This window comes from Phalacrocorax carbo, chromosome 1 (assembly GCF_963921805.1).
Source record: "Phalacrocorax carbo chromosome 1, bPhaCar2.1, whole genome shotgun sequence".
Taxonomy (NCBI): domain Eukaryota; kingdom Metazoa; phylum Chordata; class Aves; order Suliformes; family Phalacrocoracidae; genus Phalacrocorax; species Phalacrocorax carbo.
Genome location: NC_087513.1, coordinates 54,258,744 through 54,326,513, shown reverse-complemented (window position 1 = coordinate 54,326,513; position 67,770 = coordinate 54,258,744). Strand labels below are relative to the sequence as shown.

General features: G+C 45.6%; 3 protein-coding genes across 5 annotated transcripts; 2 read left to right on the top strand and 1 right to left on the bottom strand.

Annotated features, from left to right (window-relative positions):
• Window positions 1–7,136: 7,136 nt before the first annotated feature.
• GSG1 (germ cell associated 1) lies at window positions 7,137–15,541 on the top strand. 2 transcript variants are annotated; one of them, XM_064452834.1, is made up of 6 exons: window positions 7,137–7,570; window positions 7,739–7,752; window positions 10,045–10,089; window positions 12,892–13,044; window positions 13,167–13,278; window positions 14,373–15,541. In XM_064452834.1, exons 1-6 carry the CDS (start codon window positions 7,176–7,178, stop codon window positions 14,686–14,688), a joined length of 1,035 nt encoding a protein of 344 aa, XP_064308904.1. In that variant the 5' UTR covers window positions 7,137–7,175; the 3' UTR covers window positions 14,689–15,541. The 2 variants fall into 2 exon arrangements, with proteins under 2 accessions (XP_064308904.1, XP_009513456.2); XM_009515161.2 differs by lacking the exon at window positions 7,739–7,752 and having other exon boundaries at window positions 7,137–7,494; window positions 10,042–10,089.
• Window positions 15,533–37,739, bottom strand: FAM234B (family with sequence similarity 234 member B). Of its 2 annotated transcripts, none has more exons than XM_064452807.1 (13): window positions 37,654–37,739; window positions 31,241–31,633; window positions 30,186–30,284; window positions 27,790–27,978; window positions 26,172–26,302; window positions 25,338–25,485; window positions 24,843–24,984; window positions 24,079–24,222; window positions 20,517–20,598; window positions 20,138–20,293; window positions 19,403–19,520; window positions 18,020–18,246; window positions 15,533–17,620 (listed from the first exon to the last, which is right to left on the bottom strand). In XM_064452807.1, exons 1-13 carry the CDS (start codon window positions 37,688–37,690, stop codon window positions 17,615–17,617), a joined length of 1,872 nt encoding a protein of 623 aa, XP_064308877.1. In that variant the 5' UTR covers window positions 37,691–37,739; the 3' UTR covers window positions 15,533–17,614. The 2 variants fall into 2 exon arrangements, with proteins under 2 accessions (XP_064308877.1, XP_064308885.1); XM_064452815.1 differs by having other exon boundaries at window positions 31,433–31,633.
• An 18,591-nt stretch (window positions 37,740–56,330) lies between these two features.
• HEBP1 (heme binding protein 1) lies at window positions 56,331–61,431 on the top strand. Its single transcript, XM_064452796.1, has 4 exons — window positions 56,331–56,479; window positions 56,629–56,767; window positions 57,865–58,045; window positions 59,377–61,431. The coding sequence occupies exons 1-4, from the start codon at window positions 56,402–56,404 to the stop codon at window positions 59,546–59,548; spliced, it is 570 nt and encodes a 189-aa protein (XP_064308866.1). The 5' UTR covers window positions 56,331–56,401; the 3' UTR covers window positions 59,549–61,431.
• The last annotated feature ends 6,339 nt before the right edge of the window (window positions 61,432–67,770 follow it).

Below are 67,770 nucleotides of genomic sequence, written 5' to 3'. Positions count from 1 at the left end.
AGTATAAACGCACCACTAATGACTTGGCTGATGGGAGGGGAAAATTATGTGTCAGAGCCAAGTACAGAACCAGGAATTTGGGCCGTCAGCCAGCTTGTTAGATCACACTGTGTGCCTCTAATGAAATGCATTGATTTGTGACTCTTACAATAACATTTTTAGGAAATAATTTCATTGGCTATTTATTTGTGTGTTGGAGCAGCATGATGAGGTTGGAAAACTGAAGCAGACCCTGTGCTTACAAATCAAGAGCAATTTTGAGAATGAGGTTAATTAACCATTGGAATAACTTTTCTAAGCATGTGATAGGTTTTTCATCATATCCTGTTGCACAGTCAATACTAGTTAGTTGTTTAAAATATGTGCTATAGCTCCAACAGGAGCTCTGTGTATCATTAAAAATGATCGTCTGAAGAAGTTCTTTGGGTTCTGTTGCACCAGAGATGAGAATATTTTGTAATGGTCCCTTTTAATGCTAAAAAACCCCATGAGCCTGTGACAGCCATTGAGTCTGGGTGTTTGTGATTCTGTGGAGTAACAGACTGAGATCCCATAAGTGGTATATTTAAAACTGGCAACAATTTTCATAAAAGGGACTACCAAATTACAAAGACGCATTCTGCAGAAGTGGATGCCCTGCCAATCCTGCGGCTGATATAATGTATCGTGATGAATTAGCGAGCTCAGAAAGAATTAACCCATCAATAAAATGACAGACTTGGTAGATCTCAAAGCATCTGGTCAGAACTCATGGAATTTCTTGGCTGCTACATGTTCAGTCAGAAAGAAAGAAATAGTGGGGAGAGTCTATGATCACCTTGTAGTATTTCACTGGATGCCTCAGAAGAGCAGATGGGGATAGTGAGCAATGGATAAGGTAAGCATTTATCTACTTGGGGGTTTGTATGGACCTTTTCCTGGACTGACTCGTCTTTAATATCCTTATAGATCTAGATAAAAAGTTATCTTTTTCTTGTCTGCTTACAGTCCTTGGTTGGCTAAATTTCATAAATAATATTTTTTGATGTGTGCTCAGGATGAACACAACCTAGAGTTGCCAGAGTTTAAGTACTCTGTAGAAAGCAACCCCCTTTAAATAGTCTTAGGTTGCCTATCCAGAAATTGAGGCATCTAGACTCTCTAGTGAGTCCTCAAAGTCTGTGTTACTGCACTTGATGTTTTCTTTTCGTGTCTACTTTCTATGTGGTTTTTAATGGTTTATAGCTATAAAGATTAGAAAAAAATCCAGTCAAGTAAGACTTGTTTTGAGAAAAAAAAAAAAAAAGAAGAAAAAAGGTAGGGGGAAAAAAAAGTATTTAGGTCCAAACTGATGGCAAGCTTGTTTGTTCATCTTTAGGATGCATTTACTTATTCCAGTTCAATCTTTATTTCTGTTCTGCCACAGACTTAATGTCTAGCAATGTAAGCTGTTCATGTTTAAAAACAGAATTCACCTTTAAATGTGCTTAGGCTAGAAAAAGTATGCCTGGTGAGGTCATTTGCAGAGCAAGAGTTAATGCATCATGCAAACAGCTAAATAAAGGTTACAATCTGAGTGGAATTATTCAGAGCTCAGGGAGAAATCTGGCATTTGCAGTCTGTCACTGGGTTTGAGAAGTCTGGCTCTCTCAGCTTCACTGCCACCCAGAGACATCCTGCTTTCTGTGTGGCAGTAAGGGAGGGGACTGCAGCGCTGGACTGTCTTCCTGTAAAAACAGCAAAAACAGGAGCGGTGGGAAGTGTCATGTGTGAGGAATGTGTGGAATGAGGGGTGAGTATGAGCCCATCTTTGTCCAGGTTTCACAGAGCAACATTATGGGTGCAAATAGCACCTCTTTCTCCTCTCTTTTCCTCTTCAGGACAGCTGAAGAGTCAATGTCAGGATAGTGTATAATCCCTGATATCCCTGGGGAGGAGGGCTGCATGGAGGGCTATGAAAAGCCGTGTGCCTCTTAAGACCTGCCAGTTAAGTATTGCTTAGGCCCTCTCTGGTAAGAGCTTCTCACCCTTCTTTTCCGCCAACATCCTTGGGAGTCAAGGGTGCCACTTTGGGGCAGGCTACACTCTAAGTATGTATAGGATACAGCCGGGATAGAATTGCATCACTTGTAAACGCCTGGGCTTTTGTAGAGCTGGCAATCTCCGAAGAGGTGTTGTGCTAGGATTGTGTTTTGCATTTCATTTCCTTGTTTTGTTTCTGTGAGCCAAGTGCTTGGCTGATTGCGCAGGAAATCAACTGCTATGGGCATTTACTTCAATGGGTGAACTTTAAATGGGTCACCAGGGACTGGCTGCTGTTGAGTTCAAAGAGAAAGAGACATCCAAAACCTCTAGCCAAGCCAAATTATGGTGGGAAATATCAGATACAAAGAGGAGAAAACTGGAAGACACAGTAGGATGAAAGACAGATACAGCTTGGTTTTCCTGTCCATAATTGGTCAGATTAAGGCAAAGTTGGAATGGACGTTTAAAATAAAATTTAAAAAAACCATAAAATTTTGATAAGGGAAGTTTGTTGAAAATCAGAAAATCGTGCTCTGGTGTTTATGTTCTATGAGCTGTGTGCAATAATCTGGGGATGGAAACACATTAAGAAAGCTGATACGGTACTTGACAAAATATTGGAAAATGTATTAGAAAGAATAGTTCTGTGCAGGGCAGAAGGTGAAACAAATGCCCTGCTAAGCTCCTCCATTCATTCATCTTTTTTTCTTTCCCCAGTGATTTCAGAAGTCTCCCCAGGCTCAGTTAACTCAAAGATAACTCAAACCCAGGTGAGGTAAAGAGGTTATGTTCATAGACATGGAAAAAAGAGGAAGATAGAGGGGGAAAAAACATAAAGGGAAGGAACAGAAGTCTAAACTTGGGTGTTGCTTCCCCCCAGCATACACGTGAGCTGGAGACTCCCTAAAAGAAGACTGGAGAAAGATTGCCATCTTCTGGAAGGATAAATATCTGCCATTATTCAGAATACTAAAGCTGATATGTTTTTGAAATCCTAACACATTTCTGATAAATTTATTTTTAAGTCTGAATTCTTATCCATATAAATCTAATTCAGTCTTATTTCAACAACCTATATCCTGTGATCCCAGCTTTAGAAACTGACATAGCATCCTGGATTTTAGTGAGACTGTCATCAAGCTTCAAATTAGGAACATGTTAAAATTAAGGATTATCAGTAAAGAGATGGACTTTATCTATTCTTGAGCCTGAAAAACAGGCTTTTTTTTTTTTTACTGAGCATTTAGAAGCCAAACTTCAGGTGTCCAGATGCAGAGAGAATGAACAATGAAAAAAAAAAAGAAAATTACCACTCTCCTTTTAAAAAACATCAGCTGTTATTCTACCTATTTCAGTAAATTAACTACATCTGTGTCAAACAGAACCTTTTTTAATGAAAAAGCCTGCAGAGAGTCTATGGAGCATGAAAACATTTAGCATTGCTTTCAGTTAGCCCATCTTAGAAATGATTATCTATATTAAAGGAGCTTATGCAGTGACTAGGATTAAAATAGCTGCAGAGCTACCAACCGCTCTGCTCAGGGCAGGAAGGGTCAGGAGCCTGTGATAGCACAAGCCCACGTACAGGACCTCGGCTCCGTCTGCTGCCTGTGCTGTGCAGGAGTGTCACAGGCTGTGCTGCCACACAGAGCTAGTTGCACACCTGCATCCCAGCCTCTGGGAGCTGGTGTTGGAAGAGGGGGTTGAGAGCAGATGGACCACTAGTTTCCTCTGTCCCAGCAGAGCAGCAGGGCAGGCATGCAGGGAATCTGCCTTGCTCGCTGCCAGTGGTGATGGGAGCCTCACCCACTTGGCACTGGGCAAAGCCTTTGTGGGGAAGATGGAGTGTCTGCCTTTGGGATGCTCCTCTCCCTTGCAGTTTGGTTCAGTGCAGTGCTGCTCCATGCCCTCTAGTGACAGTTCATTCTTGTGAGAGGTGATGCCACTTTTAACTGTTCTGATACCAAATGAGGTGTATTAACATTCTCAAGTATTGTGGGAGCCTTTAATCTTTCAGGACAGGAGTTCAGAGGGGACTTTGGGTGAGTGTGAATCTTTCTGTCTCTCCTTACTAGCTTCCCAGATTCATCCAACGTGAAGCTGCGGGGAGCTGGGATTCCTGGTGAACTTGGTAAAAGCTGACACTACAAGGGACACTGACAGTCTTCCCCGTGCTCCCATCCTTTGAGTATTGGACTTCTTTGACTTGTCACTCTTTCACGTACCTCTGTCACAGTGGCGATGCTGTTAAGCGCTTCTGCTAAGGGTCTCCTCCTGTCATTAAAATCTCCAGTGCCCATGGGGAGAGCTGGACTGGCATCTCTTCAGGGTCTGAAATCCTCAGTCCTCAGAGCAGATGCAGTTGCATAGACTTTCCTCTCCCCGTTTTTGTCTTCTACCCTTTCTGCAACTGGCAGGTGTTGCCAGGAAGATATCCTAGGGCTGGGGGGGCTTGTGGCATTTGCCATTCTGCTGAGACAGCACACAGGGCAAGGGATGACCTGACACCAAGGATGCTGGTAGCTTCTGAGCTAAGGCCACTCATCCCCTGAAGCATTGGCCAGAGAGCCGCCAGCTCACTCCATACAAGGTCCCAAACAACTACTGCATGAAGATGGCTGGGATCTGTCTGTCTTTTACAGACACTTTCTACGCAGTCAATACAGGTCACCCTTCTGCACTTAATCTCAACCCACAGCACCAATTGGTTCCCATATAATCTCCCAGAACAGCTGTGCTGTGATTGCATTGTGGATTACAAAAATGACAAAACAGCTGCTGGCTGGAGGGATAGCATTTAATAATCACTGGGGGGATGGGGGGGGGCGAGGGAGGAGGGGAGGAGACAAAGGAGAAAGGGGTTTTGAAGCAATTGGGTTTCTTGGAGGATCTAGAGATTAGCAAAAGAGTAGACAAAGCGTGAGTCCCATTTCTGTATTGCTCCTCCAAATTAACAGGACTTCAAGGACTTGCTGCCAAGGTAAATTCAACTCTCTTTTCTTTTGGGGCTGTCTAGATACTATGGTCAGTTATTGTCAGTAGGTGCTTAGCTTTTATGGAGGGAAGATTTTCTGAAAATGTTCTCATGAAGGACTAGTTCAGATTTGCTTCTCATTCCCTGTGTCGTCTGCAACCTTGATCCAGTTCCTTCTTCTGACTCATTTGTTTCTTATATTTTTTTTTGCCATTTTCCTTACCACTTGTTCTGAAATTATAGGGCCTTTCAACTACTATCACAAATCAACTGGAGAGAATATTTTTCCCACTATTGAAAATTTACATTAGAAAAATGATTTTTGTCAATATTATGAATGGAAAGATTTTTTTTTTAAATAAAAGCATGAGCAAACCAAAACCTGATGACAGGAAATCTTATAATCAAGCATTGATGAAAAACTGAAAAACTGTGTGCTGAAGGTTTCTATTTTCAGATGAAAAATCATGGTTTTGAGGAGTGCAATTTTATCTATAATTTCCTTTTCAGTCATAAGCCAAATTTTCCACTGAAAAAACTTTCAGTGAGGAATTTGCCACTGACCTTAGCCAGAAACTTTTACATAATTAACTGTTCCTAATAGGTATCTGCTCTGTGAAAATGGTGATAACCAACATGCCTTTGGATCATGGAAGTCATTAGTTATGGCATCACCATATGGTGATGTTACCATCTCCAGAGTGCAGCATCTCCACTGCTGAAAGAAAGAAATGCTCTGGTGAAGAGGCAAAAGAAGCCAGAGCATAAATCAATAAAGCAGTTTTTCAGGAGCTGGGTGTTTTCTTGCCTTTGATGAGTGTGTTCTGGATCAGGCAGTGCTTTCTCAGTGTGATGAGATGCTAATGAAGTTCTGCTTTCCAGGAGGAGCTTCAGCACCATTTTTATTGACCACATTTCCAAGCTTGCTGGATAGCAGAACAAATGCTTCTGACTGCACCACTTTTAGCTGTGATGCAGTCACAAACAATGCAAAGCTCAGTCTCGTATTGTTTATTTATAGTAGTGTCCACAGTATGCTGGGCCTTTCTCACACATTCAACGTTGGATGAGTCAACAAAGTTAAGTGAAGAGGACCGGTAGCAGGCGACGTCTGTACAAACTGAATCTATTCATGGGCAAATAGATTTTGAGAGTCATAAATAGGAAAGGGTGGGAGTATCTGGATGAAGTTGTGCCAAACATAGGGAGTGCCATGTGGGAAGAGGCATGCGTTGATTACATGAAAGTTGATGTGTGGGTAGATGACATCTAATCAATCCATGGAGTGATAAGTTGGGGTTCTCAGAAGTCAGTGCAGGGTTTTGCAGGAACCATAAAATCTTAAGCTTCCCTCTGAGTGAGAAAGACCACAGGACCCTGATCCACCAACTGCTTTCTGAATTACTTTTTCTGACGAGATGAATCCAGGAATAGTGTTTGTGGCAATGTTCGCCCTTAAAAAACAACAAAAAAAACCCCTTTGGCACTTTATGGGAAAGCAGAGACACTGTCATCCCACCACCCTACCAAATTTCTGATGAGCAGAGCAGTGCTTGCTCAGGTGGGAGGTGCTGCTCTGGGGCTTGAATTTGAGCTGTCAGGTCTGGATAGCTGGGTGTCCATCCTGAGCAGGTCGCTGCTTTGATGTGTGACTTTCAGTAATCTGGGAACATTTTCCTGTCTTTCCCCACTGTGAAATCAATATACTCCCTACCTCCTTAGGTGTAGTAATGAACTATTTGAAAAAGTGTTTTGGGAGACTTGGCAGCAAGAATTCTCATTTAGTTGGTCAGAGTATTCACTGTGCCCCACCTAAAGGCAACACATGGTATTTGGGGAAGCTGGTTAACCATTTTCCCTACCATCTCTGCTATGGAGTGAATATGATGTCCGTTTCGTTTTGCTCGTGTGCCCACACCCCCTGATGCACTCAGCCCTGCTATGTCTACTGGGCCACCCTCTCTTCCCCAGTACAGATATTCAGTGTACTTTGAAATGGTTGAAGCTGACCTATTGCTCCACCATCCTGGCTTTCAGGAAACGGTTCTTCCATGCTGGGTGAGCTGTTGGGATGTTGTGAGGAGGGCAGAGTGCTCATATCCCCTCCCCACGGGTATGTGTTGGGAAAAGCTGGGATTTGAAAGGCTAGGTAGGAGAAGTGGCTAGTGTGACAGTCCCTCCCATTTGTGTGTTGTAGATGGAGCTGTTGAAGGGATTGCCATGGCGTCGTGCTTTCCTGGCTATCATCCTGAACCTGCTGGCTCTCAGCCTCTCCACTACTGCTTTGCTAGGCAGCTACTGGTGCACTGGGACCCAGAAAGTGCCCAAGCCTTTGTGTGGGAAGAGCAAAGCCACCAAGTGCATCAGTGTCCCCATGCCACCTGATGCAGGTGCTAGCAATGTTTCATCCCAGGACGTGGTGCACTACAGCTGGGAGACCGGGGATGACCGCTTTGCCTTCAGATACTTCCACACGGGGATGTGGCTCTCCTGTGAAGAAAGCATGGAAGGGCCAGGTAGCGTCTTGCCTAGGCACCCACAACTTCTTCCCTTGTATTTACTCCACAGGAGTTTGGAAATGAAAGGCGGGAAGCTGACAACACTTGGGAGATAAGACTTCTTCATTTTCCTAGATGGCATCAGCCCTGTACACTGTTGTGGTCATTATATTTCTGTCCTTCATTGGGATGTTTACAGACGGGGGCAAGGGAGAACAGTTATTTCAGGTGTGCCCTTTGGTCTGGAATAGGGGTTGTGAAGTGCAGCAAGTGGTGGTGCCAGTAGTGACTTTGTGATGGTGTCGTTCATCCTGATGTCAACTGGAGTGAGCCTCTTTCACCTTTCCCCATATCTCCACTCCTACACACAGCTTACTTCATGCTCTTCAGGGCACATTTGTACATGTCCCCTCAAAAATCTAAGTGGAGTGATTTTATGCAGTGTTGTCAATTTATAGTTATCACTGTGAAGACCGCAGTAGTTGGTGTTCTCCTTAAATCACCAAAGTGAGAGGTTTTGTGAATTGAACAGGGGCTGGGCTTTTCTTAAGAAAAAAGAAAAAAAGAGGAAAAGAGAGAAAGAGAGAGAAAGAGAAATACTGTCTTGTAGATACAGAGAAAACCTGGAGGATCTGAACCAAGAGGATCAAAAACTACAAGGCAAATTGACCTGAGGATTAGAGCTGCAGTATTGTAATTTTTCAGTAGTTTTTGTGATATTGTGGAAGGTTTAATTTGTGATTTTTGACCATATGGGACTGGCACTGTAAACCCTGGAGTGCCAGGGGACGGTTGTGCAACCCGTACAAGACCCCTTTGGTGCCTCCCTTCACCCTTGACTTGCTCCTGTCCAGCTCTGCTGAAGTCCTTCTGCTGAAACCTGTGCCACGCCAGCACAGGTGGATGCTCTGCAGTTCACAGATGCTCTTTATGACCTGGCACACACGTCAAGGATCAGAACTGACCCAGAAGGTGGCCAACAGGGAGATCTGTATCTAAAGATACAGTGAGGAAAATTGCTTACATCAGGCCCATTCACCCTGAGCCCACCGCCCTCCCTTCAGCTCTCCCACGCACAAACACCTCATCTTTGTTAACTAAGCCACCGTTCTAGTATAGCATTTCTCATTTTCTTATCTGTTGCTGTCAAAATTTGAAAATAAAGAGCTGGTGAATAAAAACAGACAGAAGAGGGGTGGGAGCAGGAGGGAGTGTGCTTGAAACTCTCGTGTCCTAACGAGAGGGCTGCTTCGTTATGAGCATTTCTAGACATGCTGCGGAAAGAGATGTGTTTATCTGGGACTGGTTTGGTTTGGGGTGTGTTTCCATGATGCTTGTGGGAATGGGACTACATCCCTTGACAGCTTTTTCTGAAAGACTTGTCTGGCCACCAGGCAGCCCTGGAATAACCCTGATGCCTGAAGGAACGCAGAGAGCGCGTTACATCTGGATCACAGCAGACCACAGGGTAGAGCACATAGTCTCAGTCCCCTGCTTCCTGTAAATTGAGTACAACCCACCCACTGCTGTGGGTCTTTGAAGCAAGTGCATAGACAACAACAACAACAAAGGGGCTACTATGAGCAAAAGGAGTTTGAGTTGAGCTGGAGAAAGGATTTAATTATTGAGGCTAATCTCAGGATCAGTTTAGATGAGCCATTATTGAATAACCTCATTAAAGTTCTAGGTGAAGTAGCAAACCGCAAGTTAATGAGGACTCCAGATGGCACTAAACTGGGTAATGTCCTGAGAGCTGTGGATGACAGAAGTAATACAGGAGATTGGGAGAGATTAGAACTGGGGATAGAAATTAAGAAAATGAGATTCTTACATGAAAAGCAGCAGGCTGATACTTTTGGGAGAAAATACTGTGCCAAGTAGAGGAGAGGACCCTCAAATGCAGTAATGCAGTATGCAGTAAGAGAGACTTACAGATAATAATGCTGGACCCTCAACTGAGACAATAGTTTGCATCTGGCCAACATAAAAAGCCAAAGGAAATATGAACACCATTTGTCCAAATAGCATGCCTAAAATGTGAGGATAGAAGACCATATTTCTGTGTGATTCTCTCTACAGAAAAGGGACTCGCATCTCTCATGCAGCATTTCACTTGGGAAGATGGTTTATTTCTTTCTTCTTTGGGAAGCAGTGCTAGAACTGCTCTGCTGAGACTGGGGTGAGTGGGAATTCACATCCTCAGCAGAAGTGGTGGGTCTGCAGTCTGTTGTAAACTACACCCTTAATAGGCCTGACCAACAGTAACATTGGGAGAGAGTAGCAACAAATTTTTATATTCGGCAGAGGCTCATAAGATTTACAAATTGTTGAAGTTTTTTTTTCTGGAAAGGCCACCTCTAGTTTTCTAGGCAGCCATTGCCTTTCCCTACCTTACCCCAGTGAAGGTCTGAAAAGATGGTCAGAAAGAGAGGAGAGGTGAGAAGATCTGATGGGTAGACTCGGGGATGACTGGAGTTATGCCATGAAGACAGTGTGAGAGGGAGAGATTTCTCTTATGTACCCTGCATTGTTTTGCAAACTAATACCTTTGTGTTTGTGTTTCAGAAGAGAAATGCCGTAGCTTTATTGAGCTTTCACCACCAGCAGAGAGAGGTAATAGCAAATCCCCATACCTCATGGTAGCTGCCCAGTGCACCTCCTTGGGATGGGGGACCTGCAACATTTCACCTGTGTGAGGCCAGCAGGGTGGGTCCCCAAAAAGCCAGGCATTAAATCCTGGCTTCATGGTTGCTAAAAGAGCGAAGATTTCCTCCCAGATGTTTGCCTAAAACACTGCCATCTGTGCGGTCAGTGCTGGAAACCTGAGCCTCCCTCCCAAATGAAATGGGATTTGTCTCATCTAATAAATTGCCTGGTCCGAGCTTGTCATCTTGCTGTAGTCAGCGGGAAGGGAATGGTTGCCACCTGAGGGCAGTCCCTCCCACACACGTTACACGTTGACTCAGTGCTTCAGCTCTGGGGACTAATATGATGACTCTGGAAGCTGAATCAAGTCTTACTTTGTGGTAAGTGATCAGGACATCTGAAAGTTACACTTTCAGGGTGAAGTTCTTGCCTCATCAAATACAAAACTTCATTTGGGTTGGAGAGCTCACCCCTCCTGTCATTGTCACATGTTTCAAATTATCCTGGGGATAACTTCAGTATACCTAGATGTATGTGTACCTACGCAACGGAGGTTTTACTTACTGAAAGCTTTTCAATTGGTGTGGGCTTGCTAACTATTTCCTGAGGTGGAGGCTGGAAGCAAGTAATTTCAGAGGATGTTCATGATGTGAACATCCTCTGTGATGTGAAGGGAAAGGCCTGGGGTGCAGAGCCTATGTCAGCATTGAAGCCATGAGAGCAAGGGCTGGAACAAATGCTGGGGAATCACAATAGCCAGCAGGGAGATGAATACTTTCAGGGAACTCATCTTCTTTTTCTGCCTTGTTTCCCCTATTTAAAACACACTGGCAAAGACTGCTGGCCTGTTTTTATAAAACAATGTGCATTCCCAGGTGAGGAGTCTGGTGTGAGCAGCATGCAGCAGCATCACTGTGCAAATTAACCCGGATCGCTCTTGGCACAACAGTAGGGTAGAAAAACTTCCCCTGCTTATTCTCTGGCAAACACTATTCACACAGTTCAAATTAGAAGATCATTTTGAAGTCATGCAGATTTCCACTTTGTTATAAAATGAATGACGTAACTGCATTTACTGAATGACTTCTGCATTTACTGCAAAATGCTCGCTTCACAGGGAGTAGCAATGCATTTTTCTGCTTTCTCACCTTCTTGCGCTTCATCCCCTGCCCAGGCCTCTGGCTCTGTTGCTTCCAACACCTTCCTTATAGACTGTTTTCCTAAGAAAGGAGGTTTATGCAACCAGATTAAATGTCTTTATAAATCTTTCTGTCTGTCTCCCCTCACACTCCTCCTACTGCTACTTGTCTAATTGCAGCCCAACATTGATGGAAAGGCCAAGTTCTGTAAGACATTGAGCTTCTACAAATTAATAGGAAGATCAATGTGAGCTTAAGCATGACACTCATAGTGACACTGGTCTTAACAGGTCTATCACCCGCTGTCACCCCTTCCTGCACATAGCATCTTCTTAAGATGACCTTGGCCTCCAGCACAGCTGCCATTATATAGTTGGGCCAGCACTGGAGAAGATGGTGTGACTGCTGGTTGCAGGCTGGGCTGGCTGAGCTGGGTGTGTGCAGGGCAGCTCCACATTACACAGGCGGCAATACAAGACCAGATTACATAGCACGCGTGGTGAGCCTGGACTCACAGGAAAGTCACACAGAGACTTCTGTGCATGAATGGTGCTTGCAGCCCCCAGCACACTTTTGGCAGTCTGACCTCTGATGAAATAGCAGTCCCGATGGTGCTGCAGCAAGACAGCCAGCTCCTTCAAGCAGAGAATGCAGTTCATCGGTTCCTGCTAAAAAGCTGGGTGAGTCTATGGCACTAATGACGTTGAGAAGTCAAGTCAGTACCACATTAATGAGGGTTTTCTTCACACACTTTTTCCCCAGTTGAATGTCTCTTCTACAGCCATTAATAATTGCTAACATTAGTGTTCACAGTGCTGCTTCATTTGTTAGATTAACATTTCTTCCTCACTGAATTCTGTGCTCTTCCACAGCTCAGAGTGCCTTTTCTCATTCTCCTTCAAGTCCTGCTGCACAATAAGCTCAGCTGAGGACTGTGGTATCAGTCCCACTGATAATCCCAGTATGAAAGTACTTATACTCTGTTCAAGCAGTAGGGTGAGTGGTGAATGTTATTGCCCTACCTGGATATCCACCTCAAGGAATGTAGTTTCATTTTAATTGAGATTTCAGTGAGGAATACAGGCCTGCAAAAGGGACCTTCTAAATGCCAGAGGCCAGGTCCTAGCCATCTCCGTGGATGCACCATACAGTTCTTTTCTTAAACAGTTGGGTCCTGAGCTAAAAGGCGTTTGCCTCCATTGTTGTGTTTAGAAACCTATTGTGAAGATCACTACACTAATGGAAAGAACATTCTAACATCCAGCTCAGATGTGTTCATGGCCAGCCTATCAATACTAGGTCGTGTGCTCAACAGCTTTCCCCTGCCTTTTCACCATGGCTTCTTCCTTGCTGTTTAAAACTAATGCTGGCTTGTTTACAAACAGCTGTTTTAGTTCCTCCCAGCTTTTGCAGTGCCAGACCAGCCAAGCCACCTTCTGTGACAGATCCTCTGTCCCCTTCAGCATTCTTTGAGCCCTTGCTCACAGGCTGGGGGGTTTGCTGTTGGGTGTTTCTTGTTCTCCTTCTTTCCCTGAAAGGACATCCTTTCAGGGTTGGGTTGGGAAGGAGGAGGACTCTCCCTTGAACAAGCCATCCTGTATTGATACGAGGAGTCTCTGGTTCCTGGCAGGAATCCTGTGGCTGTCTCTGGGATCAGAGATGCTGTACATCAGCTTGCTGCTCATCAGCTTCATCCTTCTGATGGTGGAAATGCTCCATACTGGCAATCCTGTCTGTGGGTTGAAGCTCAATGCCTTCGCTGCTGTCTCCTCGGTGCTGTCAGGTAAGTGTGTTACTGCAAACTTGGAATCACAGCAGCAGGAGAGCCTCCTCTTCCACACAAGGCTGAAGTATGCAGCTCTGGCTCCTGCTTCAAATTCTTGTTTTCTTGTCTTCTCATGTCAGGTCTCCTTGGGATGGTGGCGCACATGATGTACACTCAAGTCTTCCAGGCAACGGTTAGTCTGGGACCAGAGGACTGGAGACCACACTCATGGGACTACGGCTGGGCATTCTAGTATGTGAGCTCTGAAGCCACCTTCACCTCCCCAGCCTTTTGGGTTTCAGCCGTGCTGCACCCTGCCAAAACCCATCTCCTCCCTTCTTGACCTTCTGTGTTTCAAAAAACAGGTGTACCATGGTTCTCCTACTGCTAATCTCTCCTGTCTTTGCCTCATCCCCTGCTTTAACAAATAGTTGCTGAGTTACTTAAATGAGTAGCTACCAAGGACTGGCAAAACATCACGGTTTAGCACACATAAACAAGTGCCTTCAACCCAACTGACTAATCGGGTTTGCCCCTATGCTGGTTTGCCCTGTTTGTTCTCAGTTCTTCCCTGTGTGCAGAGGCCAGTGTCACACTTGTGATGATCTCAAACATGCCTTGTTTTTCTCCAGTGTAAGTAAGTTGCATGCTGGTTTGGCATCTTCACTAACCAATGTCCAAAGGGCCTATTCCTGCAGAACCAAGCCTAGACACATTCTTAAAGATGTGGACACTGTAGCCAGGAGGAGCAGCTGCAAAAAGCAGGTGGCTCAGGTTCCTTTTTCTAAAGGCTAAAGACAGCCACAGCTGGTATGCCATAACTGACTTGAAAAAACAGTTGGATGAGCCTTGCAAATGCCCATGGAAAGCGCAGGCTCAATTTGCAATGCTGTACTGACAATGACCACACTGATCCTTAGGACTTAAATACTCCAGTGCCACATGGTCGCTGTGAACGTCAAATGTCAGCACAGCCACCTGGTTATGCTCAAGTAGACAGGCCTCGTGTCCAGGAAGACACCAGGCAGCCCTGCAATACAGAACTTGCTTCCAAGCTGTGCTGTCCTGCTCTGACTGGTTATAGAATTCCCTGCTGCCCTTTTTATTTCCCCTGTAACCCTCCCTTCCCTGTGACAAGGATGACCAGTATTTACCCCACTGATCTAAGGGTCCTGGGGTGGGATAACCCCTAAGAACTTCAGTGTTACGAGCCTTAGTCCTTCTAGTTCAAGCCCATGACCAGCAGCTTCTGCCTGACATATCAGGGTGCATAATGGTGCACGCAGTTCAATTCCTTACCCTCTTGGCTTCTTACAGCATGTGCTATTCTTGTGTCTCTCCTGTAGCATGGCCTGGGCCTCCTTCACCTGCTGCATGGCCTCTGCTGTCACGACTCTCAACACCTACACCAAGACAGTGCTGGAGTTCAAAAGGAACCACATCAAGGGCTACAATGGGAGCTTCAAGGATCAGCCTCAGCACCACCAGTGCTTCATACAGCAGCAAATAAGCAGCTACTACGAGCCACAAGACAAGCCCCTCCGTTCAGTCTCTGAGGGAGTCGACTTCTACTCTGAGCTGCAGCAGAAAGTGCTACAGCGGGAACCAGAGCTGGGACTGGATGAGGTCTTGGGACACACGATCGGGGAGGATCACTGTTAGGGATGAGTGTGCAGGGACAGAACAGTGGGCGTTGGGGGGCACAAGAGCTCTGAAACAAACACTAGCACCACTATTAGCACGTTCTTGGGAGCTCCTCCTTCCTCCACCATTCAGGAAGTGAGAAGACAAGATGGGCACTGAGCCAGGGCAACAGCAGTGCCAACAGTAGCAGAGTGGGTCCTCCCTGATCACAGTTTGATGGGTGTCCTCAGCTGGGAAGGGTGATAACTGGAAGGACATGTTGTTGGTGCCAGCTGTCTCCAAACACTTTCAGACAGAGTTGAGGCAGATGTCCTAATCCCAACAGTATTGCTGTTGGGATTAGTACCCAGGAATAGATAGACAGCGCCATCCAGCTGGCAAATTGCAGTGCTGTGCCTCTTCAGGTGGTGTCACACTGACCCTCCAGCAACCCCACTAGTTTAGTGTCACAGTGAAAGGGCATCGATGCTCATATTGATTGGCTGTAGTCCTCTCTGAACACCCTACTTATTCCTCATTTCCAGGCCCAACTTCCTCTTCTCCCTGCCCCCAGATTAAAAGTGCTGCTGCAGTAGGAATGGGGGGTTCCTTTCAGACATCTCTCTCTGCCTCTTTCCTATCTGTAATGACTCCTTTCTTGCTTTTCCCCCAAAAAACTCCCATTCTGAGGTACTTTCCTGTCTGTCTCTTTCTACTGTGCTTCTCCACAACCTTTAAGACTCCTTGTGTGGGCTTTTGCTTTTTTCTTTGTTTCCCTTCATCCGTCCCCTTTTCCCCATTGTAAAAATATTACAAACAGTCCCTAAATCAAGCAAACTCATTATCTCCTAAAGGTGAAACATTGGTTCACATGACACACTGATGCTGTACACAGTATTTATTTGCTCCATTGCAATTCACAGTTCAAATACATTTTCCCAACAATATACAGACAGACTCTTTATTCACAGTGGGGATGTGTGTGTGTGTGTGCAGGCATGGTGAATTCACATTATGGAGGAGCTAATGTCACTGCACTTGAATGTTAGTTCTTTCAGGAAGAACCTCAGGAGAGTAACTACTTCAGGTAACAGCCGCTTCACCTTTCCCAGCAAGGTGGTGGCTAGACAGGAGGGAAGGGGCACTCCTGTTTAATCCTCATACTTTACTGGTCCTCGCTTTCAGTCCCTATCATGCAGCTGTATTAACTGACTATGTATTATAAACACTAACCCGTCTGGAGGAAAATGCCAGGCCTAGAGCCAATGCTACAGTTGTGCTAATATATACAAAGCTATTTACACAAAAATACCATTAAACATATACAAACTGTTCACAGGCTCTAATGTTAAGAGAGCAGGGCCCAAGGACCAGCCTTGGGGCTTGCAGCTAATCCTGAAGGGCTATCCTGGAAGCTTTATATGGAGATGCAGTCAAGGAGAAGAGAGAGGGCGATCTAGCAAGGAGAGATGTCAAGAACCCAGGAGAGCAAACCCATGGCAGATGTGCCCATCTGGAGGGAAAGTCAAAGTCCTGCTGTCACCTCACCACTCACAGGAAAGTGTGGGGAGGTTGGAAGGTCATGAGCCAGCAGGAGGACAGAAGAGTCCTTTGCAATCCTCATCTTAGCCTGGCTTTACCTAATGTCAGAGGTCAGACCTAGAAAGGCATACTGAGAAAACAGTTCCTATGTTGTTGCCCTGCACTGTGGGGAGCTGCTGGGGCACCAAAGTTGTTGGTTTATATATGGTCATTTCTATTACAAGAAAATTCATGTAGATGCTCTGCAGCTACAACACAGGAGGCTGATGGCACACTCAGAAGCATAGTTCAAAGCACTAAACATACTGAGAGCAAATGTGCCCTGGGGGTAGTCCGTTCCTCCTGGAACTGCACGCAGGGCTGGGCTGGCAAGAGAATGGTAAAGCTGAGCTCGGAATAGGGGTAAAATGAACAGAAAAGCTTTCCAGTTCTGCCTCTGTCTGAGCCTCTAAACCCTGAAGCAGTGGTGTGAGAATCAGCTTTCCTCTGACTGTATCTAGCGTGATCTTTATAGTGCCAGTGGGGATCTGCTAGAAATCTATCCTAAAAGGGCTGTGGTGCATTGCAAATGGGGACTTAGCCCACTGGAGTGCAGTGTGATGTTATCGTGACATTTTGGGTTCATAAAAAGCTTAAAGATGGATGAAGAGGAGATAGAAATAAGATGTGAACCTTTCACTTCTCCATCACCCACATGAACCTGTCTTGAACTTGGGATAGGGAGAAGAAATATAGAAGTGCAAGACCTAGCAAATGCTGTGGGGACCATCTTTCTCTAGATCAGGTAATTGAGCCAGAGAGCTAGTTTGTGAGTTTGGTGACAGAATGGAGAAGAGGGCTGAGAGCACAGGAAAGGTTGTGGACAAGACTAGCCTTGCAGTAGCCAGACAGAGGCTTCTCTCGAAAAATATAAAGATTAAAGCAGGTGGCATCCTTTAGCCACACCATTTGCCTTGAGTCATCATGGCTTGCTCTAGGCCTAGAGCTTGTTTGACTGCCTGGGAATACTGTTTGGACATAAAAAGGACTGTCCTAAATCTCATTCATAAATTAAACATACAAAAAATATACATATATTGTATAAATTCATACACACACACACACACATATATATATATGTAAAAACCTTAGCTTTATATATATATATGTATGTATATAAATTCTAAATTCACATTTCTGTGTTACCTGGAAGGAAGCATGCAAGAATGGCATATGGAGGGGGAGATGCTGAACAAGGTTCCTCTGGTACAGGACAGGTCTGACAAACCTGCCTCCAGCAGCATTCCCCAGAGAGCTGAAGAAAAGGGAAGTGCTTTTAGCCCCCCTTCCCTCTACACAGCAGTCTTCCTGAAGATCCACAGAGCAGCTTCCTGTATTCCCCATACAGGCCACAGGTCCAACCAAAATCTGAGGAACCACCAGGCTAGAGCTGGAGAAGGAAAGGCAAATAAAAACTAAAGCCAAAACGTATTATCATCCAGTCTGGTAGAGAAAAGTGGTCAGCAACTGAACCTGGGCACGACTATATGGAGGACCTTTGTTTGCCCATATCAAAACAAGTGATCTCTGTCCACCATTCTGTTCCCTTTGTGAGTCTGTCAGTCCCTCGTTCTTTCTAAGATCCCCCTCCTTGTCCAACTGCCAAAGTACATCTGGGCCTTACAATCTGTCCATCATATGCCCAAAGGGGCAGCCAGTCATCTTGAAAAACATCTCTTTGCATCCCACCAGTCTCTGCATCCCAAAGAGCACCTAACTGTGTCTGTAGAGAAGAGATCAGGTGTTTTAAAAGACCTGGATTTCATCAGGGATTTCTGCACAATCTCACCTTGTGAGGAAAGTCAACAAATTTCAGCCGGGCAAGAAATCGCCTCACTTCTCCACGGCTGATTTTGGGAGTGGTGGTGTCCTTTAGCCACACCATTCGACCTTGACTCATCATGGCCCATTTCAGGCCCAGCTTGCTGACTGTGAGAAATCCCGGCTGTTTTTCAGAGGTTGCAGTTGTTGTCACAGTGATGTGAAACGCATCCTTCTGGAGATCGTTAATCCCAACTGGTCCATCAGAAAAGGGAGAGAAAATATTGGTGTGGAGTAAACTATTATGTTTCTTCCAAAGAAATCTTACGGTCTTTACTCAGTCAAAACATCCACTGGACTGAGGGTATATTCAGTCTGACTTTATAACTGCATGTACCTTAGTTAATCAGGGAAAATGATTTTAAATTAAATTTTTTTCCATAGAAATACATGGAAAATTAGATCAGAAATGGAAGGGTTTGGTTCCAGATGATGTTTTGCAGCTTGACAGAAAAGATGCACATATTTCAATAATGCAGTTTTTCAGAGAACTTTCCTACACCTGTTAGCAGATATTGTTTTACCTCTACAGAAGGGGAAACTGGTAATGCATGGGCAAGTCAGTTCACTCCAGTCACTGCAGAATGATCTGTACAGACCTCAGAAATCCCAGTTTTTAACACACCCCTCTAAAACTGATATTCTGTTTGTTCTTAACTGTACTGGATTTTTGATACAAATCCAATTAGATGTATCACTAGTAGCAGCTTTTCTATGCTTCCTGGCCTACTGGATTCAGTGCTGGATGAACTGATCTTTTATCCCACATCCTGCCATGCTCAATAGGCTGGCTGTTGGTTGAACTGCTTTAGAAAGAGGAAGGAAATCCAACAGGGACTGTTCAATCTTGTATAGATGTTAAATCCAGATCTACTTCTCCCTGAAAACACACATTTAAATATTTTGGATTCCCCTTTTCAAAAACAAAAAAGAAGCAGCAGCACAGCTGCTATTCCAGAAAGCAGGAGAAGGCGGCCAACAAAGGCAGAAGTGTATCTGAGGTGACAGAGAAAAGTTTCATAGTGCTTCTTCATGCACTGCCTTAAATCATAAATAGCTCCACGGAAAGCCAGGGAACTTCTCTGGTGTAAAACATGCATGAAATCAAACTCAGACCTTTCCTTGCTTAAATATGTGCAAGAAACTTGCTAGGTCTTTTATTTGCAAAGTAGGGGTTGGACAGAACCTTCCTTCAGGAGGAAGATGAACCTTATTTCCCATTACTGGCCTTATGTGTGGTGGACCTCAGGTGCTACCTTTAAAGGCATAACTACAACCAATTGTTTCTCACAGCTACCTCTCCCTCCACATTTCCTTTAGCTTAGGTAGTTTATCCTCCATTTGTACTCACCTGCTGAAGCAATGACTTTGTCTGTTGCATTGGTGAGGTCCAAAAGGACTGTAGGAAAAACAGGATGGAGGAGATAGAGGTGGTGCAGCCCTGGGCGCTCAGGTCTGGGACCAGGTTGCTGTTGGAATAAAGGACAGACAAAAATATTACAGCTGGCTAGCAGAGGAGTCTAGCTTTGCCAAAGAAATAAAGTTTTCTGACACTGCACTGCCTTTACATGGATCAGAGAATCAAAACCTCTATGGTTTTACAGAGATGAAATCCTGCAAAGTTTTTTTTTTTTCTGAAACAGAATTTGCCCTGCAACTTCTGTTTGGTAAGGTTGAGATTTGGCTCTGTCAAAACCAGCCTGATGGGCAAAGCTATAGTCTGGAAGTTTGAGTCTCCCATGCTGACCTGTGTGTCTGCGTGTAGAGAAGCAGCGCTCTGGAGCTGGGAAAAAATCTGCAGTAAAACTATCTCAGTGTTGCAGGAAAAAAAAATGAAATTCATGCAGAAAGTTTTGGTTTTGTGGATGCAAACTTTCTGTCAATAAAGCTTTCTGGTGAAGAATTTGCATAAAAAAACTTCTGTGTTCAAGCTCAGAGAAGGCAGAGTGTCAAAGCAAGCAAGAGGAGAAAGTGTCCCTGCCTTCTTAAATGGCAGGTTTAAAGCTCAATTACATTAGGAATAAAAGACTAAGACTGCACATGCCTCACAGAGAAACCACAAAATGAAGAAAGGATGCTTGCTCACCAAACTTTGTAATACCGGCTGCGCTTCATCAGCCCAAAAGAGAAAAACAGACTTCTTGTCCAAAGTCATGACTGACAGTGCATCAAGTTGTTGCTTCTGCCATGGGAGTTCCTGGTTCCAAACAGGGAGGCCGGATTTGCCATCTATCACCACCACCTCAAGGCAGGGGAGAGATCTAGCATTAATGGTGTCCAGATGTGGATGTACAGAGCCCCATTGCAGTGGCATAGCCTGTGCTGCTCCCTTTCATGCCTGTGGCCACATGATGAGTGTCAGCCACAGATATGGGAAGAGCAAGGAGCAGGAATGATTGTCCCTTTCTACCCAACCTCCCTCACTCCTATGCTGCCACTGCCCTCCTTGCCTTCACCTGTTTTACCTTTTTCTTCCCATCTCCGGTCTGTGCTTGCAGCATGAAGTCCAGAGTTTGGTCAGCACCAAAGTAACCTGGTACAGGCTGGCTGCAGATTTGGAAAAAGAAATACTCAGCCACATGGTAGAAAATAAGGGATTTCAGATGGAGGCAGCACAATTGCTTTCATCCTCCACTCTGCCTCTTAAAAAGGCAGGATTTGCCATGCCAAATAAGATCTTTCATCCACTCAGAACTGTTCTGAGTGTCAGGAACCATTTGTTGATGGATCAGAAAAGTGAAAAATGATCAAGCAGTCCATGGTGCTTGTTAGCCGTTCTTCAGAGTCATCTGTGTGGGAGGCATCCCTTGCTGGGCTGTGCAGATATCTGTTTATCACCCTGTGACATGACTCTATTATTCTTTCCTTAGCATGAGAACCTGTACAGTTTTGCTATGGTCATAAAAAATTACCCAGCCCTTTCAAAATGCATCGGCAGATTTGATCTCCTGCTGAAAGTGTATTTCCCAGGCTGCCTTAGCTGTGTGAAAAGGCACTTAATATACTCTCCATTAATGTCATCCCATGATTCTTTGTTTTCTTACTTTTGGCAGTTTTACAAGCCTTTTTATAACCTTCAGCAGTTTAAATGAAGTCCCCTCTCATCCTCTCCCTTCTGGGTAACATAACACTATTACTGAATATCTCTCATTATAACTGTTTTCTAACCACCTTGCTTGCCTTTGGCTTTCTGAGTCTTATCTCTGTCTTCCTTAAATTCACCACAGATAGACACAAGGTTCTGAATAAGCACGGTTCCTCAAAATTCAGAGAATGAGAGATTTTATGGCATGGCAGGACCATCAGAATATGTCCTCCCCCTCTTGTTTATGACAGATTACTGTGTTTCACCCAATTAACCAAGTATCAGTAGGCTGACTTTGACTATATCTACCAGCCATGAGGCTTGCTATGGAAATACAAAGATGAGATGAACTCATCACTTCTCGTGACAGTCAGTTCTAATGATTAATCTCACCCAAAGAAACATGCCTGCATTTTCATTTTCTTGAACGTGAATGGCTTTCACTCCAAGGCACTTCTTGCTATGGCAAGATTAAAATGCCTGTTAGCTCCTATTACTTACACATGCTTATGAACTCACCTCTCAGGCTTCTCTTTGATCATATAAACCCACTGACTTAAATCTTCCATGCTAAAGCATATTTTGCCAGCCCTTTTCTCCATTTTTTTCCCAGCCTCCCCTTTAAAAGGTGCACACCAAAATGGTTCCTGAACAGCAATGCCACAGTACAGCAGTGGGTTGACTATTTATACTTACTACATCAATGTCATTCGCTTTACAGACACCTTTGGCAATCAGAACCAATGCTTTCAATGCAGTATCATGGGACACTCCTATAGCTTAAAAGCTCTCCAGTAGCAAAAGGAAGTAGTGGGTAGTTCTATCCTATGGGCACAAACTTAAAACCTCTCTTAAGGTGCCTCTTCTCATGTACCTTATGGGTTACAGTCAGCAGCAGACCCCACATACCGAATACAGAGAGACACATGTATTTTAGATGCTACCAATCAACTGAAAAATCCCCAGGGCATTTTCTCAAATGAACCAGAAGGTTAGTAATTATTCCTGCCCAACAGTAATCCCCACAACAACCTGCTATTAATCCTCTCTCATCTGAAACATCCATTTACAACACAATTTTCAACGGCTTACTCAATTTCATGGTCTCTGAACTTCACTCTTGTTTTATGACTACTGATTCTCCTTTATGGTTTTCCAGAGATCTTGTCAAAAGCTATCTGGAAACAGCACATCTGCAGCAGCCAAGCTGTTTTCCTTGGAGACTGTTCCTAAAGGGCTGGACTCAGTCTGCCTGGCTGGAGTGGTGCGCTTGGGGCAGGTTTACCCAGGAAAAGCGGAGCTCTCAGCTGGCTCTTTAAGTTTTGTCTGATGAGGAACTGGATTTCAGTCTGTTTGACTCTGTGGTGACAGCCCTGAGATGAATTTGTCCCCCAGCCTGTGTTGCTTAAGCAGAACTTCTCTAAGTCTTAAAAAAAATACTCTCTTAAATAAATGCTTGTCCACAATATATTCAGTCTACAAGATTTAATCTCTTTTAACTCCAAGAAAACAGGCAGTCCAGGACTTTAGCACAGTAGCCTTGAACAAGAATTGCTTTCATTGTTCTTCAATGCCTATCTGGCAGCTCCTGCACATGTGTTATACTCTGTCCCTTGGAAGGTCACAGAACCAGAAAAAACAGGGCTGGAGTGCATCAACCTGGAATACTGGTTGCCCAGAGAGGTTGTGGAGTCTTCATTCTTAAGAGATATTTAAAACGTGACAGCACATAGCCCTGAGCAACTTGCTCTAGCTGAGACTGCTTGAGCAGGTAGGTTGGACTAGGCAATCTGCAGAGGTGCCTTCCAACCTCAGCCATACTCTGATTCTGTGAATGGAACAGGTAAAACAGTTTTCAACCCTTCTTGATTTGAACCCACAGAAATTTTCCAATTCATTAGTGGATCCATTTAGAAATTTCTTGTGTATAACTGATTTTACAGCATCTATGAACCAGCTTTGCTCAGTACTCACCCTTTAAACTAGTTCACAGACACATCCAGAACTCTGCAGACTCTGGACCCAAACCACTTTTAGTCCATCTCCTTTCCCCACAGCACAATCAACTAGCCATAAGCCATTCATAAAGCCATTGTTTATGTCACCCATCAGAATGTTGACATTATCTGAATATCAAACCTAGTTGAACACCTGAACACCAGGGTTTTTTTGTTTAATAAAGTTCCAATGCTTTCTTCCTATAGATGCTCTTGACAGGCAGCTAACACTGAGCTGAGAGCTGCTTTCTTTCCTCCAGATAGAAGAGCAAGCAATTTGTTTCCCACATAATTTCCCTCAACTGTGCCCAACTGCCCTTTGCAAATATTTAACACTGGGCAACCTGAAATTGCTGGTTATTATCAACCCACGAGATCTGGCAAATTACTCAATTTCCATGTGTGAAATTAGAGGATGAGCAGTATTATTTTAAGGTTTACATTTAGTATAGATGGTGTGCTGACTGCCATTCAAGTGCTCATTTTCAACTTTCAAGGAACATTAAGATCTGTGGGCCATACTCAGACACCTTCCCTAGATACTTAACATCACTAATGCAACCGCTCCTCTCCACTGAGCTGGCAAGTGGCAGCCCTGGACAGCAGACTGACTGAACCACACACCAGCAATCTCCTGAATTCCAGTGCCATGACATTCCCATGACATCAATGTTGGGTACCTGAATCAAGCCCCTTATTTGCGATCACTCACAAGCACACAGCTCAAGTTTCCAGCCTTCTGTTCCTTGCTCCCCCTGCCCTCCTCACTTGCCCAGCAATGCACCTGCACACCTCCAGTTCTTAGATTTCTTACAGTTCTTAGATGTCTCTGCAGACTTGGAGAATTCTTCTCAATTGCTTTCTAAGGAGCACATGTGCTTACAAGTGAAAGGCAGGAAATGGTACAGGAAGAAATAGGACAGAAAAGTGTTCCCAGTATGTAACCTGCTGATGTTCTGCAGATCCAGGGTCCAGCGGGGCTCCAGGTCCTGTCCCCGCAGGAGGATCAAGGACTCTTTGGTTGTGATGAGCAGGTTGCTGCAGTTTGTGTCAGGTGTCTTCATCGTCTGCAGGAAGTCAACACCCCCACTGGGACAAATGGAAAGCAGAGAGGAGATTCCGAGGCTTGTATCTGCACACCTCAGCACTACCTGCCTGTCCACAAGGCAATTCATCCTACCTCAGATTTGACCTATTCTTGGAGAAGCCCATCACCCCAGTGATGGAGCTTAGCTTCCTTTGGGGGTTCCTCAGTTAAGTAGGCTAAATTCAGGTGTGGGGTCTTCTGAACATCTTGAGTTACTACAAAAAGGATGGTGTTTGGGCCCTCCCTTTATTCCTACCCAGGCTGACCTTGACCACAATTTGGCAGTAAAGAAGGGGGAGATGAGAAATCCAGGCCCACAATGCTATGCACAGACTGAGCTTCCTAAAGGGACTCCATTAGCTGGGAACACAATTTTTTTTTCCTCCAGGTATGCACAGGGGATGGAAGAAAGGAACAAGGAGCAGGAGAAGCAAAAGACTCCCTTTTATCATACTCTGCACTTCTTTTGCTAGGATAACCACAGGATGGGGAGGAAACAACGGATTCCCCATAGCATGTATCAACTGGACAATGAAAAGGAGGACATCTCCAGAAGCACTAAGAGGTGCCAACCCTCCCCTTCCTCTCCCAGCAGAAGCAAGAGGACAAGTACATCTCCTACCTGTAAATATCAATGAGCTCTGACAGGTTGACAGATCTGCGCTTTTCCCACTCCGGCTCCTCCTGCTGCAGCATTGCAGGAAAGCTGTCCCGGTTTCTGGCTTGGGTAAAGATATCCCTCAGGGCAACTGCTTGGACATTACCTACCAGGATGAGTAAAAGATGAAGAATCCTGCCTGCAAAAGTTAACTCCCTAGTCGCACAGAGGGTCATTGGGACCACTGCAGTTGTGGTAGAAGGCAAAGAAACACCCAGAGCTGGAACTTCCTGGGCATTATGTGCCTTTGGGAAACTCCAAGGTATTCCAGGCTACCAGGTATCGGTGCTCCTGTACTTTTCCACACCATGACAGTAAGACTTATTCCCATGCCCTCTACTCCTAGCTTTTACAGCAGACGGCATGGTAGGAATATCCCAGAGACGCTCTGGGCCATTTTAGGTAAAAAGATTGTTTTCTCGGTAAGGTGAAGTGCTGGAAAGGCAAGGTGCATCTTACCAAAACCAAACAGGATGTAGATGGCTCCCCGGCTGGTGATGTGGACCTGGGGTCCAATCACTTTCCCTTCTCCATTGGTGCTGTACTTCACAGGCCCACCCAAAGCAGTCCCAGTCTTTCCTGACACTAAGATGAAAAACACATCAGGCTGCAAAGAGAGACATATAGAGATTTTTAGCAGTGCTTTCATGCACTTGTGCTCTCAGAATCTTCCCTGGTCCCCACAGCATGAAGCTCCATTGCTCCTTCCCCCCAAATCAAGGCCTAGCTAGTGGTCTCTTTCTCTTTGCTCAGTCTGGCTTCCTGGGTGTCTTCCATTCATGCTTTTCTCTTGCTGCAAATGCATCAAAGATTGAAGTGACTTCAAACACCTGAACTCCTCTAACAATGTTAATGCTAGAATTATGGGGAGGGATGAGCACAGAGGAAATCTGCATCTGAATTAATCACACAAGTATTTCTTTCTTTTGGATAAGCTGAATGCTCCTTTCTCCAGAGATCTATCTCAAAATGGCTCCCTACACTGCTGCTAAACACTCACTTGAAACCAAGCTTCACTCAACAGAAACAGATAATTCTCAAGTCTCAGCAAGGGGTAAATAACAACCCTTCTGTTCATTTCCAGCTGAGAAGAAATGCAGATAGGGTCCTTATTGCTTGATCTCACTGCTCTAACCTATTGAAAGAAAAAGGGTGTTTTTCAGGGAATTCTAAGGGAATGAAGATTAGGGGCTTTTGCAGCTGCTGTTACAGCCTTTCCACATCAGGCTCCCTGTTCTTCCTCTAGATAGTCAAGGTCCTTTCAAACACCCCTTGGGCAGGGATATTCTGTACCTGTGTCTCTTTGAGAGCCAGAACAACAATATCCCTAATCCCATCTCCATCTACATCCGGAAGAGTTGCAGCTGGTGCAGCCAGGATCCCACTTGAAAGGTGGATGGAGTTCAGTGTCCAGATGGTCTTGCCTGTGGGAAGAACAGGATGAGAGAGACATGCAGCACTTGGGGAACCAGCAAACATCCCCAGAAGGTTCCACAAAACCTTCTTGAAGAAGGGAGCAAGAGAGTTTGTTTCCCCTATTCTCTGAGAAGAGGAAAGACAAGCTGCAGTGGGAAGCAAAGTTCTTCCCCCAGCATTTCTTCAGATTGTCTTTGAGTCATGCCTCAAGTCCTCCTGTGCTTCCTTCTTAGCATCTCTCTAGAAAGACCTGAGTCCAAAACAGTTCCTGAAATAGCAGAGAACATTTGAGGTTCACTCTTGGAAGGAGAACCTAAATGAGAGTGCCGCTCTGCAGGACAGCAGTTGTTTTCCTCAGCAGCGGTAAAGCCTGTAGACAGATGCCAGGAAAGTGAACAGATGGGTAGTTCTCATATTCAAAGTGCAAATCTGCATCTCAGTTAAATTCCCAGCAGCAAACAGCCACTCCAGCATGGCATGCTCACTCTACCTCAGGGTGAAAGCATGTTAGCAGCCGTGATGTCAAATGGTTCAGCAGTCCAGCACGGACCCAGCTGGAAACTCAGTAAAACCTGATTTGCAAATTGGCAAATAAACACCCAAAAAAAGGCAAAATAAAATTCAATGCTTTTATTTTTGCATGATTCTTCTGCCTAGACTTCTGTTTTTTCAATCAGAGTTTAAAGATGCTTTTCTGTGGCTGCTGCTGTGTAGGATAGGGTTGGCCACTGCATGGCAAAGGAAACCAAAGGCCAGACCTGCAAACAGTTGTGCACATTAATAAACTACAACTGCTAGTAAAGGACACAGCCTATGGTCCTGACCATGGAAACACTGTGCAAGTAATCTGGACCCTAAAAGCATCTGCAAGGTAAGTGTCACTGCTCATTGCCTGGGTCTGTCACTTAAACCCAAGGTTTCTTGTATGCCTCCAATCTCTGGTCTGATTCCAAAAACATCCCTACACCCACCTATGAATATTTCTACCAGTGAATTAATGTGGTAGAACAAAGAGCAATCAGAGAATGGAGGTGCACATGATCAAGTGTTTAAAAATGCAATATTCATTCACATCTATTCAATTCTTCTATGGGCCTAATTTCTCTGGAAGGTTTCCTGGCTGTAGCACATGTCCTTATATAACTTCTCAACAGCTTTTCAGTGCTGTTAGGTAGGTGCTGAGTTGTATTAACAGCTCAATGTTGATGAGAACAGACTTTACATATCCTTTATGCCATGGGGATGCTACAGGATAAGATTAACTCTTTGAAATGTTCTGAGATGGTAGGATGAAGATGCTGCTACAGAGCAGCAATGGTTTGGCTTCTCTTATCCTATGTAACTAGAAACTTATTAGTGTTTTGACTCCTTCCTGTGTGCCGCTATATAAAAGCTACCATGAAGTGCCAGTGCTGAATCATTCATGCTTACTAGTCCTTTAAAGAACACACAAAAAAAGCAGTAGCATATGTCGAATGCTGGTAGTTGACTTTACCTGTGGAGGCACTGAGAAGGCTGAGGAATTTTGATGTTCCAGTAACAAGGCAGACAGGGTCCGCAGGTGCCCCCAGTGACAGCCCTTTGCACTGCACACTCCGAGTCTCCTCTGGAAGCTGAATGGACCACAAGGTGCTGCCATTCATACCAGAAAGGGCCACCACAGTTACAGAGGGCCTAGATACACCTGGAAGAGGCAGGAAAGAGACAGTGAAATCCCTTGGCTTCAGAGGCTATGTCTGTGCTGCTTTTGGTCTTTGCACTTGAGTTCCAGCTCTAGCTCCTACAGCTGAGTGGCTCAAGCCACCCTCATCTACACTGCCTGAAAGCAAAGGTCAAACCCCACTCCATAGCTGAGTCTCTCTGCCTGCAGAGCCTAGCAGTGATCTTTGGACAAGTTGGACTGTCAGCCAACAGCACAGACAATCATGGAGGTTGGACCAAAACTCATAGCAAGAAACATGGTCAGCTGGGCACAGAGGAACCAAGATCCTGGGAACAACCTCCCCAGTTTTGCTGACTTCCTGGTGTGAAATGCACTGTTGTCAAACCAGACTGATCCTTCTGATCCACTCTCCCTCAAGACAACTGCTGGTACCAAGGGGAAACCTTAAGTGACTCCCACAGCAGATACCACCTCATGTGAAAGTCCTGGGTTGTTTGCAATTCTGGAGCAGCAGGAGGTGACTGGCAATATGAGAGCTTTTTCCTTTGTTTTACAAATTAGTTTTATTATTGTGAAAAACAGACTGAATGCAACCAATTGGTCTAACTCAAGGCTCTTTTCCTAATTCACCAGTTAGCACAAAATAATTGTAAAAAACCAAGTGCTTTATGCTGTTTTGACTGACTGTTGGCTCCGATTCCAAATGTAAGCAACTTTTATCTCACCCTGCCCTCAGACATAATTGTGGTTACTGTAATCTCCGCCTGGTATGCTCGTATCACAGTTTAAGATGAACTCCCATACATTCCGACTGGACATGAGAGGAAAATTTTTCACAGGGAGAACAGTCAACCATTGGAATAATCTACCCAGGGAAGTGGTTGACTTGGCCACATTGGACACTTTTAAGATTCAGCTGGACAGGGTGCTGGGCCATCTTGTCTAGACTGTGCTCTTCCTAGAAAGGTTGGACTAGATGATCCCTGAGGTCCCTTCCAACCTGTGATTCTGTGATTTCAAAATAACATCAGTCCCAGCTGACTCCTGTCTTACTAGCAAAACAACACACAACCTGACTACACAAAGGGCATATCTGGGCCACTGGCTAAAAGCAAGTCTGAACCCACCCTCTGAATCAAACTACTCTCTTCTCAAACTGAAAATCATCTGGCTTATGCTAAGGGCTTGCCCCAGACTATATTCTCTTCACTGGGTTGATAGGAACCAAGAACAACTAACTCCTGAATGCAGCTCACAGCTGCAGTACAGCAGGCAGCTGGGAACCTCCAGGACTTCAGAAGCCCAAAGCAACAGAACACCACCGAACTTGACAGCCCCTGTATAACAGTGGGTGGTATCAGCAGGCTGCTGCTATAGTACCTGAGGGGTGTGAGGGTTAACAGAGAAAGCAAAAGCAGCCAGCAGAAGGAAGCAGGGCAATACCTGCTAAACATCCAGGCACAACAGCTTACCCACCATCGGCCAATCTATTAGCTGTGAATTAACAATGATTTGGAGCCTGGCAAGTATATGGAGTGACCTGGAGAAAAAGGCAGCAAGGTGAAGATGTTTCCTGCAACACTGACCTACAGCTGCTTTAAAAAAATCCATAATGCTCCCTGTTGGCAAGCAACTGGCTAGTTCAGAAGAACCAGAGCGCTCCAACAATCAGCTCTGCCATCACTGTTTCTGTCGCCAATTACCCTTGGTAATGACCAGGACACTGGACCACATATCAGGAAAGAGTTGAGACTCTACCACGGAATCTCATCTGTCACCTTTGTCAAGCCGCTTCCCTTTATGCTTCCACCTGTATGTCTGTAGAATGGAGGTAGACTGAGCTCTTTTGTGAAGGTCTCTGAGAGATAATAAGGGGGTAAAAAACCCACCTTATTTCCAATCACTATTTGTAGAGCAGTGCTTTCTGACAGCTTTATTTCTGCTCCCAAACCAAGCATGCACAAATACAAGACAAAGAGATGCACTTGCCCCAAGATAAGCTAAGGCGAAATAGATGATGCTGACCCAACAGGTACCGGAGCACAGGCTTGCAATGAAAATTATGAGCAGCATGACAAAACACAGGCACAGTACACCAGCCATTTTAAGGAACTCTGAAAAGAGCAATGCAGTGGATTTGCAGTGGCAGGAACTCTTCCCATGCAAACATACAAAGGTCCGTACTGACACACAGAGAAAGAGGAATGGGAAGGAGCTGCAGTGCTTACCCATGACGCTAGCATTCATCAAGGCAGTGAAGACAATGAGGATGTCAGGGAGTCCATCGCCGTTCACATCACACAGCTCCAGCGGGGATAACACACCACCTGCAACAGTCAGAGAGAATCACCGCGCTGTTGTCAAAAAGGCTACCCAGCCCATTTTCCACACTAGGAGAGGAGGGGTGGCCCAGAAAAGAGACTCATGGACACCCAGACCTCACAGAGTCTGCTAGGGAACCACCAAAGCCAGGCAGCTCACACCACAGCAAGACCTTTCATTGCATGGGAATGCAGAAATGTAGCATCTGGGTCACAGAAAGGAAAGGGAAAAATGGAGGAGCCAACAGAAAAAGATTTCTGCTTCCCACTTCATTTTCTGAGGTGATGTGGAAGCTACATATCTTATGAAAGTCTTAGATTTGGAAGCCAGGGGCAGAAAGCAAGGAGGGAGAGACATATCTAGACCTGGCAGAAATTATTTCACAAACCACTGTTACTTTACTGCAGAAGTCAGAACGGGAGATACTTTAGAAATGTTACCAGTGGCCCATACAGGATGACAAAAGATCCCGAATGTCGATTTATGGATTCAAGCAGGACAAGAAGACAAAAGAAATAAGGTTAGTTAAGCCAGTTAGAAGACACAAAAACTTCTATCCCTCTCCTCCCGAACACACCCATACACTTCAGTGTGGAGGTGCTGGTGAAACCCAGGATGTAGAGAGGAAAGTGCTATGTCTTTAAAGTGGGCCGGGCCATCTCCATCTGGACACAATGTACACCACCCGGACAAAAAGGCAGGATGGGAGAAGAGTCAAAATGCTTTTTGGTGTTGACAGAAACAAGATTTTGTGGCACTGTTATTTACTGATGCCAGATTTCACAGGTCTCCACTTGAAGACTGAGGACACAGACGCATGTCCATTACCTCGGAGCATCTGCAGTGGTGAGGAAGGGCCTCTGCTCTGACCTGGCTCTCCCAGATAGGTCTCTCCCGCCGATGCCCAGCCTGGGAGCTGCCACCTCCCCCACGCCAGATGCTGTTCCTGGGGCTTTCTCACCTGCTCCCTGACCTAGGTTGCGGTTCCAGGTGTTATGCAAGTCTCTAGGGGGACAGGGAATTAGAAATGCGCACACCAACACAAGAATCATCGAGATCACCACAGTGAGCAAAAAGATCGCTGTGCGCAGGTATGGCATGAGGGAGGGAGCAACCTTCTGCTCCAAACTCCCAGCCGCCTCTGCAGTATAACCTTCAGGTGCACTCTCTGACGTGTGCTGCTTTGTCATCCCAACCTCCACATCAGAGTCAGGGTCCTGCACTTCCTCAGGGGGGCTCTTCCCGTTCTTGACGCCCCCATTCTTCTGGATGTTGAGTACCAGGTCATCTTCACTTTCATCACTGTCAGCCTGAGTGAGGGGATCGTATTCCCCAAGGTCTGGGCTCTTCTTTCCTGAGGAAAAAGATGGAGAGAGACAATAAAGCATGAGTTCCTCACTTTTGCAGGTTCTCAGTGGAGAAAAGGCTGCAGTGGAGAGTGATACATTAGGGATGACAGTGCAGTCTGCATTTTGCATGGATCCAAGTGAGAAGTGTGAGAGAAAAGACAGGGTCTGTCCACCTTTCAGAGTAGCAGCTGCAGGAGAAACGATGCCACGGTTTATTTCCCCAGGATAAAGGTATATTTATATAATATCTATAAACATATATACACACGTATGTATGCATATAAATATGGAAATCATGGCTGATTTAATTCTAATAATTTCCTGTTTGGTAATGAGACACACTGACATGAAGTCATGCTTAACGCTCTGAGTACCTAAACTGCAGTACTCTCAACTTCAGATGCTGACCTCCTTTAGCATTTGCCAGTCTTTAATCCCGACACAGCCCCTCTTCACCTGTAGTGTGTTCTCTGAGGGGGCTTCCCTCCACAACACGTTTTCCCCCTCCTCCTACCTGGTCCAAGCAGCACTGCTGCCTTCCAGTGTGCCACATCTGCTGTTGTCCTTCTTGACGGACAGAAGGGATAGAGCACTGCACATGGCTTCTCTGCAATGCTGGTAAAAATGAGTATCAGCTCCCTGAAGATGAGGGCAAAGTGATTTTGCACTTTTGGGACAGTAACATGCTGGTGTCTGAAGGAATCAGGGCTGCCCCTCTAAGACACCACCTTCTCTGCATGGCTCAGCACTGCGAGAGGGAGTGCTCCAGCCCCTGCTGTAGGAAACCACAGTGCTCCTGCTCTGTTCCTGCTCCCACCAGAGCCGACAGCTTTTGTTTGGCCTTGCCAAGATAGATAACTTAGTACTGATGCCTTCAGGTGGTGGTACAAGAAAGTAGCTTAGCTTTAGGTGTCTCTTCCCAAGGATGCCTGGCACGTGGATGACTTCTCCCCCAAGCCCTAGACAGGCACAGGGAGTGTGACAAGGGCAGCTGCAGAGCCCCATTGTACGTACCGGCATAAGGCCAGGGCCATCTGTTTATGGGAGCAGGCAACATCACACAGACTCACTGCCCTCAGCTACGAGTGGAGGATCACGTCTCAGGGAGCTGCCCTGTGCCACCAGGCTGGGCATGGAGCCATGGCCACTCCTCTGATGATTGCAGGGTCTTAGTCTACTTCTCTCTCTCTCCTATTCCAGGGAGGGACTTTGCTGCCTCATTTTCCTTTGCCTAAAGCTGACCCGAGACAGGAGATAACTTGTGCCCGAAGATGCTTTAAGTGATACATGCAAGGCATAAATAATAAGCAAAAATATGCAAGCTGTAACTACTCTCAGACACTAAGATGATGGGAAGGATTTACAGAGCGGAAATTTAAGGGCTTTCATGATTATTCTTCCTGTATAAGATAGTATGCCTTTCTTCTGGTTTTCCTGTTAAAAGCAGACTCAGTTACAGACGTACTGCAGCATCTAGTTAGTGCAATGCACCTATTTTGCATCATCTAGAATCTATTTTGCAAGCATGTGGGCCTTTTCTTGCTCCATGAAAGGACCTTCACTCCCCGTTCCTGTACCACTTAAAAATGGTATTCAGTGTCAATTTTAGGATTTAAGAAAAACTGTCAATCCCACTAAAGGCCAAATGCCCTATGCCAAGTGGAGCAGCCAGGACAACCCAGCCACACTGAACTGAGGGAAATAAAGATATCCAACGAGATCACGTATTTAAATCAAACCCTTCCTTTTTGAACTAGAGGCTTCTACAAAAGACTTAGGTCAAAACAATCTGGTGTATATATACACTCCAAAAACCTGTTTCTTGTGGAGGTAGAGCACCCAGCTAAAAGATTCTACATTCCTATGGGACGGCGCAGTGTACACCTGTGAGACACTGCATTATTTCACATAGATCTGCCCTAAACATGCATTCAAAGTGTGGGCTTTTCGGGAAGTCTTGGTAACCTTGGCTCTGTCCTGTGAGCAGCACAGAAGGCCACCGACTTCGGTGGCACACAGCTTTCTGCTCAGAGATTGCAGTGACAGCACAGTGTGAATTTCCCAGATGTCTATACAGTAGGTTGTGCTGACAAGTTGCTGAAAGAGTACTCAGCGAAAACAAGGAATTCCAGAGAGGACTCGCTGGCAGCATATTTGCAGCTTCTCACTACAGACCCAGATGTGCCAGTTCAAGCCAGGTCAGAGTGGTATGAAAAGCAAATGCTGCTGGCCCAAGAGTAAATGGTATTCAGCCTGGGAAGTCAAAGTCAGACAATTATGTTAACCAGACTGCTCCCGGTTTTGGAAACCGGTGTGCTTTGAGTAAAACAACCCAGCAGCATACTTACACTTCAGATATACTGACATTTGTTCAATTATTTTAATTCCAGTCAACCCAAAAGACTGAAACCTGCTGTTCATCCTTGGGGCAACTAAAAGCATCAATAGGAATGAGCTTTATCTAGAACAGTTTTGTTCTGGATCTCTAGGAGACAGGAAGAAACTTGAAACTATGGCTCACCCACTCCTTGAACTGGCAGGGATTGAGATGTTGGCAACATTGACAGTGGTGTCAACCACAGACGATCTGTAACAGGAACACCTTTCCTGCTGAGAACCCCTGATCAGAGGCTAGAAAACAGCCACTACACCAGTAATGTCTTACAGCTTTTGGTGACCTACATAGGAAAGGATCTACTGAGTTATAGGACAGCTATAAAGCAGAGAGCTGCTCAGTCTTATTTCATGCCTAAGCCTGACCAGAAACCAGAAACTGGCATTCCTTCTCGCTACCTTTCCTTAAGAGGTTAGTTGGCACTCTCACAAGGCACAACCACTTAGTAAGGTCAGGCATAAAATGCCCTGCCGATTTTTTTTTAAGTCAAGAGGAGGGAAGACCCTGCCATTTAACAATGCCTGTTGGAGCACTCCCCTAGTGCATGGGAAACCCATCTGCGTATCTCACCTCAGAGGATTCAAATGCTCATCTCCCACTGTTCAGAGAGCGCCCTAACCATTGATCTGTAGGTGTTTTGGGAATGCATCTGGAGGGCTGGTGAGGACGTGCTCAGCCTGGCCTCCCAAGGCTGTTCTGTGGTGCAGAGAATACATAACTCATGATTCACCTGGCTGGAGAGAGAGCAGAAGGAACAGGGGTCTTCATCTGAGTTTTCAGTCCCTTGCTGTGGGAAGGAGGGATACCACACCTAGATTCCACTAATCAATCCCAAATGATTTTTCAACAGAAAAGCATAAATAGAGAGACATAAAAAGCAGTAAAGAATGTATGAAAACAAGGGTAGTCTCACACCATCTAGAGAATTATGATTTATTGATAAGTGCTTCAGAACCAAATTCTTTCCTTTCTGGTCAACATGGCTCAGGCTGGAGGAAGACAGTTTGTCCATCAAGAGAAAGCTAAAACTGCTTCTGTTGCAAGTGATCAGCTGTCAGAAAAATCCAATACTCCATGCAGTTTTCAGCTTTCCATTGTGGAAGCAGAAACGCTAAGACCCGAGTCAGCTTCTTGGTCAAACTCTCACCCTATCTCCTGAAATGTTAATCACTGAGTAACCTTGATGATAAATTAGTCCCTGTGATAGAGAAAACAGACTCCAGACCTACCCAGAGCAGTTCTGTGGCCTTATGTATGTAACAGATCTGTATAACTCACATCTCCTTATCTGTCTTTTGCACAGCAACTCTAAGCATATATAAAACTTGCATCTACTTTACAAGGACAGAGTTCATATCGGCAGAGTCCTGCTGCTCTGTGTTCTTTCCTGCAGCTATAGTAAATAAACTGCTTCTGTTCTCAGCTGCTCTAAATTGTATTGTGTTTTTTTCCACGGCACCAGTGATAAAACAGAGGTTCCCAGTCAGCGGCCTGTGGTTACAATCAATCTGAGGAACTGTTGCTTGTGGTCTGTGGTTAAGTTACTGGTCATGTTACCCTGGATTTATTTTTTTTTTGCACGCATTGGAATAAAAAGCAAATACTGAAGGAGGAGGTTTTCAAAGGCAGAGGAGAGAGAAAATGCCCTAAGCTTATCAACTTTGAAGGGCAGCTGGACTCCAGACTGCACTTTATGACTTCAAAAATCCCCTGTGCATTTGCCTAATAGCACTTTTTGAACTGGCAGCTCTTGCCACTATTGCAGTAGAAGAATGTGACCTCTCAAAGAAGAAAAGATGAATCATGTGATCATGATTTGGACAGGAGGCATCTGTGAGGTGATCTGTGTTGGAATCAGGTCCCACTCATAACGAAATACTAATTTCTAGTGCTGATGGCTTGACAGATATTAACTCTGGTTTTGATGTACTGGAAAGGCTTTTCTTTACACTCACTTTGGAGTGAAAAGAGCAGATCTTGGAGTTTAGACAAGCACAATTTTCAGTGCATTATTCCAATGATGACATATTGGTTCCAGTATCCTTTGTACTCACTTCATGTTCTGTTTATTTTTCTTTTTTTTCCCAGCTGACAGTTGGCAGGCAGCAGTCACTGGGTACTGCAGACATATCTCTAAACCCGTGGGGAGATAAGTTGCCACATATTGATGTAATTAATTTAATGAGATGCAACAGGAAAAAACCAGCTATAGCAGAAAGCCTTTTGCTTTCTCATTGCTGTTGAAAGCTGCATTTTTCAAGAGTTAACCACACAAACAAGGTATGATATAGGCAATTTAACCTGAGAACTGACGCAGGAACTGTTTTCTTAACTGCAGTTGCAAGGCCTGTGCTCTTTTCCAGATCAGTGCCTCCCAACAGCAGATATCAAATAGACCCATGCCGGTTCCAGAGGTCCCAGAAGAGATGTGTACTTGTTATTGTACAGTTCCCCAGTGGTCACACCCTGATACACACACTTATACCCACCAGTTCGCACTTTTCCTAAGCAAGTTTTGTGTAAAATGTATTCCTTCCGTTTAGACAAACATATATATAAAACCAGGAAGAAATTAATTTGCAAACAAAACTTCTTTGAATGAGATCTAAAAGGCATTACATAAACTAAAACATATGGACTCCTGGTACGGGTTACTAAAAGCTAGCGGGAAGGGCCACGAAGACATTACTGTGATCTTCAGGGACCGATGGAGGATGAAAGTGCGACCTACCCATTGAGTGGAGCTTCACAGACTGGGGCACTACAGGACCCTAGTGGTGTGTGGTGCCGGGGTGAAGCCATCCCTGAGCAGCACATAGGTGGGGCCTGTCTCTGTCCCACAGCTGTCCAAAAGGCCAGACATGGTCAGGAGGAGCAAGGAGGCACTTTCCTGTTGGGTTAGCACAGCCAGGTGCATTAGCACCGTCTCCAGTCCATCCAAAAGCAACCACCACACTCCAAGATCTGGTTTCACAACATACTTTCATTCCTTTTTAATCTCCCCGCTAAAGAGAACAGTTGTTGGACTGCTGCTTGCTGCCTTATCTTTGAAAGATACGGTTCCCTTGCACAATAGTCCCTTATGCTTTAATATCCTTTCATCTCGCTGAAGATCTCTGGCTGGAAGGCACGCAGAGGTGGTAGGCGGACTGTAAGCGTTTACCTGGGTAATTGCAGTGGCACTTACTGAACTCCTGGCCTGTTGTTTTTTTGGGGTAAAACCCGTCAGGAGCGGATCAGAGGGGGACTAGCGGTTTCTCGCGGTGGTGGCGGCCGCCTTGAGCCCTGTGCCCCGCTCTGCGCGGCCTGCGGGACCCGGCGCCTCCTCCCGCGCGGTCCCGGCGCGGCTCCTCACAGGGCCGCCGCCCGGCCCAGCCCCAGCCCCCCGCCGCCGCCGCCACACACGCCGCCCCCGGAGCCCCCAGGCGCTGCCCTGTCCCCTGCGGCCCTCCCTCCGCCACGGGACCCGGGGACCCCCACATCGCCACATCACCATGGCGACTCACCCACCGCCCCCAGGCAGCGGCAGCCGCGCCTGCCCAGGGCCGGGCCCGGCCCTGGCCGCCCTGCGCTGCCCTGCCCCGGCCCGGTGCAACCCGGCACTCCGTCCCGCAGGTGCGGACCCCTTACCCGGCAGCTTCAGCGCCCGGGACAGCACTGTAGCCATGCTGGAGAGGCGCACTGCCCATGCACGCCACCCCTCCCCTCTCCGCGCCTTCCCGCGGCCTGCTGGGAGTTGTAGTTCCACTGGGGCTGAGGGAGAAGGGGTGGCGGGGGGCAGCCCGGGGGTCCCCGTCGCGGGCAGCTGCAGGTGGTTGCCGGACAGCCGGGAGGCCGCTCCCTGTGGGGCTGTCCCTGCCGGGAGCCGGCAGGCCTCCGGGTGGGGTGGCAGTGGGGCCTTCACCCAGGAGGTGCCGCTCTCCCACAAAGCTGGCGGCATGCCTGGCTTAAATTTGGGATTCCTACCAAAACCGAAGCTCCTCACTGGCCCCGTCGCCCTTCGTTTCCTCCCTGTTGTTTTACAGGGGCAGAGAATCGCAGGGCGGTGGGGCCTGTGGCGGCGAGCCGTGACCATGGACAGCCCAGATTTGTACAGCCCCCACATTGTGCTGGGCACAGGCTCATGCAAAAATAGAGTTGTTGTCTTAAGTGTTTTACACATAAAGTACTGGTCCTTTAAGTTGTTCTTGGTATAAATATATACCTTCATTCTTCGGAAGTTTTTGCTTGGAAGAAATTGTATTTGTTTATTTTGTTTTATTTTGCACTTTTTTTTTTTTTTTTTGCTTAATTACAGTACAAAAGACCACTAGGGCATTTTCTAAAGCTGCCCCCAATCTCCACCACAGCCTTCCAAGGTAAGCGAACAAGGGAACTTTTCCTTTCCCACAATGGGGAAGTTAAGCAAGGAGGGTTTTGTAGCTTCCCCAAAGTCACACGGCTCCAGCTTCCTGATTCCAGGCCCAGGCACGGGCCATCTAACATCACCACTTCTTCAAATCATGATTTGTGTGTGAAATCTCAAGGCTGACTCCCTTGTCACAGAAGAGAAAGGAATTTGGCTAAATACATCAAAAGAGTCTCATTGGTTAAGGAACACATCATGTTTCCTCAGCATCTGCTGCTGGTTTTCCCTGTTTCAGGCGCTGTTCCTGTGAATAATGTACTTACCCTTTCCTGTCCATGCCTGTCCTGAAACTCTTTAAATAACAGCAATAAAGAAGGAGCAGAAGAGAGACACCAAGTGGTCTAGCTGGTGAAGAGAGTTTTTTTCAGATATGAACTGCAAAGACAGTAGCTCTGATCCAAGCCCTTTTGGTACCAGAGGGATTTTTTCCACTGATGTCATCAGGCTTCAGATCAGAACCTTCCTGAGAACAGCGCTTGGGGGCAGTCCCAGGTGGCAAACTCTGGAGAAGCCATCAGAGTCGTTCTTTTTCTTTCTCTTCCAGGTTTTTCTGAATACAGAGTCCGTCTGTTCCATATACCATTTCCCTTCCTTCACTTTTTTATTTAAGAGTAGTGACAATCCTGTAACTATGTAAATATTTACAGGAGAGATCCTGGATCATTTTCAAGTCTCAGTTAGCAAAGCCTGTGATACACAGGGGCAAGAGCTGTCCAGCAGAGCCGCTCCTTCTAAGAAAATGCTTCTGGCACCAATTAGAGCTGGGAGCAAAGGTATGGCAGAAAGCAGCCAGCAGCGGGAACTGGAAAATCTGGTGTCCTCATCTGTGATATTCTGACATCTGGCACACACACACACACGCTGCAAGAGCCCGTAGTTTACAATGCTTGTACGTTTGTGGTTCAGCATAGCCCACTCTTAATTTCATGCATCCCCACAAAAATTACATGTTCCCCAAGCCCAGAGATCTCTGTGAGGCTAATATATAGCAGGGACAAGTGATTTATGGTGAAAACTGATGCTTTTGAGGAACATAAGACTAAGCAAAGTGTTCAGGGAGTGTAATGATTTGCAGAGCATGAGAAATGAAGTTTTCCTTTTTCACATTGTGAATGTAAGCTAATTTGCATATAAATTGGACCTATCAAGTGTGCTAATATCCATCAAAAAGCTGTGAAAATAAAACTGAAGTTGAAATAAATCATTCATTTATGTGAATGTTGCTGTTCATTCTATTTATTTTTTCCAAAGCAGTTTGGAACAGCCAGATGCTGAAAAATGAGATATTTGGGATAAGCTTGGAAGTCTGAGAGCTTTGGGTTGAGAGTGTGGTTGTTTAGAAAAATGTTACAGGCCAAAAAGCATGAAAGTACTCTCCCACCAGCCCCTTATCAGTGTTAAGCCTGTGCAAGCCCTCTCTGCCTACACTGGCATCTGCTGTCTTCTGTAGGGTGAAGACCGTGCCTGAGGTAAATTTGCTGTGCCCTGATAGGTGCCTGACTTCTGTCCTGAATGACCCATGCCCTTTGAAATGCTGGTGTGTCAGAGTCACTGTATGGGTATGCAATATTCACTTTACCTACACAAACTGTAGTGATATCCAGGATCCGCCTAATAAGGCCAGTGCAGAAGACTTCGCACTTGGCTCAAAAATGGTGGGGCACACCATAAAAAAACCTTTTCAGTGTCTCCTCTTTCAGTAACTTCTTGCTGTCACTTCACACGAAAGGAGAGGGGTGATGTCCCTGAACAGCAGCAGGAACACAATATGCAGGGACAGCTGCCTTGTCCAGAAATCCCAGCTAATGCACTCCAGCCCTGCACCCACATTGCAGCTATCTTCTCTTTTTTCCCCTCTATTTCTTTATGGGACAGGACATGCATAACAACCATCCTCCCTTGTAATCAGTTCCTTCACTTCTTTTCTGCTTTAGCCACTGGACCAGCCTACACTGAATGTCCCACAAGGGAAAAGTGCTGCCTTTTTTGTACAGTGATTCCCCTTGTACAGCTGCCAATCACTTAGTAAAGTACAGGGCTATGCAAACAAATGGAGAAAGAGGTTTGTGTTGGGCTGCAATGGGGCAGGGTTAACCGGTGAGGTCCCACACCTCACTGCCTTGCTTCTTGCCACCTTTCTGCCAGAAATTACAGCCTTTTCCAGCCTGCCTGCACAAGATACTGAAAGGATCCACACTACTATTGAAGGTGCTCAAGCTAGCGCAGGTCATTTGGGCAGAGCTGCACAATGGAATGATTGCACATGCAGTTCTGCCATAAGATCAGAGGGGCAATCAACTCTTGATGAGCTGCTGGGACAGGAGCTATTCTCAGCTGTCCCTTCTTCTAGGTGTCTGGAGGGAAGAAGTAACCTGTGTCTTTGCACTCCTATTAGTGCTAAGCCAGTGTTTTTACCTGTTCTTCTCATCCCACCCTTCTCTTTTGCATGGCTACACGGACAGGACCAGGAGCATGATCCTCTTTTCTCCTGTGCCTGGCTGAGCCTCTCCTTGACAGAGGACTCACACAGGAGCAGATATTGCAATAAATAGGAAATGCTTGTTCAAACAACAAAATAAAATGCAATCAAGCAGTGAAGGCTAACAGGAAGAAACAATAAAAGCAAATAAAACCAGGAAAAGTGACAATAACATTTCCAGCAGGTGCAAAACACTCCCAAGTTCCTACAGCAGGCTCACTTCAGGCAATTTTAAGTAGTGCAGATGATCATAGAGTTTCTAATGAACCCAGGCAGTAAAACCAATGCCAGCTCTGTGTTTACCCCAGCATGAGAAAACGCCAAAAGGTGGTCAGAGCTGTGCAAAGGTTCCAGCAGCTGTGCAGCCCCAAGGCTGTGTGGTGTGCCCACATGCCATCACAGGTGCAGGCACAGGGTGTGTTAGTTGAGGGAGTTACTGTGGGGGGCTGCCCCAAATGAACTCCTGGTGGGTCTATCTCTAGAGTCTCCTCCAGTCTCAGTGTTGTTCTGCCAATGCTGGGAGTCCTGTGGCTGAGAGCCTGAAGGGAAGTGCTTGGTGTTGTGTGAAATGGAGAAGCAATAAATTAAGGGAAGGAGAGAGTAGATACTAAGGGGATGTGTTATGCACAAGGGGAGGCAGGATCTGCTGCAAAATCCTGCAAACTGCCCAGCACCAAGCATACATCTTGATGTGCTCTTCCCTCTAACCGGTTGGGTCTGACAACACTGGGTCAATGCATGCTCTGAAGTGCTGTGTAGGCTCTCAGTGCCAGACCTGTATCCCCTGTTGTTCTTTGTGGCTTCCTCTGACAGTCTTGCCTCCCTGCATGAGCTCATGGCAATGCCATGGGTGGTCTGAGTGCTGTTGCGGGTGCCTGTGCCTGGAGCAGTGATATGCAGTCATCCCAGCTGGGCAAGGGAGCTGGAGACATACAGGGGAGACATTTTGCTTACTGATTTGCAGCAGTCCAAAGCAGGTATGAAATGGTACCAGTGGATGAGAGCGACACTTCACAGGTGCTCAGCACTTGTCTTGATCTGATGTGAGAGAGAAGTGGCTGTAGCTGCGTGAGCAAGACCTCAAAACAGTGGTGGTTTGTGAAGGGACAGGCAGGAGAATAGGCACAGTGATGGTGGAGGTGACCGGCCCCATAAGCCAGACTGGGGAGAGAGGAGCTGTTTCAGGCAGGCTGCCTTCCAGCTCATGTGCAGGGCTGAGGCAAGTCAGAGCCCAGCAGTGGCCAGCCATCCCTGGGGCAGCTCCAAAGATGGGTGCTGCTAGAAATTGCACAGCAGCATCTGTGACACTTCAGAGCTTTGTTGAAATCCCTGGTGGAGCATTTGTGGACTTTTAAAAGGTCTCCAGCCCTACAGCTGTTAAGACCTCGGAGTCAGCCTGCACTTTGGTCCCTGGGGGATTTCAGGAATTCCTCTGCGACTCCATCTCACTCACAGCATCCAGTTTTTACACTCTGGGGGTATTTTGCTTCTCTGTGTGTGGCAGCCAGGGTCTGATACAAATGGCAGCATTGGGGAGGCCCTCATAGCTGCTGCTCTCCCACGTGGCCCCTGCAAGGCACAGGAGGTTACAGGGAGGGTTTGTATCCCTTTTGTCCTCAGCTTGCTAAATCTGTACCTGCCCAAAGGCTGTAGGCTGAACCAGGGTCTGGGGAAATGAGCACAAATGTTTCTGCAGACATTATTCTTGCCAGGGGGATTTTGCTGTCTTGGAGATCTTTTGTGTCCTGAGACACCCACAGACAGACATGTGCAATAGCCTGTTTGCATGTTATAGAATCGTTTAGGTTGGAAAAGACCTTCAAGATCATCAAGTCCAACCGTTAACCTAGCACTGCCAAGTCCACCACTAAACCATGTCCCTAAGCACCACATCTACATGTCTTTTAAATACCTCAAGGGATGGTGAGTCAACCACTTCCCTCAGCAGCCTGTTCCAGTGCTTGACAGCCCTTTAGGTTAAGAGATTTTTCCAAATATCCAATGTAAACCTCCCCTAGCACAACTTGAGGCCGTTTCCTCTTGTCCTATCTCTTGTTACTTGGGAGAAGAGATCGACACCCACCTCGCTACAACTTCCTTTCACAAGCACGCTTCATGCTGAGGCTACTGAAGTTTAGAAAACTGACTGCAAGCAGCAGTCCTCACACAGGAGAGCAGAACGAACACCCTGCAGTTGCTTATAACACAGTCACAGAAATGTGGTAACAAATAAAGGGAGTTTCTTGTTAGTTGGTTGTGTTAAAGTTCCCGGTCTCTGCTTAGTGTGGTACAGTGATGGCACATGGGCGCTGGGTGTCCATCTTGATCTGAATGCAGCCACGGTGGTGACGGTGGGATGGGCAGCGCTCCTTTTGCATCACTGGGAATGTAGCAGGCAGGAGACAGGGAAGGGAAGTGCTACAGCTCTCTCCTGTCCTGCCTCCCCCACTAATCCCCGAGGAGGCAAAGGGTATGGGGAATTTCTGTGATCACATTCCTGCCTGCTGAGAACCATGCTGAGGCAGCACGCTGCCAGCATGAGACCAGGAAACCGGGCACACACTGCGACCACTCACCAGCACAGGCTGGATTTGAACCAGGGTTTCGTGAGTGTGTTGCCGTGCCTGTGTATGTTTCCCCATCATGTTCCCTCAGCTGGTGTCTCTGTGCCATGCTGTGAAGGGGTTTTTGCTTGGTCCGTTCCTCCATCCAGTGTCCCCATCCCATGCTGACTGTCAGCAGTTCATTTCCTCTTCGCAGGGAGTTGCAACGGCAGCATAATAGGACTGTGTTTTCTGTGTGCTGAATGGGGAACAGCTGCAGACAGATGATTGTTTGGGTTATTTTCCTGTTGCCTGGACATTTTGTTTGCTTGTCTGAGCCCTGAAAAAATAGGTTTCCAGTTCCTCCGGAGGCTGGTCTGTGTTAAGCATGTATATTGTGGGCTGCTTTTGAAAATTGGTGTTTTATAACTTTGCAAATGAGTGTCCTGCTGTTTTAAGTGGCAAGGCTCCATAAACAAGGCAGTCTTCTCAGAAATTGTCCTGCCACAGAGCCAGTGGGACTGGGGGAGCAGGAGCAGCCAAAACCACAGGCTTTTGCTGTCAGAGAAAGAGGTACCCCTGAGTGTGGTCCTGGTTGGATCTCTCTCTTCAGTGGATTTAAGTGGCTGACAAAATGATAGTGCTGGCTGATGGTTATGGACTGTGCTTAGAAGGATGCCACTCAGCCTTCCTCCTGATCGGCTCCTCACCTGGGGTAAACTAGCATCATACATTGCAATCATAATACTGTGTTTGTAACTGCCCTGTCTGTAACACTTGCACACATCTTCTGGCTCCTTACTTCTGGGTGTTTGCTTTTATTCTGAGTGGCTGGACAGTCCTTTGCCCTGTGAGAAAAGCATCTTTTTTTTCTCACTGCTGAGAACAGACGTTTTGGCTGTGGAAAATGGAGTTAAATAAGAATAGGCTGGTCAGGAAACAGAGGGTGTTGTTGCCAGCTGATACTGGAGAAGTAATATCACGAAGAATGCAGATTTGGCCAAGGCTCTCACAAGCAGTGCCATGGGTCTAGTCATGAGCCTGGGTGTGCAGCAATTGTGCAGCTCCAGGCTGTGGCGGCTGCACATCCTCTCAAATCACAGCAAAATGTCAGTCTGCCATGGACATGGGATCAGAGTTGGGGGTCCACCTCCTGCCTCACAAAAATAATCCCTTTAACACCTCGTGTTCCTTTGGAAATCTCTTTATTGAGTACTGACCAGACCTGAGCCTGCTTGATTTGGCAGGCACAGACCTGGGGGAGGGGGCCAGGGGAAAAAAAAATAACAACATTGCAGCCGATTCATCCCTCCTTGTTTATTCCACCAGAAATAGATTTGGCAAAGTGCATCAGGAATGAACTAATCAGCAGGGAATTAATTGGCATGTTTGTTAAAAGGCAGGAACAACTCGGTGAACAAATTCATGGCTGGATGGCCAGAGGGTTCAAGCAGCCAGAGAGAAGCACTGCATAGTGGAAACTGTGACTAGTAAGAGAAGTCGTACAGCTGTGCTGGAGAGCCAGCAGTTGAGAGCTGCCCAAAAGAACTGGGGACAAAGATATACGGGTGTCCTTGCAGACGGAGCTGCTTTCAAGAGGGGCTCCATCACTCAGGCTTTCCTTCCCATAAGGCTCCCATGTGTGGGGGGAGATGGCTAGCTTGCAGGAGTGGGAGGGAGGGGTAGGAGAGGTACAGCTGGAGGAGGCTCCACGGGAAGACTGTGGAAACGCAGAGAGCGGGGAAATGAAGAGGGACACGTCACTTATTGCAAGCTGAAATGCAGAGGGGGTGGTGAGGAGAAGAGGAGCAGGGAGGCAGATATTTGGAAGGCTCATCACGGAAGGACTGGCCTCAAGAGCACAGGTAATGTTTGTATGCAATTCTCTGCCTTCTTTCCCAGGAATGTTTTGTTTCTTCCTCTGGAGGAGACACATCCATGCACCTTGGAAAGAGCTGGTTGTGTTGAGGGACTCTAAAGGCACCTGTGGAAAGAGCCAGGAGAGGAGGGAACATGTGCAGACTGGCATGGACTTGGAGGTTGGAGGATTGCTACCTACAATTCCAGAGAACAGGGGTGTGCAAAGTGAATGAAAGAGGGAGAAAGGAAGAGTGAGCAAATCCTCAGAGACAGCCAGACAGGCAGAGATGGAGAGTGCAAGGTCTGTGTGTGCCTACCCAGGGAGCAGGAGGAAACTTCTTATGAGGGAGCACCAAGCTCTAAATGAGGGAGAGATGAGATAAGACATATCCTGAAAAAGCAGGTACACCTAGAGAAAGGGCAGAAGGTATATATTACCTCCTCAGGACCAACAGTACTTTACTAATGTTACGATTTGTGGCAGATGTGTGCTTTGCACCTGGCTGGCTTTTATTTTTTTTTCTTCTTTAGCATCAGTATGTCTGCCTGCTGGCAACAGCATCACCCTAGTTGTCAGTCATCAGAGCTGTCAGTCAGATCCCTTTGGTTAGCAGGATGGTCAGGCTATTTGAGGGATTCAGGTGCTCTTTGCTTTCACAAAACAACCATGTAGAATATGAGCAGTGTAACTCTTAATTATATGCAAAAGCACTATTTAACTCAAATATGTTGCCAAACTCAAAAAAATCAAGATATTGTTATTCCTACATAGCCCAAAGCTGGGTGTGCATGTGTACCAACATCTAGCATTATACCCACACACATATAAACCGGAAAGTAATACATTACAATGGATTTTTAATAGGGACTTTTAAAACAGGTGATATCGGTACTACTGTGGCTGGATTAATATTGTAGCATCCAATTTTTTTAATTGCTGTTGGCATTTTTCTTGATCTTTCCACCATTACATAATACTATAAGCATATGCTAATGTTTACATTACCCTGATTTTTTTTACATGGAGAGCTAACAAATGCCATCCGCTTTGCAAGTAGAGCTTGCAAATTCTTTGATTGTTCTGGACTCGCAGTCTTGGCAGCTTTCTCCTCTAAAAGCTCAGAGTCTTTTCAGGATCCCAGCCTGGGAGCTCTGGCAGAACTGGCATTAACTGAGAAACTGTTTGCAGCTACTATATGGTTTTTTTTAATGTGAAGCTGTTCGGCTTATAGCACCTAAACCTTCTTTGACTTTATACATAAAACAGAACATTTTATTTGGGTGTGTGTAATATAACCTTAAAATATTCTTAAAATATTGCATATGGACATAAAGACAGAGAAATTCCAAGAGTCTGCAAAAATACCTTTATTATCTATTGAGATTCTTTACAAAATTGAGAATGCTAAACTTACTTTGATGTTTAAATATCCATTACCATTGGAGTGAGAGCTACATATTGTGTATTTATGATCTACCTGAGATTGAACTCCCTAATTCATTTAAAAGTATATTTTATTTCTCTGCAAATAACCCAAAACCCAATATCACTCTTCAGCTTTATTTTGAAAGTAGCTTGAAGGGAACTTGGGAAAATTATGAGAGGAGAACGGGTCTCAAATGAAAACCACAAAGCTAATTCACTTGCAGTCCAATATTGCAGCAAAAAATCCTTCATTTTAGGTATCACTACAGTGATTGCTAACTCTAATCAACAAAATCTTCTCAAAGCAGGCATGGGCTTGAGTTAACACACCGGGATGCTCACGCATGGCATCAGGAGTGTGTATGTGTTTAGAGCAGTCAGAAGTGCAGGGAAAGGTTTCAAGACCTCTTGGTATACAAGGGACAGGCAAGCTCTGAATTATAATGCAACAACTCACCTGTCTGCAGTAGGAACAGTGTGTTCTCCTCAGGTTTCAGGGGAGAGAGGGCACTGGGAGAGGATAACCCAGGCAATTCCCCCATATCCTAGCAGACAGCACAACCAATGGGCAGTAGTGAACTTAATTAATCATCTGTTTTCCCTCAATGTCAAAATCTGGGGCAGGTTCCAGTGAAATCTCAGTGCTCTATTGTCATTCCCTGCTGCGTGAAATGGAGCATACTGGAGCAGCAAGAAACAGAAAGGGTGAATGGGAGAGGGACAGTGATGGAGTTGAAATCCTGGCAGTGCTCCTTTGCTTTGGGGCAGGGATTCAGGCTTGCATGGCACAACTGCCGATCCCAGCAGGGCCGTGCTCAGAGTATTGAGCTAGCAGAGCTCTTTTATCATGTCGGAGCAAGGACTTGAGAGATTAAAAGAAGAGAAAAATATTGTGTAATAATGAGACGAATATATCTGTCTTCATTGCTTGCAGATGAAGGGACTGTCTGGTGAATCACTGAGCCTAGCCTGCTCAAAAGGCAGAACATGATGTAATTTTCTGACAGAGAGCATGACATATTAGTGTAATTAATAGTAACAATAACAAAACTATTATGTTATTATTGTTATTCTCTGAACTTAGAAAAGCACTTTTATCTAAGATGTAAGAGAGTTTTCCCTGCTTGTCAATCCGTGTTCTACCCTGACAGTATTTTCCAGGGTGACATGGCAACTATTGAAGACATATTTGCAGTGGGTTTGGGATCTGGTTCCTATTACAGATGACCCTGCAGACTTTTTATGCTAGAAACCTTATTAGTGAATATCCATTTGCCTCTACAATTCCACCTAAGAGAGGGAAGATTGCTCAATTTCTGTGTAAGTGTCTGAGATATGAGAATCTATTTCAAAGATGACTGTAACCTGATGTTTACTATGATAATAAATTACAATAGGCCCTCAGGAATGCAGGGAGCAAAGCTACAAAGAATCTGGTCCATGAGGGGACCTGCAAATAGAGCATGCGGGTCTTGTGGTTCATTTGGACACCTGATGTTCTAAAACATTTGAGGTCAAGTAGGGTGGATTTTCAGTATCAGTAAGTGGAATTTATCACCACTCTTCTTTTATCAAATACAGAAAGATGAAAGTATCCAAGCCCTGGGGTATTGAAACAGGTGGAAGGTGGAAAGGGTAAGGAATGGACAATCTCTTCAAGATGTTTTAAAACAAACTGGGAAGCCGCACTGCCTCCTTGATGTTGGCAGCACTTTCAAATCATTTGCAATTAGAGATGTTGGTGTCTGGTAAGTCCTTTCCCATCAGGGAAGATTAAAAAGGCATGTGCAGTGCATAGTCATCAAAAGAAAAATAAAAAAAGGTCTAGAGGCTGGAGTATTTATGTGGAAATGCAGAGAGGCAGAGGAGCTGTGATGTCAATGCAAATAGTTTCAAGAAGGTCCATAAAGACCTTTTCATTATGTGCTTCAACTTCCTTAGAGATCTTCATTTTGGCAGCTCTGAGTTGGGGGGAAGAAGTGTATGATGCATGAGATAGGAAGAAGGTAATTTATTTTTTTCCTTTAAATGAATACTGCAATTAGAAGAAGAATACTGAGCACAAAATACATCCTGACAGGTGGAAAGTAATATTTTTAAAGTAGCATGACATTTTCCATCAGTATGGCTATATTCATACTGCTATTTTAAATATATGGAAAAATTAATGCAGTTGCAATTAAAATACACTAGTGATTGAATGTAAGAAAGGCACAAAGTAAAAGGATTTATTTATGTACTGCTTTATCTGCTACAGCTTCTAGTAGTTTTTGAGGTGGCTGAATTCTTCCCAGATGATTAGATGAGGGTTATATGATATCCAAAAAGCAAATTAATGTCCTCATATTTTTCAGTGAGGTCTTAGACTTTTGATGCATGTACCTGAGCAGGGGAGTAATTTGGATTTTCTGAATGTGCCTACTTCTCATATGAGCCCTTCCATCACTGTGACTACAGATGACTGAAATCATCACTAAAACCCATGAACTTGGCAATGCATTTTTTTCTGTTTGCTATGTGCAATATGTGCATAATTGATACTTCCAGCCAGTTTCTACCAGAACAGCTGTTCATGACATTTTCAAAAAATAAAAATTTCAGATTCAACACTGAGGGACTACTTAATTAAGACAGAATAACAAATTAGCATGAGTAAGCTGTGGAGACCTATCTTTTTGCATTTAGAGATGGTACTTGTCCAGGAGGGCCTGTAGGTTAGGGTTGACTTCCATTGGCTTGGGAATGATGGTAAACTCTAAAGAAGACAAGGAGCTTAGGAAAGTGCTCACATCAGTATGAACTGTCTTGCCTACTTTGCAGATTTGCTCAGGAAGAACTGAACCCCTGACACCAGGGTAAGGTAGAGACAGTATGTGGGGGGTGGGGTTGCCTTTGAGGCTCCATCACTGGGCAGCATCTCAGTTATTGCCACTGGTTAGTGGATCAGATCAGAAAAAACAACTTCCTATTCTGGTCTCTGTTAAATTGATACCCTTGATAAATTGCTTCACTGTTTTGTACCTTGCTTTCACTAATTGTGAAGCGGGGATGCAGCTATTTCCGTCCTTCCTAGTACCTCCTCCTGACATTCACAGAATATCATTGCTATAAGGTTCTATCCCAACATGGCTACCTATGAAGCAAAGCTACTTTTCTAGCTGCTGCCAGTTGATAGAACATCTCTCTACCACTCAGTGGCTTGAAAAAAGTAAGGAGGTTTGTACTTGTGAAAAAGAAAAGTCCCCATGCTTCTGTGAAAGCTAGGCTGAGTAACCTGAACCACCTTTTAAAGAAATAGATCATCAGAGAGAAATTTCATGTTGGAGTGACATGTGGGAGCTGGAGGGGGAGAGGAAAAGGAAAAATAAAGCAGTTAGCAAGATTTTTGTCTCCACAGAGCAGGGGAAAGTCAAGGTCCTACGAACAGCCATCATGGTGACTCTTCCTCTTTTCCTCTTCTTCATCCTCCTGCCCTGCAGTAAATCCCAGGAGGACTTTCTGGACCAGCATCAGAAATGGAACTACAGAGAAGGCGGTAAGCGGTGGTGGTGGTGGTGGGTCAGCCTGGGAGGTGTTTGCTAACTCAGGGATGAAGATTTGCCTATTGTGTCCTTGGAGTGAGACACAGTGCTCACTATGACTGCTGTTTCTTGACTCCTGGGAAGCTGCTGAGATTTTTGGAGAGAAAAATGGTTTTAGGAATAATCAGCTGGGGATTCCAGTGGCAGAAGAAAACTCAGGCAACCAGAGGCAGAGAATCACACTGTAAGGAAGGGTTATCTGCTTTTTTATTTAGACCCTCCATACGTTTAATATTTGACATTTCATTGCAACTCAGTTCAAGTGGTGGGGAGTGGAATCAAATTCAGACTGGCTCATGTCTTCTTGCCTGTCATGTTTATTTTCCTCTTTCCATGGACGTCCTGCTAACCTAGCTGACAAGGTCAACATAGAAGGCATTAACAGCATTACCCAAACACTTGAGAAATGGGGAAATGGCATCTTCTGGCAAATGAAACACACCCTGCTGAACAACCCGAATACTTTACTGCCCGAGTTCTCCAGGTAATTCCCTTCATCTGGAGGTGGGATTCAGTCCTCTCCTGGGTGTCCTTCTTTGAGTGGGATTCATCTTCTTTAAGATGCACTTTCATATTGCTCAAGTGTGGGAGATAAATCCCACTGTCTTGGTATCTGTTGTGCTAGCAGCTCTGATTACTCTAGGATATTGAATATTCTGCTGACTATTGTGATCATTCTCAATTGCCATGACTGTATTATAAGAATTAAAGAAACCTGGGCTGTCGTTGGCACCTCACTCCTGTGTAAACAGGCTGAAAAAATGAGTTGTGCTACAAATCCACACATGGACTTGGCCACAGGGCAGGGAGAAGAAGGTGATTTGGCCTGTGATGTTTTTGACTTCAGTCTCTGTAACACTCAGATCAGAGAAAGCTATTCACTAGTCTATGTCCTCATATTTCCCCCTTTGCATTGCAGGAAATATTAACAATTGAACACACTCACAAAATTTAATTTAATCTGAAATTTCCAGAAACAGAGTGGAAAAGGCAATGAAAGAGAGAGAGGAGTAGGGAGTACTAGAAACTTATGTGTCACTTAAATCAGAATTATTCATAAAGCAAGTGGTCCTCTTCCATAACTCAGCATTCTCTTTAGGAAAAATAAAAGAATATCTGTCCACAACTACTAAGCATTGAACCAGCTGAAGAGGAAAGGCTAGAAGAATAAAATGGCACTAGTCAGAAGGTCACACAATATCTGTACAAATTAGAGTCTCAAGAGGATATAGTTGATAGATTATATGCTGGCCTTTAGCATCAAGTGGATTTCTCCCTGACTGCATGGTGGCTGTTGTTATTAGCACAGAATTCATCACAACTTTCACACTGCCAGTGCTGAAATTCATTGGTGCCTAAGATTATCAGGGCTAATATTAAGTCATGCATTTGGAAAGGTTTAACTTTAGTCCAAGGAGATGTAATGAGCCTATTCAGCCATGCGTCCTGCATAGGGTTTTGAATTAAGAGTTTGCTGGTAAGGACACAGGCCAGTCCATTAGAAATATTGAGGACTGACAGTAATCCATGTGAATCCCTGGCGCAGCCCCCATTTCTGCTCCTGGTTAACAGTGAGGCTAATTCATACTAATTAATAACAGGTAAGATTAGAATGATAATCAGAGCTTCGTAACACACAAAGGGAGACTGAGAGGAAGCCCTCCAAGAGAGGGGACATGGTTACCCCCAAGCACACTGGTGCATCAGCGCAGCCCTCACCTTGCCAAATCCTGATGTAAAACCTGGCTCTCCCCCACCTCAACTCCGGCAGAGGCACAGCTTGGAGCAACGAGGGGGCTGTGCAATCGCAGCTGTACCATGGCATGCAGCAGGCTGCCCTTCATTGGGAATTCCTCATAGGTGATCCCATGCACTGCTGCTCTCTTCTTCTCTACACCTTCTGGCTCCAGCCATGCAGGTTGGTTTTCATCTCCCCCTTTAAAGTAGGAGTGCTGTGAAGTGCTTCTGGGAGCTCATACACCATCTGTCATTCTGCACCAAGCCAGCTGCGCTTTGGTGGCGATGGGAAGAACATTGCCCATGCTGGTCCTGAAGCTCATCGTTTTCTGGGTTCAGACAGGGGCATCTTAGATGAGTTCCCACCACCTCAGGTCAGGTGGCTTTGGAATCATCTTTTAATGGCTCCTTGCAACTTTACCACCAACAAACACAAGGCCAGGATAAATTATCTTGCATGCTCAGGAACACTCCTCACACTGAGTTATTCCCTTGTATTACTCTCTCTGTAGTCTCCGCCCTGTCTCTGCAGCTGTGGACAACCTCGTGAGGGATGTCCAGTCGATAAGGAAAAGGCTAGAAGAACTGAATGAACGCCTCAATGTCATCAGCAAAACCATCCTTCCCATCCGAATGAATGCTCTGCAGAGCCAGAGGCGTGGAAATACTCAGCTACGGAGACTTCCGATGCATAGGAGAAGGTTGTATGCTCGCAGGAGACCTCAGAGAAGTTAATTCTCTACCAGAAAAAAAAAAGGGAAATCTTTATGTTTTTCATCTGCTTAAGCCTTTCTCCTTGGGACGCTGCTAGAGGGAATAAAGTAAAGCACACACAAGTCAGCTTTACTAAGGAGACCGGAACTCCTGCCTTTTGTTGCTACCTTTTCAACCTAGGTCAGTAGGTGAAATCTGACCCTGTTCTTCAGTGATGGCTGTCTTGTGTCCCAAGCAGAATGAGCTGACAAACTCGGTCTACTTGAGTGCAAATACCTTCAGGCTATGCAGTCATTCTTTCTGCTTGCCAGAGGAAGCTCTTTCTGTAAAGATCAGGTGAATTTCTCACTCTGTCCTATTTTTACAGCACTCCATCTGACACAGTTGATGAATTTGATCTTAAAAAGTGCTAAACGCGTGATGAGTGCAGAAAGATAGATTAGTGTTTGGCACTTCCAGCTTGGGGGCGGGGGGGAGGAAGCTATGTTTTAAAATACAGCCTTAACCTATTCTCCATCAGTGCAAAGAATGCCCCATTTACAAGTCCAGAGGGTGGGTAAGGTTGGATAACTTTGGTCTGTGCATCATGTTTAAGATTGAAGATGTGTCAGATTATAGGGACCAAATCTGAACATCTATCTTCTGCAAAGAGCTTTTTTTTAGGTACCTGGAACTGGGCACTCAAAACCCTGTTTGTTGTTCAGCATATATGTTCAGAATTTCCACCACTCTGAAAGACATCGCATTGACTTCTGCCAAGACCCTTGGAAACCAGAGGATGTTTTTCTAAAAGCTCTTTAGACACCTAATGGCATAGACCAGTGTCTAGAAGGATTTTCCAAAATAGCTGATGAGACAGTTCAGTCCCCAAAATCACAGTTAATTCAATGGGCGTCTAATTTCCTGAGTATCTTCTCCACATGCAGGCACTGACCTCCAGACATTTCCCAACATTCTTTAGCACAATTAAGATCTGTAGAGAAAGAATAACTATGCAACTCAAGAACTTTGGTGCCTCACGGAATACCCAGAATGCCCCGCCTTCGGCTGGTCTTTGCCTGTGGCTTCCTGATGATAGAACTGGTGATAAAAAACAGTGCAGAAATCAAATTATGTACTGAACATAGGATAGAGTGGGCTTGCTCTTCAGGTCTCTAAAGGTAAATTCTATACAAAGAGTCCCATACAGCATTGTAGCCAACTGCATACCTGAAATCTGTTGAAACATAGGCAGGAGAGTCAGAGAGGAAAATAAACTACCTTTTTAAAGGTCTGGATTAAGCAATTTATGAGAACAAAAGTAAAGAATGGGTTATGTCTAAATGGTTCTGGGGGAGGCTGGCATGACAGTTTTTCTGCAAACACTCTTCAGTCATAAACAGCAAGGATGCAGACTGGCTATTTAAGGATTCCCAAGGCCTGAGTTTATGGAAAGAAGTTCAGTGACACTATAATAACCTTCAGAGGGAAAGGGGAAAAACTAGTTTCATATGAAATCTTTCAGAATGAACCAGAAGAATTAACACAGGCTGTGACCTGAGAATTGAGTGGGGGAGGTGAGTATATGAGACAATCTGATAAATATTTCCCATATGTAAATTCTCTGAGTTCAGGTTTTCAGAAAATACCAAACTCTAACCTGGAAGGTCTTTCTTTGGCTTTTGCTTGGGAATTTGAAACACTGCTTAACTAGACAAGGGAAAAATCAAGCCTGTGAAAAGGCTGATAAAAAGATACAGTTGTGCCTTTGGTGAAGTTGTCATCATAGTTTCTCAGGAAATGTAGAGTATTTTGATCCCAGAATATATTTACATAAATGACAAGGAATAACAGGAGAGAGGCTGCATCAAGCTCCTCCTTGTTATTCTGCATTCAGAGCTACTAGGCTGTGCTGTAGCATCAGCTGTACACTTGCACAGACTGCTGGTCTCTCTTGGGGATGCTTTATGCACTTTGCTTGGGGCTATAGAGACTGCTGGTCACTTTGGCCTATCTTGAGGAAGAATACAACGTAAATGTCAGCTTTCGTGTTCAAATTTTAGACATGAGAATTTTATCAGGCACCCTGAAGTTGTATAAAATCCAACATGAAACAGAAAGGTAAGACTTCTGGCTCAAGGAAGTCCCTCAGTCACAGATGGCTGGAGGTGGGAGGCCAGACCAGATCACTGCACGCTTTTACTTTTTACCTAGATGTCCACCATCAGCTTCTGCCAGCAACAGAGGACTGGGCAAGATGGACCTCTGCTCTGACTCGGTCCATGTATTCCTATACTGATACGTGCAAGTTGATATTTTTGGCATAATTCCTCAGCTCAGTGGAGAAACTCACTGTTTTAAAAGAGAACATATAAGCTGCAGCACACAATGTATATTACAATTTTGCAATTTCTTGCATGTTGAATAAACCAGATGATATAAATGGTTAATAAATAACTAGATCTGTGGCCTCCTCACCACTGAGAGCAGCCCTGTCATTCACTCTGTTAAAGTCCATGTCAGGCTCCAGTCCTGCTCGCTGACCTGAACATGGCCTGTTTGATCAGATGACCACGGCCAGCTGCTTTATCATCTTTGCCTTTGCATCACCCTCTCTCTCTAGATGGGAATGCTTTAATGACACATTTCTTTAATAATTTTCTCTTTTGTTTTTTAAAAGTATAATAAAGTTATGCATCAGCCTGCTTCCACGCCACTCACCTTCTATTTGAGGAGGCAGAAATCCAGCTGAGCAGGCTCTGCCTCATCTGCCTGGGAAGGATGGTCTGATCCATGGCCGCACCAGCGACCGCTATTCAATTCCTGCCTCCACTACCCTCTTCTTAAACGATCCCGGGCAAGGCACCTTCTCTCCCTGGCACTTGTCCTTTGGCATGGCTTATACAACTAAAACCCACTTGTGCTCATGAAGAATCTAAGTCCTTCATGCACATAAACATACAGAGATACACAAGCCATCTAAGCCTCCTGATGTGCTAATTTATATCTATTTCTGGGAAGGGACCTTGACTGGAATTTTAAAGGGAGCTGACCAGTTGGGCTGTGACCATGTGCAGAGGCCAGTGGAGGGAGAGCAAACAGCAGCAGCAGCTTCTAAGATCTACCCGTTACTTAAAGGTTACAACATCCACAAAGACATGGAGCACTTCCTTAAATTCACTTAAAAGACAACAACTGTGATCCCCCTTGGTTCCATTTAAACAAAACAAACAAACAAAAAAAGTTATGATTTTGCAGTTTCAGGAGAGCTGTGCCCCTTCACACTATGTATCACACACTTTTGTACTTCCCCTCCCTTGTATTTCATTTCCTTCAGATTTCCTCCCTCCCCTCGATGAATACCACCCGCTCCCGCGCTTCGTTACTCTTCACTTCTCGGCGTCCTCCATTACGTCTCCCCCGGGGCTGCCGCCTTTCCGCCCCCCGTCCCGCCGCGGCCGGGCCCCGCCGCCGCCCGCCCCCGCCCCCGCCCCGCGCCGCCGGCGGCCCCTGGGCGCCCCCTGGGGGCGGTGTGCCGCGCTGCTGGAGGCGGGGCGCCCCCCGGGCCCGCCCCCCGAGCCCGAGCTAAGCCCAGCCGAGCGGGGCCGGGCCGAGCCAGACGAGCCGAGCGGGGCCGAGCTGAGCGGCAGCATGCTGGGCATGATCAAGAACACCCTGCTGAGCACGGTGGAGGCATGGCCCTCCCAAGTGCTGAGCAAGGGGGAGAAGGTAGGTGGCGGGGCCGGCGGCCGGGATCTGTTCCCCCGGGGGCGTTCTGTGCCAGCCGGGCTGGTTAAGGCGCTGCGAGGGGGAGCTGGTGTCCTCCGTTCCTTCCAGCCCATCCAGACAGCTGGCAGCTTCTCCATCCCCTTCCCCAGGAGCAGCTCAGCTACGAGGAGAGGGCATGCGAGGGCGGGTGGTTTGCGGCGGTGGAAGTGTCAGGGAAGCCTTTCGACGAAGCCTCGAAGGAAGGGGTGCTCAAGCTCCTCAAGTACGTCGGAGGAACCAACGACAAGGGTGAGAGACGCTGCCCACCCCGCTGGGCTTGGCCGATGTTTGTGGTTGAATGCTGCTAGCAGAAGCTTGGTGAAAGCTGGATGGATGGAGCCAACGGCGCTGCGGACCTGCCGGGCTTGCGGCTCCCAGCACCGGGGGTCTGTGATGGGGATGGCCGCTCACTGGGAAAAATAAACTTGCCATACGTCAGAGTGTGCCCGGCTAACTCATGCTATGAGTCCACTCCTAACCCACCTCTGTTTCAGAGTAAAATCTCAAAAATTATTTATTTAAGCAGGAATGAGTTGCATTGCAACTGGGATAGTGTGAGGATAGGTACATGTATATCTATCACAGCTCCCTCGGTGAGCGGTAGCTGGTAAAATCCAGGATATCTGGGATATTCGGTTCTGTGACATGCGCTTGTAGGCAGTGAAATAACTTCTATGACCTTGATATTTTATCTCATACTCTGGCAATTTTTATTCCTGAAAGGAAATGAATGAAGAGCTTGCCTTTTAATGGTACTTTGTAATGTTAAAACAGTATGTGGTAAATGGTGCTTCCAGGTGATTGCTTCTAATTCTCATTTTACTAAAGTATGTGCATCAGTAATCATCCATAGCAGGAGGAGAAGACCACAGAGCGGTTTTGAGGCATATACATTTGCTATTACATCTTTCTCAGCTCCTGTCACCCAGTATTGGCTATGGGCTCACCACTAAGTGTCATTGATAACAATTTAAATACTGGTAAAGATTTACATGTGCCATTAACCTGCCCTGGTACTACAGACCCTGTAGTGTTAGAGGTGATTTGTCAGAAGAACGGTATCTCAGTGGCATGAGCTGTATGGTTGAGAACCACAGAAACAGGACCATTAATAAAAAGCCATCCAGAGGTCACCTGGGGTTCTTATCTCTCAGGTCCTTGTGTAGTCAGTAGAAAGAGAAGTTTGGCCCAAGCAGAAGCCTAATGTGGCTGGTCTGCATGCCCCAGAGGACCCTACTCTTGACTGAGTGTACATGGAATTCCTAAACTAAAATTAGCTTTTGTGAATCCCGTTAATTTTATGAGTTCCCTAGACTCCTTCAGCAATGTCTGTGTGTCTCTTTCAGGAATTGGTATGGGCATGACTGCTCCTGTCTCCATCACTGCTTTTCCTGCTGAAGACGGCTCCTTACAGCAGAAAGTGAAGGTCTCTCTGAGGCTCCCGAGCCAGTTTCAAGCCAACCCTCCTAGTCCTAGCGATGAAAGCATTAAGATTGAAGAGAGACAGGGGATGACCATTTATTCCACGTAAGGAATGCATCCTGGAATTTCTAATCCCAAGTACTGAGGTCTCTAGCGTGCTCTGAAGAGCAGAGTTGGTTTTACCAGGTGACTTGCTGGACAATGGGTACATGTGGTGGTAGGAGATGGAGGGGCCTTTCTAGGCTGAAGGCAGGTGTTTTACCGTATCTCTTATCATTGCTTGTGCTGCACCCATTTGGAATATGGAAATCTTTTTCACTGGGAAAGCAAATGCAAATGTTAGACCTAAAAGCGTTTTTGTTTTGCTTGGGAGGTGTAGAGCAGGGGAGGGTGAATTTGAAGGTATTGAGTCATTCCTTATTTCTGAAAACTATTGTTTTCCCCACTTTCTGGGATCAAGATGGTTCTTAGTCATCAAGAATGTCCTTTGGTGTGATTCGCATCGAACTATGGGTGTCAGCTGAAGCCTCACTTAGATGGACTCATGCTAGAGTCCATCATGGAAACAAGCAGCCATTACATTGCTTCAAATAGCCTTTGGATGTCTTTGGCTGTTGACTGACAAGCTGGGCCCAAACTAGCATCACAGTAGTAATAAGCTCTTCACCTTGTATTTAACCCCTTGGACATTCCCCTGCCTCCTTGCTTGAACTATGTTGGCTGACTCTAAACTGTCTGGCTCCTCTTTGCCTGCAACTGCTGCCTGACCTTTGCTGCGGGTGTGGGCCACTTCTGTAAGATCAGGCTGTTTTGGCTCAAACCTTGACCTTGAGGCAGGGTAGTGGGGTGCTGGCTGATGTTGAAACAGTTCCTGTTGGTGGGAGGTCAACATAAAACAGAACAATTCCAGACCACCCCTTTTAAAATGCATTGTGGGCTGTAATTGCTAGCTTCTCTGTTCTCACCCAGTCTTTTTCTTGGGCTTACTAGAGTTTGGCTTCCGTTCGTGATCTGGCTTCCAGCAGATTGTTGTTCACACCACAGTGAACATGGTTGTTGACAGCATTGGTGTAAGGATCGCAGGCTGAGCGGACTTGGAGATAACCTTGTGCTCTAGGAAGGCGTTCCTCTGATATGTCGTTGATTCAAAGGGCAGGGCCATTCTGCTGACTGATATATATGGGTCTGTTTGGGGAGGGTCTGTTTGGGGTCTGCCAATAGCTGTGTTACCCTGGCTGTGTAGCCGTTGAGACCTAATCTGCCACAGACAACGTGTGCTGGTTCACAAAGAACAGCGCCTGCACAAGTGCATGTTGGCAGGACCTGGATCAAAATGCATGACTAAATATATTGTGGCTATATATTGTTCTCCCTCTCTTCCTTTCTGTGCTCTGCCAGGACTGCTCAGCACCTCTCTGTGCTTGGTTTCTTTGCAGGCAGTTTGGTGGCTATGCCAAAGAGGAGGATTATGTGAACTATGCTGCCAAGCTGAAGTCTGCTCTGGGGAGTGAAGCTGCATACCGCACGGATTTCTACCTCTGCAATGGTTACGACCCCCCCATGAAGCCTTATGGGCGACGCAATGAGGTCTGGTTTGTGAAGGAGTGAGCATCTGGCTGCCACTGCTGCTGGCTTGCACTGATAGCCTCCCCACACTATGTCCGTCTCCTCTTCAAAATAAACAATTTGGCAGAGGCAGAAAACCTTCCTCTCTTCCCTCCACATCTATGCCTTGGTCTTTTATGGACCAACCATTTTAGAAGAACACTGCAGAATCCTCTGACAATCCTGCTCCTTCATTCCGGGCCAAGTCCTCAACCACACAGATTCTCGTGATCTGTCGGTGGCTTGCTTTTATCTCCCACAGGCTCCCCGAGTTCAATGCTGAGACAGCCAAAGTACTTAATTAGCAAGACTGGTGCCTGACAGGAGTCACGTCTAAATGCTGGCAGACTATTAGTCTCACCTGAGGCAGGCAGGAGAACATGACAAAAGTGCATACAAAGACTTTTTTATCTTCTTGGGCTTGCTGCAGCTGTAAAATGCCGCTTTTATCTGTGCCACTCCAAAGGCAGTCTAAAGGGACATGGGCATTGCTACCAACACAGCGCAGTGAAAATAAGCATCCTTTACATTGAGTCATAGTGTTCAGGAGAGCAACACTTCTGTCATCTGACTGAGAAATGTAATTTAGAGTCAGATCCCGGTTTCTGTTTGCAGCTATCCTTCTGTTTGAGGTGAGACCTTTTGGAGCATGTTATGCCCTGATCTAAGCTGGCAGTGTGACGTGCAGACCCCAAGATCATTTCCTGACCTTCCTGTTACTTGTATGTAACACTTCTTTAAAACTAGCCTACACAAGGGCCAAAGCTGAAATGTGTGTGGTAATCTAATTGAATTAGAAAAATGCAGGCTGTGAAAAAAGCAGGTGCCTATTACTTGTGATCAGAGGGTGCATTTGAAGAATGGTGAGCATCTAGTGAAACTACTGTAGGTGCAGAACTTTAAAAAAACTCTTCTTAAATGGTGTTAGTTTCTGAAGGGCCACTCAGAGCAGCTGTCATCTTTAAAGGAGGAGGAAAACCTGGCTGTTCTTGAAAATAGGGATTTACGTCAAAAAATGAGTAGCCTTTCAGAAACTTCGTATACAATAGTAAGGATGGGTATTGTTTTAGGAAGACTGGCAATGTTTAACTGTTAGGCATCAAACCAGCATTTTAGCTGTCGGCTCTGCCGGGGAGGTAGCAGGATGGCCACAGTGGGAACACGCTCACACACCATGCTACTGTGGGTGCCTGTATAATTCGTTACCTCCATTAAAAGAGGTGTGCTCCTCTGAGGCTAAAGTGCCTCAGTGTTCAGGTGCTTTCCAAAAGCTGTTTCCCACAGAAATCCCAGGTTCTGGCCAGTTGAGCTGTTTGACATGCACCTGCTTTCTGAGAACAAATCTCAAGAGTAAAAGGAGAAAACCTGAGGTTCTGACATGCTTTCTTTTTCTTTCTTGCTGAGCCATATGAGAGCTTTGCTGTGGACCTCACAAGATGCTTCAGTCACCTGTATGCAAGAGCAGCTAGTCAGGATGGGTAAAAAGTGCAGATAACATTTAATTTAAAAAAAAAAAAACCAAGGGAAAAGCTATTGGCTGCAGTTAGTGATTGCAGTGCAGGGGAAGAGGAATCAAAAGGGAAATCAAAGCAAAGAGTTAGGGTTTTTAAAGGAGCAAAGGCCCTTCTAAGGTCATCCCTGAATCCAAAGGAATCTATTCATGTCTCAGATTTTTACCTGTGTGGGTGAAGAATAGAGGTGCACAATGCTGCCTCGTATATGCATTCCTGGATCATTTTGGAACTTCTGTGTAGACTGTGGACACAGTCCTTTCTGGCTACCGGAGATGAATGTCCTACAATGATCAAAATCCTGAAATTTCTCAAAATTTCTCCTGTGAAATCTCAGATGTTAGGAAGACCAATAATAAACCTGCTATGAACAGAGCTGCATGTCTCAGGAGTGTGTTTTGTTTTTTTTTTTCTTCATAGCACACATACACTGAACAGAGGGCAAGAACTTCTGACCCAACAGTGAGAGTAATCATGTCTGTAATCTCTGCCTGTGCAGCCCTGCTGCTGGCCTTTTCCATGCAGTAGGCAGGGTTCAGTTTCATAAACAGTGTTAACTGATATCAAAAGCTTATGCAAACAGACCTGCCTTTTCTGTATGTTGTGGTTTAACCGGGCAGGCAGCTAAACACCACACAGCAGTTCATTCACTCCCCACCCCCAGTGCGATGGGAGAGACAATTGGAAAAAAAGTAAAACTTGTGGGTTGAAATAAAGACAATTTAATAGGACAGAAAAGGAAGGGAAAATAATAATAATGATAAAAGAATATACAAAACAAGTGATGTATAATGCAATTGCTCACCACCCACTGACCAATGCCCAGCCAGTTCCCAAGCAGTGGCTATGCCCTGCCGGCCAACTGCCCCCAAGTTTTTATTTTTGTCCAGCATGATGCCATGTGGTATGGAATATCCTTTTGGCCAGTTTGGATCAACTGTCCTGGCTGTGTTCCCTCCCAGCTTCTTGTGCACCTTCAGCCTTCTCACTGGCAGGGCAGTATGAGAAGTTGAAAAGTCCTTGACTTAGTGTAGGCACTGCTCAGCAACAACTAAAACATTAGTGTGTTATCAACACTAATTTCATCCTAAACCCAAGACGCAGCACTACATCAGCTGCTGGGAAGAAAAATTAACTGTATCCCAGCCAAAACCAGGACACTGTACAAGCAAAGATGCCTGTGTCCTGTCTGCATTTTCCAGAGTCTTTAAATAAAGAAATAAATATTGTAATTTACAATTTTTGTGCTCATCACTGACTTTGTGAGCTCAGTGGGAGTTGTTGATTTGAAAGACTTTAGGTTGCCAGTTTATTTTTCTGTTTGTCATGTCACAGCATCTATAAATAGTCATAATGCTTTTTCCAATATGTTGCTATTTTAGGTATCCTGGTGCAGCCCTGCATTATCTGACTGAGTGAGATGGGAGCTGATGGAGAAATCTACTTCTTCATTGGTTCCATCCACTGAAAGGCTTCAACTGATGTATTTGTGTTAATGTAGAAACTAGGGGGCCTGGTCGCCTGAGGAAAATTGTGTATTCCTGTAGATGGGGTTCACGGACAGTGTTCAGGCAAATATTCATGATGGATTTTCAACATGACCTACTATCAGGAAATGCTAGACATATTGTCACACTGAGATCCATCTAGCTCAGAGCCCTGCTGCCAGTGATGGGCAGTGGATACCTGAGACAGATTACAGGATCAGTGCAACTGTGGCCTGATACCTCCTCTAAATATTCCCCCATCTTTAGTACAGTGTGTCTCATGGATATTCAGAGAGACTTTATCCCATGCATTTGTCCAGTTGCTTTTTGCACTAGATAAGCTTACTGTCTGCGGCATCCTTTTGTCCTATGGCAAGGAGTTCCTTGTGTATGGAAGGGCAAAAATACTCTTTGGCTGAGGGTTTCCGGCAGGTTGTCTCTCTGCTCCATAGGCAGCTGAGTCAGCCAGCTTTTTGATACGCCTCTGTCACTGCAGGTGCATGTTTGTTTGGACAGCCAGACTTGCTGTTGACATTAGAGGGTTAGAGGGTTTCCAGCAAGGTCTTTGTGCTGGGGCCAGGAGTCAGAGGTGTGCTCTGGATTTCGACCCAAGGCCAGCACAGTCACAGACGCTCCGTTACACACAATTGACTCCTGAACTGATGCTAAAAAAAAACACAACAAAAAACCTTTTTCTCTGCCCCCTCCAGTATTTGTTCTCCAAGGAATAATAGTGCAGCAGATTGCCTAGAGACCTCCTTGCTTCTTTTCTGTGCCTGTGCAGTGCCCTTTTCTATCTCACGCAAATACTGAAATGGGGCCATTTTGGTGCTTTTCTGATGTTCGACAGGGAGTCATGATGTTAACTGTTGTGTGTGGCTTTAAGAAGACCGTGCAGGGGAAACTGGAAGAAGAATGTTTCTTCTTGCTTAGGCATCCCAGTGCTGTCAGCAGCTGCCTTGCTGGGTTGTTGGGGAGCAGTGGGCGTGAGCAGCAAAGGCTGCATTGCTGCCTGCTGTCCCTCTCCCATCACCCCACTTGGAGGGGAAGAGGAGCACCTCCATGGCTGCCTGTGCTGCCTCCTGGGCTGGATGGGCTTAGCAGGGTAATGGCCTTGAGAATTATCTCTGCCTTCCAGAGACAGGGGTGGCCTTGCTGCTAATTAGCAGCACGGCAGGTCCCTCCCAGCACAGTGTGGAGCAGCGGTGTGGCAGCGATAGGGCTGGCCACAGGAAGGGCCACATTTAAACAGAGCCAAATTCAAAAGCATAATTTTGATGGGAATTATACACATGCTGTGTAGATTTAGCTATGCTGGATGTACTTCCTAAGATGCCCCACTTGTTAGTAACATAATCTCTGAGAGTTTTCCTGTTGGCCTCAACAGTGGCAAATCATATATATTTTTATATATATACACACACATGTGTACCTGTATAAATATGTGTATATGTATGTATACCTGTATATGTACACATCCATGTATATATATGTAGGTTATGTGTAGGGGCCTCCAGACCCCCTGCTTTGATCTGTGGTTGGCTTCTGCTGTCACTGAATAACTTGCTAATGCGAATGTAGCCACAGGGCAAAGATTTGCAGACTGAGGTTTTAAGTCTGCTAGAATGAGAGCTTTGTTAGCTTCGGAAATAAATACTTTATTTTGTAGACACATGCCTAAATATATCTAACACTGTATTAAGAAGACGACAGCCTTTATGAAAAAGCTAATTGGTTAAGTTGTTCGTATAAATCTGTCCAGACTTATAATACTCTAGTCACTTTGAAGGGATGTGTGATTAATGGTGAACGGGGAAGTAACATCATTATTTCCCCATTTTCATCAATCAACATGGCAAAGGGTGCGCGAGCAGCTATTGTGCTTGTGGTAGCAAATTTTCAGCTTTGCAAGGCTGCCCAAAGGCGATGGGATAGCGGAAGAAGATGGCTTCTAGCTCACATCGTCCCTCCTGCTGTAATTATAGTAATACCTCTTTTACAATAGCACTCTGAGCAGTGACTCTCTTTATTCTGTGACAGCATTTCAGCCACACTGAGCTAAAAAAGAAATGCATCACTTTTAACAGGACCATAAGTAGCTTTGGATGTATAACGCCTCTATAAAACTGCTTGGCAACATGATTTATTGGAGCAGGATCAGTGGTAAAAGTGACTTCTCTGACAGTAATGGATGAAACACTTCCAGTGTTGCTACTCCGTCTCTGCTTGGTGCCTATGCCAACAGCAGGCTGGTTTTGTCAGCTCATTCATAATCTCTGCTTTGCTCTCAGCAGAATCTGTTGCACAAGACAGGTTTCAGCCATGGTCGATGCTTTTTTTCTAGGCATCTGTGGGAGCTGCTGCAGAATATGGGTCAGTACAAAGGCTGCTTGATTCCTAAGGTGCTGTCTGTCTAATTCCACATCCAGAGCCTATGCCTAGGTGAGAGTTGGATGCACCCCTCTCTGCTGCCCAGCCCCTGCCCCCAGTTTCTGTGAATAGAAACTTTAGTGAATGGGGTGGAAGGAGCTGCGCTGTTCTTAGACTGAGTGTGAGGTCTGGCTGATCAGCAGCCCAAGGTCAGAGATATTTTCTGTGCAGTCCTGGTGAGAAGACTGGGTTAAGGACCCTGAATTTTAGGTACAGATTTTTCAAAAGTACAAATGGAAGTGAACGATCTGAGAAACCACATCCTGAAAAATACCACTAGGATTTAGGTGTTTCAATATCGTTGAGGATCTGGAGTCTCATGTGTATAGATCAACTCACTGCGACGTACCAAGCACGGGATCTGGCCAGTGCCTCCTGTTTTACATCCTCTGCAGCCTGGCCTGCAGTGTGGACTTAGAAGTACCATGGCCATTTTTCCCCTCAGTGATACCACAAGCTGATGCAGACAGACATCACAAGCTGTGAGCTTCTCACCACCCCCGCTTGCTTTGCGGCACCAAGAAGCAGCCGAGGTGCTCGGGAGCTATGAGGCCATCAAGAGGCAGCCAGTATGGAGACGCAGTTCCTCAGCCATGTGCTGCAGCACCCTGACCTGCGTCGTGACTTGGGTGACAGTGTGATGTTGCGTGGGCAGTGTGATATTGGCAGCGTGACCTGACGCTAGGGCTCCCTGTGGTGGGACAGCAGACCCCACGCTTGTGCTATATGGGCAGCTGTGCCACCCACCCTGCCCATGCCTGGACTTGGAACCCAAATAGGTTTGGGTCTAAGTGAGGTGTGTGTTGGGGAAGTGTCGTCTTCAGCACATATTTCTGTTATCCCAAGAGAAAGCAGAGAAGCATTGCCATGGCAACTATTCTCCCTTAAGTATTTTTCCAGAGTTTTCCAAGCTCGTTCAATTTTTTTTTATATCCCTGGTGTTTAATTTAAGGCTTTCCCTAATTTGAGTGCTTCTGCCATCAGACAAAAAGTTCACTTACCTTCCCACATGACTGTTGAAGTACAAGATCAATGGAATTGAATGTTGCTGTGAGTAAGAGGGGAGAGGATCTGAAATTCAAAATGCATCGCACTTAGACAAATGAAACAAATTAAACCTTTTTCCCAAAGCAAAGCAATGAAATAAAAGGTAGTGTACAGCATGACAATTTTGGGCACACTTTCCTGCTGGCAGATCTTTCTAGCTGTTTAATCACTGATTGCAGGCTTTCTTAGTCCTCTTTATGATTCAGCTTTGCAAGGGAACATCTTTCCAAATCAACATGTGCTGGCTTGTTGAAATCTCTTTCATGAGCTGTAGTATTATTTAGCCAGAGTACTTTGAAGGGGTTGGTTACTGCAGTGGTGTTTATATGAGGTAGTTAAGGTCATATAAAATCATACCTCTCGTTCTCCAATTCCTTGCTTCCTTGTGCACACTGGTACCCATGTGTGGGAAACCCAAGCTGAGGGGGGAGGAAAAATCCTGTGGAGATGCAGGAGGGAGAAGGTTGATGCTCTGGTTGTGCTGTCTCAGGGCAGGGTGGTGTGAGGGTGAGTCAATTGGACATAGCACCTTGGGTGCCCCATAACTTATATGCTGGCCCTTTGCTTTGGCAGATGCTGGGGGAAACCGCCAAACCCCTTCTGATAAGGGTTGACACTGTGCAGGCTGCAGTACAGTTAAACATAGATGAGGAACCAGAGATGCCCCCCAGCTTCTCCAGCCCTGCCTTGAGCCAGGCCCTGTTTCCTCCCTACACCAGGGCCGAGGGAACAAAGATCTCCCTGGAAATCCCAAGCACAACTCTGCTCCTGCTGTGTTGCCATCTATCTGCTTTACACAAGACTTTGGTACATGCCTTCATGGAGAGCAATGCTCTTTCTCTGAGGACATTCTCAGCCCTGCTTCCCAGGAGGGGTGAAATCCTGAGTCACGAGTGTAGCTGAGACTGCTCTGAGCACTCCTCCCTGCCCCAGGATGGGGAAAACCACAAACACTAATTTTATGAGATACTCTGTTATGGAAACCGGACCTAAAACACCCTCTAGCTGGGAACCTGCCCAGCTGATTTCAAAACAATGAAGGCAGTCGTGCAGTTCTTGGAGTGCTTGCTTGATCTGAATAGGGAAACAGGGTCTGGAGCAAATAGAGCTGGAAAAAACAGGTACTGTTTCAGGCATACGTGGTGGCCAGGAGTGGTTTTGTTCCTTCTAGGTGTATTTGTTGGTCTGAATGTGTATTGACCCCTATGTAGCTTCATGCTTCACCTCTCCCATATCCCTGAACATGGTGGTGGCTGGCACTGCTCACTTTCAGGGCAGGCAGTGCCCTGTTCCTCGCTTTGCTCCTCAGATGCATGCTCCAGGCATGGTCAGTATCAGCATTTTAGCGGTTGCACAGGAGATCTCTCTGCATCCAGGAATGAAGGCCAGATCTTGAACCAGAGGGGTCATTTGGCTGGAGACAGCTCTCCTCAGAGCTGGTTTGTTAACAGGCGGCAGGAGTTCATTTATTTTACGTTGCAATGGTGCTATTTCTGAACCAGAGAGAAAGATGGAAGTTTTTTCTGTAGCATATGATTTAGTTTTTGGCTTTCAAATTTTTTATTTTGAATGGAAGCCCAGAATGCACAGAATGTAGCAAAAAATTGCGTAGATACGGACAGGGATTTTTGTTTCACCTTTCAAGTTACTCCTGCTCCTGATGCTAAGGCAGTAGCATTTGAAAAGGCTCTGGATGTTTTCCCTTTCCCTGGAAATAAAGACATGAAAATAACAATCTTGAAGAAACACT

Excerpts from the sequence above, each read along its gene's own strand:
- GSG1 (XM_064452834.1), top strand. The coding sequence starts at position 7,176 with ATGGAGCTGTTGAAGGGATTGCCATGGCGTCGTGCTTTCCTGGCTATC. Across the intron at positions 13,045-13,166 it reads TGTCTCCTCGGTGCTGTCAG|GTCTCCTTGGGATGGTGGCG; the intron begins GTAAGTGTGTTA and ends TTCTCATGTCAG. Across the intron at positions 13,279-14,372 it reads GACTACGGCTGGGCATTCTA|CATGGCCTGGGCCTCCTTCA; the intron begins GTATGTGAGCTC and ends TCTCTCCTGTAG.
- FAM234B (XM_064452807.1), bottom strand. The coding sequence starts at position 37,690 with ATGGCTACAGTGCTGTCCCGGGCGCTGAAGCTGCCGG. Across the intron at positions 25,486-26,171 it reads TGGCTCTCAAAGAGACACAG|CCTGATGTGTTTTTCATCTT; the intron begins GTACAGAATATC and ends CTCTCTTTGCAG. Across the intron at positions 24,985-25,337 it reads CTACATCCTGTTTGGTTTTG|GTAATGTCCAAGCAGTTGCC; the intron begins GTAAGATGCACC and ends TCATCCTGGTAG.
- HEBP1 (XM_064452796.1), top strand. The coding sequence starts at position 56,402 with ATGCTGGGCATGATCAAGAACACCCTGCTGAGCACGGTGGAGGCATGG. Across the intron at positions 56,480-56,628 it reads TGCTGAGCAAGGGGGAGAAG|GAGCAGCTCAGCTACGAGGA; the intron begins GTAGGTGGCGGG and ends CCCCTTCCCCAG. Across the intron at positions 58,046-59,376 it reads GGGATGACCATTTATTCCAC|GCAGTTTGGTGGCTATGCCA; the intron begins GTAAGGAATGCA and ends GTTTCTTTGCAG.